The sequence below is a fragment of the Corythoichthys intestinalis genome, chromosome 17 (genome assembly GCF_030265065.1).
Source record: "Corythoichthys intestinalis isolate RoL2023-P3 chromosome 17, ASM3026506v1, whole genome shotgun sequence".
In the NCBI taxonomy this organism is placed as follows: domain Eukaryota; kingdom Metazoa; phylum Chordata; class Actinopteri; order Syngnathiformes; family Syngnathidae; genus Corythoichthys; species Corythoichthys intestinalis.
This window is the reverse complement of record NC_080411.1, coordinates 21,319,768-21,382,958: the sequence shown is the minus strand read 5'-3', so window position 1 is coordinate 21,382,958 and position 63,191 is coordinate 21,319,768. Positions and strand designations below refer to the sequence as shown.

General features: G+C 39.2%; 3 protein-coding genes across 4 annotated transcripts; 2 read left to right on the top strand and 1 right to left on the bottom strand.

The window, feature by feature from the left end:
• Positions 1 to 2,545: 2,545 nt before the first annotated feature.
• Positions 2,546 to 7,984, bottom strand: LOC130905909 (triple functional domain protein-like). 2 transcript variants are annotated; one of them, XM_057819691.1, is made up of 13 exons: positions 7,822 to 7,936; positions 5,849 to 5,977; positions 5,407 to 5,557; positions 5,266 to 5,332; positions 5,082 to 5,191; positions 4,773 to 4,842; positions 4,596 to 4,685; positions 4,413 to 4,505; positions 3,881 to 3,992; positions 3,605 to 3,795; positions 3,430 to 3,531; positions 2,939 to 3,081; positions 2,546 to 2,623 (listed from the first exon to the last, which is right to left on the bottom strand). In XM_057819691.1, exons 3-13 carry the CDS (start codon positions 5,547 to 5,549, stop codon positions 2,620 to 2,622), a joined length of 1,125 nt encoding a protein of 374 aa, XP_057675674.1. In that variant the 5' UTR covers positions 5,550 to 5,557; positions 5,849 to 5,977; positions 7,822 to 7,936; the 3' UTR covers positions 2,546 to 2,619. The 2 variants fall into 2 exon arrangements, with proteins under 2 accessions (XP_057675674.1, XP_057675673.1); XM_057819690.1 differs by lacking the exon at positions 5,849 to 5,977 and having other exon boundaries at positions 7,822 to 7,984.
• A 646-nt stretch (positions 7,985 to 8,630) lies between these two features.
• On the top strand, positions 8,631 to 30,980 carry prkab1a (protein kinase, AMP-activated, beta 1 non-catalytic subunit, a). The gene is made up of 8 exons (XM_057819538.1): positions 8,631 to 8,770; positions 13,111 to 13,293; positions 24,269 to 24,438; positions 24,519 to 24,612; positions 24,741 to 24,855; positions 26,240 to 26,373; positions 27,537 to 27,605; positions 28,533 to 30,980. Exons 2-8 carry the CDS (start codon positions 13,144 to 13,146, stop codon positions 28,608 to 28,610), a joined length of 810 nt encoding a protein of 269 aa, XP_057675521.1. The 5' UTR covers positions 8,631 to 8,770; positions 13,111 to 13,143; the 3' UTR covers positions 28,611 to 30,980.
• A 3,422-nt stretch (positions 30,981 to 34,402) lies between these two features.
• LOC130905768 (phospholipase A2-like) lies at positions 34,403 to 36,161 on the top strand. The gene is made up of 4 exons (XM_057819430.1): positions 34,403 to 34,471; positions 34,567 to 34,714; positions 34,795 to 34,928; positions 35,886 to 36,161. Exons 1-4 carry the CDS (start codon positions 34,423 to 34,425, stop codon positions 36,002 to 36,004), a joined length of 450 nt encoding a protein of 149 aa, XP_057675413.1. The 5' UTR covers positions 34,403 to 34,422; the 3' UTR covers positions 36,005 to 36,161.
• Positions 36,162 to 63,191: the final 27,030 nt, after the last annotated feature.

Here is a 63,191-nt window from a genome sequence, read left to right as displayed (position 1 = left end):
TCCAGCGACTTATTAAAGCCCCACTAACTTGAACCCTAAAGTCAAAAATTCTGAACTTCCGCTTTAAGTGTAAAAAGCAGTTGAATTCTTCGATGTTGAAAGTGAAAATAATGAATACCTTCGGCGTCATGTACAAAGCATGTTTCTCTTACACATCGTGTGAAAGGGCAGTTACATAAATTTGGTAATTTCTGTGACTGCCAAAATAAGCAGACATTTCGCCAAACTTGAATTTGTTGCTCCTCAACAACGCGCTCGACCATAGGCGAAGTTTGACTTTTGGGGCGGGGGGGTGGGGTGGGTGGGGGGCACACATGTTGATGACCCAGAAACGCACTGTCAGCAATAAAATTTATGAACAAGAATATTAATAATAACAAGTTGACAATGAGCGTTTTTTTTGTTTCCCATCCTTCTTGAGGGGAATACTAAATCAGGCTGCTTAGGCAATACTTTTCGCCAAGACCGTCATCCATTGAATATGGTACGCCTGCCGGTGTCGTGCCATTGTAGTTACCCCAGTAAAAAATTGTATCCCCGGGGCGGAACTATATGGAGTAGATTTGTATCTTTATTATTCAATCAAAAAAAAGTTGCTTCAATATAAAATAGTTGCTTCAATCAAAAAATATATTTTCAACCCAAAAAAAGTCACTTCAATAAAAAAATGTGTTTGAATGCAAAAATACATTCGAAACTAAAAAAACTAAAAAAAAATGTTTTTTAAAATGCATTTGACAGCTATTTTTCTTTGATTTTTTTTTTATTGAAGCAACTTTTTTGATTGAAGTAATGTTGATTTGTGTTTGGGCCACATTTTGGCTGGGACATTTTTTGTCTTTATTATTCAATCAAAAAATAAGTTGCTTCAAAAATGTATACATTTTCAAAAAGAAAAATCACTTCAATCAAAAAAAGAAACATTTCAATCATGGAAAAAGTTTTTGAATGCGAAAAACAGACGGAAAAATTTGCATTTTAACCCTTAATTTTTCATTGAAAAAGTTTTGTTTGAAGCAATCCTCTTTGTGTTTGGGCCATATTATGGGTAGGTCATTTGTGTCTAAATCATTTAATCCCCCAAAAAGTTGCTTCAATCTAAATAAAATATTTTCAATCAAAGAAAAAAAATCATTTGAAAAAAATAAGATTACACGCCCCTATTTTTGTTGTTGTTGTTGAAAATTATATGCAAAGCAAATGACCATCTAAGTTACTAGTCACATGATCTGTTCGAAAAATGATTTTGACCCATTATAAAAAAAATATATATTTTTGTTAATTTCATTCATTTTTGTTGCAGTTTTATTGCTTTACAACTTTTATATATACGAATAGGTAAGTCAATTACATGCGATGACACTTTTCGGCCAAGCCCCCCCCCCCCCCCTTAAAATCCGCTTATGCGCTCGACTCACTGTCAAACTTTTTTTTTATGTGTAATGTAAACCTATTTGAAAACTGATTAGCTGTGCTTGTCTTAATGAATGCAACTGCCTGCTATGAATCAATAAATATTTTTTAGAATTAGGTAATTATTGAGATTCCTGAATTTAAATAAGTTGTTTTTGCCTTGCCGATTACATTAATTTAATAATATATCAGAATTAAGTAGTTAGTCAGTACTTTAGTATTCTTTTCACATCATACCATTGTAACAATTGCATTATTTTTGTTTCAGAATGATTTACAATATATTTTTATATTATTAAATTTAAAAAATACAGTCGAATAACACAAAAAATACAGTGCATTTTAATTTGTCATTTTGAGATTTTGTTGGACTGCGTACCTACAAATGAGAAATTGCAGTTTGCCGCTCGCGTGTTGTGAGGCGTTAAATGCAGTTTCATTACAAAGATGCTTTCGTATAAAAAACAAAACAAAACAAAAAAAAACCCTTCGATCCTTGTCCACAGCCTTATCATAGCCGTCTGGATTACTGCAACGCTCTCGTGGTGCGTTCGACTGTCTTCAGGATCAGCAAACTGCAAATATATGACTAGAATGAAGACTACATGCCAGGTTTGTCAGCGTGGAAAGATGAAACTTTTTTTTTTTTTTACACTGCAACGCAAACCTTTATGAGAAAGACGACCCCTAGTGGGCAACAATATTAAACACATCCCTACATAAGGGGAGCCAATATGATGCACTCATTTGACAGCACTTGTTTTATACACCCAAATCTGCATCTGCATCATAAGTGTAAAGAAGAAACACCAAGGAGAGAAATAAGATAATTTTGAAGTAAAACGCTCTGAGATGAAAAGTTCAAATATTTATTTGTATATTAAATTTCAAAACCTGGAAAATTTTCAATATTAAGCGCGATGATGTACCGTATTACAAATTTTTGCAGTACTTTCAAATGTAATTAAAAAAACTAAAAGGATATTCATGTGCACACAATAACATGTTCTGTATTTTAAATTACAAAGAAGGCCAAAAACACTCTGTGCAAATACCAATGACATTTTATTTAATCAAATACATAACTATATATAATATTTACAAGAAATCACATGAACAAATGTTACAACCCCCCCCCCCCCAAAAAAAAAAAAAAACAGACAGCCACTTTGATGGAATCCTCGAAGCCACTGAAGTTTATACCCTTCACCTAGAAAAAAACAAAACAACTGTTTTCAATATTTTCTTGCTCAATATCAGAGATATAAGTCAAATGCTATCATGTTTTTTTTTTTTTTTTTTTTTTTAAAGAATTGTTGACTATTTGTGTCAGTCTAAATAGTGTTAAATTCACTGCCCAAATGTCTCCATCATACACTCTCAAGTCTATAAAAAATAAATGGCAAAACAATGGCTTGTGTTTAGAAAAAGCGTGAAGTCAAGTCACTCATTTATAAAAGGCACCGCTTTTTGAACTTTTTTAAACCAAAAAGCCACAGAATTGTATGGACGTTTCCCTGATTACCTTTGGCTCTTGCAGAGCTTTGCTGTGATGGCTTTAGGAATACTGTTCGGCTCTTTGAGTGTCCCCGTCAGGTGGAGGGTGTGCTCCTTGTTTATCTTCTGGATATGCTCGATCCAGTCCAGCTTGGTTTGAATTGTTGACGCCTATTGTGAAAGAGGAAAGTCGAAGGTTATAAGGCCATTTGGGATTTAAATACTTATGAGAATTTTCATTCGTCTTTCCCCACAGGTTTGGTGGAGTTTTAACATATGATTTTCTTTTCTTTGCTTACAATGCTTGGTGTTTGACTTTTATTCATATTGAAAAAAAAATACAGCCAAGGCTAAAAGTAACATATTCGAGAGAATAAGATTAACTTAAAGAGAGGAAAAAAAAAAAAAAAAAACGCAAGGTGGACACAAATGCTCAGCATCGTGTCAAAGTGGCAAAAGTTGTAGTAATGTGTGGAAATCTCACTTTGTTTTTAAGGAAAAGAGGAAACAATGTCTTACCTTAAGAACAATTATTTTGCTGAACATCCAGGTGCGCCCCACTCCAAGAACAAACTTGCCATGATCTCCCTTAAGGTGTTCTGTCAGCTTCATATCAGCTAGCTAAAGAAGAAATTAAATTAGTATGTTTATTGAGAATATTGCATAGGTAAAAAGTAAGTAAAAGATGACTCACGTTAAGTTTTCTCTTGTACATGTATTTCGTCATGCCTTTGGCATCCTTGACCTCCTTGCAGACCACCAAGGACTTTTTCAGGAGAAAGAGGTGTCTATTCTTCCCCCTGAAAAATGGTAATTTCGTATCCCACATTTTGAATGACCCCTGTAGGAGTAGTTCACCTTGGGATTCAACGCTCTCATTAAAACCTGACGGAGGAGAGAATAGGTCATGTAAACAAATTATTCCTCAAAAGCAAGTGCATGTTCAGCCACCTTGCCCATGTTAACTTACCTTCCAGCATGGAGAAATGAATGGCATCGTTGGCTCTATTAGGAATGCTGAGAGTTACCTCCAGGGCTTCCTTGAGTATGCCTTTCCCATCTTCACAGCACTCGAGGAGATTCTAAAATAGGCGAAAATACACTTAAAATGCATTAAGACATTGTTCCCCCAGAACATAGATTATGAACCTGTGAATATTGTTGTATGCTCTGTTTTTATGTGAATATTAAAGCAATTGTCTGAAGGACTATAATAATAAAATCTTTGCATATTTCCATAAAGTTGTCTATGTTGTTTCACATTAGGTTTGGAGACTTTCATGAAACAAAATTATGTGACTTACTTGAACGAACTCAACATTGTTGAATTATTTTGTTTGTTTGTTTAATGCTATATATATATATATATACACTGTATGTATATATATAAATTTCTGCTTTCTCTATGTGGCAGATTTTACATATTATGACCCTGTCATTAATGTATCTTCTGTATTTTATGTTGGTTTTTTGAACAGCGAACTTGAATATTTTGGGCTTACCTTTAACAGGAGCGGATATTTTTTCATTCTCTGTATTGGCTTAATGAGGAAGGATTGTACAGAGAATGCCGGTCCATGCTTCTCCTGAATTTTCTGTTGAACCCATGGAAACAAAGAAAACTGTAAGACAATGAAGCATAATAATCTGTAATTTTACTTTGATAACCTTGACATTTAACTTACATTAGAATAGTTGACAGTGTGCTCCATGATGAGCCGAGTGGACTTGTCACTGTTTTTGCAGTAGTCCACATATAACTGGAACTTCTCAGCCTATAAAAACAAAACCAACAACATGCTCAGAATTCTTGATGTGTCAACTATCAGTATGATTATTAGTAGTGACAAAGCGATAAATACCCATTTGACAAAGCAATGTCCGACATCTTCAGGGACGTTTGCATGTTTTTCCAGTTCCTTGAGAAAGATCCTGAAGATAAAACACGGAAAAAACATTAATACATTCCAAAAAGTGAATGGTGGCATCAAAGCTTCGTACATCTAATTTGATTACATGAAAATGGGCCTATAAGCAAACTTGTGGCAATGTCTGTAATTTAAGATGATGTTTTAAATATGAGAAATGACCAAGAGTAGCCTATTTGTTAACTTTGGTCCACTCTGTGTCAAACGTGTCAGTCATTTTTGAGAAAAGTCACTTATGCTTACTCATGATGGAATTCATACAGTTCCAGCAAGTTCCCGAAGATGACGTGCTCCATATTGGTTAGTCCTACAGGGATCTTCTTCTCTTGGGTCAACATCTCCCTCATGCAATTCTGCAAGACCCAACACAAAGATTAGCTTAAAGTTTGTCTTACAAGAACTGCACATGAACGGAAAGGAAGCTCACATCAATGCCCTCACGCAGGTCTCGCACGTAAGCCTTCTCAGTTTCTATCAGCTCAGCCAAAATGAACCTATATGAAGGCAAAACAGGCACAAGTTAGTATTTTAAAATGAGGAATTAGCAAATGGTATAAGAGTCACATACATTTCCCTGCTTGCAGACTTTGTTTTCTCCTCGTTGACCTTGAGGATGTCTGATGTGGCTGGAAAAATGCCGATTTGGACCTCCAGCGTGTTGGGAAGGTCGCTCAACATACCCAAATCTGGTAAACCCAGAGGGTGCTCCATTAAGTGCTCTGCAGAAAAGAGGTAAAACAAATAATGAATGAGGAAGCATTGATAGATGCATGAAATGGTTTGATAGACAAGTGATTCCCAACCGCTGTGCCATGAGATATCAACAAGTGTGTTGCAGAAAATCATCCACTTTCACCTAATAAATCAGGGGATTTTATTTTATTTTTTAAATTTTTTTTATCGTGTTCTTTTTATTTATTTATTTTTTAATTCATCTATCTATATATCCCTGATGAGTATTTAGACAGGCCAAACAACCAAATTTTCGCCCACAAAATGATAAGTCCTACCTGGTTGAGTTGCAGCATGACAACCTCTTCCATTGTGTATAGTCCTCAAATTCAGCTCCAAAACTGACCATGTTACTCGCCATACCTCCGGTCAGTTTCTTTTCCTCGGGAGCCGATCGAGATACCCACCTCGATGACATATGGGGCGCCGTTTTAAAAGCAGCATATGCTCAAAATTACGACAATATTTTCTCACATTTAGCGCCACACAGTGTTTAAAATGGTGTGAAATTTTTAGAGTCACTTTTTCCCCCCCCCTCCCATTTATAACATTATTTAGCCACTTAAATATTTATTTTTAAATATGAAGTTTTGGATCTGATTGTTTAAATGCAGAACTAAATATTTAATTTAAAGCTTAAACTTATATCCTATATCCTAAATGTGAAATCATGAAACGGTCGGAACTAAATATATAGCCTAATATGCAAATTCACATGGCTGGAGACAGGAAGTAACAAAATAAAAGCTGGTGGAGCAGCTCAGACTGTCTGTTTACATTGCTTGAAAATGAATAAAACCTACTCAACAGTCGCAGTCTGCTCTTAGACACGAGTCATTGTGATAACAACAATATATAGGTAAAATACATATTTAGGAGAAACTATTTAAAGAGTATTTTGTGTGCTCCAGCTTTTATTCTGTTACTTTCGGTCTCCAGTCATGTGAATTTGCATATTAAGCTAAATATTTAGTTCCAACAGTTTCCAGATTTAGCGTTTAGGATATAAATTTACGTTTAGGATATAAATTTATGATTTAAATTAAACATTTAGTTCTGGATTTAAACAATCAGGTCCAAAACTTCTTGTTTAAAAATAAATATTTAAGTTGCTAAATAATGTTGTAAATGTGAAAAAAAAAAAAAAAAAAAGTGAGTAAAAATTTCACACCATGTTTTGAACACTGTCTGGCGCTAAATGTGAGAAAATGTTGTAATTTTGAGCATGTGCTGCTTTACAAACGGCGCCACATAGTTTTTGGCCGTTAGTATCAACGTCGATTAAATTTAGAGGTGAAAACAAAAACTTTGTCCACTTGCAGCAACATTAACATTTCGTTACACTCTGCTTGCTGACAACGTTTGTATTGTCAATCACAATAAAACATTGGCAAAAAGGATGAGGATTTTCATACTCCCTGCATTGTGCACGCTACATGTGGATAATGAGTTTAATATTAACATGAATGACTTTTCACGTTTCACATTCTAGTTTGAATTTTAGCCGTTACCTGCGGTGCTTTTAGCATAACGCGATATTCCAAATGTCGCTTTCGACTCGACGAACCAGTCAGTTAAATGTTAAAAATTTTCTAAGGTGGAAATAATTTTGAATATTTATTTAAAACTGGCTGCAAATCCTTATATTTTTTGTCAAACAACGTCATGAATAAAACGCCGTAGTCATAAGACTTTTCACATTTTACCTCCCAACGTTTGAATTCTAGCCGTTACACCTGCGATGCGTTTAGCATAATGCGATAATCCAAATGTTGTTTTTGACTCGACAAACATAAGTATGTTAAATGTTAAAATTGTCGTAAAGTGGAAATCATTTCGAAATTTGAAAACGGGCTGCAAATCCTGATATTCTGTGTCAAACAACGTCATGAATAAAACGCTGTCGTCATAAATACTTTTCACATTTTAGCTCCTACAGTTTGAATTTTAGCCGTTACCTGCAATGCGTTTAGCACAACGCGATATCCCAAATGTTGTTTATGACTCGAGAAACATAAGTCGGCTAAATGTTAAAATTGTCGTAAGGGAGAAATCTTTTTGAAAAATGTTGAAAACGGGCTGTAAATCGTGATATTTTGTGTCAAACACTGTCACGAATAAAACGCTGTAGTCATAAATATTTATTAACAGCCCCAACACGACGCAAAACGAACATGGCATGCAAAAACAAAGTTCTGCGATTAAAGTTTTAAACGAATAATACATGTTTCACTTAAAATATTGAACTCACCTCCCAGCCTTTCGATGTTTGCAAGAATATCAGATGCTAGATGTTCCATGGTCGAAGTCTGTCGTCCAGATAGTGTCGTCAGTTGAGTCTTGTGTACTTTACTCCACTGCAGCATCTGACGGAATGTAACGTCTCTGCGCGGATTTTGTTTTATACTGTGATTTTACATCAAAGATCAAAGATCGTTCTTTGTGACGTCACGAGATCGTTCTTTTAACGTCACGCTCTTTGATCACGATTTCAGTTTTTAGCGCCATGCCCGGTGCATAGGATAAGTCGGCTGCCATCTAGTGGAGGGCGTCCGAAATTTCAATATTTATTATTTTTATTTTTTACTATTTTAATACTCATAAGGGACACGAGGGAGCAGAACTGTCTCTCTCTCTCTCACTGACATATATATATATATATTAGTTTTAGTCACTTTTTCTTTTTGTGTTTTTATTGCATTGAATACTAGAAAATTGTAACACATCCTCACTCATGCTATTTCAAATGTTCAAGATTTTGATCTTTCAAATAAAAATACATCTTTTTACCATTTTATATATTGTTCATCACTGCAAAATGCAGTTCACAGAATTAGCCTCAACAATTATTTCTCAGAGCGTTTTACCTCACATAATATTTTCTTTTATCATTACTTTTATATATACTGTGTGATTGTATGAATATGATTTATTCATGTATTTATCTTTTAAATTTAAAGTATGCCGTCGTCCTATGTCAATGAATAAATTATATTTAACCTGTATTTTGTATTCTGGATGAAAATCTCATGCGTGTTAGTCAACATTGCAAATTGCAACCCTGTCGCGTGTACTGCCTGTGCCTACAGCGCATGCGCTAAAAGTGCAGGCCAAATGTTTATATTTATTATACTGTCCGAAGAAATGGGACTGGAGAGCTAAATTACTGTCACTCGCCTATCGCCGCCATAACTCTGCAGGTAAATTACCATAACCATCGGCAGGTCGAGATTGCTCAGTGGAATACTGGTGGTATTACTTGGAGAACAGTAATACCCATTGAAATGTACAAGGTTGCGCTAATCTTAGCTAGCTAGCTAACTGCCGTTTGATAAACAAATATAACAGTACCGCGTATTTCTGTTGTAACACTTCAGATACTTGCATTTTCATTCAGTAAAAGTTCGACTCGAATATCACTGGAGTAAACAATTGTGTGATTTGTCACACGTCAGACCGCTAGTTTAAAACTATTTAAATGGAAACTTGTTCACCATGGCTGCCAACACTTGACTGATAAATTCTCTGAAAAACACAATATTTCCCTAGTTTGACACTCTTGTATGTTTATGCAGTAAGTAACGTCAGTCGTGGTGCATGTAAATGCTTAGTTAGTGTAGAATTATTTTCATGTTGATGTAAAGGTGTAAACAAATCCATTAGTGGTAAACTGAAAGGGTTGTTGAATGGTTGTACGGTCCCGTAGGTGGCCAACGTATTCACACTCCGTGCCTTCCTTGTAGTATCAAATTTTACAGGGGAAAATAGTTAAGTCAACAAGTCATGAATAGGCATCAGAATAATACTACCCTGCTAAGAAATTCAGTACATGCTGGAATTGAAAACCATTTCTGAAACAACAAATCAAGTTCCAAAACACAAGTCCATCAGGCAGAACCATGTTGGATTTGTTATGATTTGGTACTGGATTTGTTGGTGCAGACACCAACATATTCTGGATTTCTTTGTGGGGTAGTAAAGTACAAATTATATACCTCCTACCTTTGTCAGCTACTGTGAAACACTCAGTGATCGGAACAGCTAATGTGACCTGCCAGTAGCACACGAGCTGTATCAAAAAATGCACCTCCATTGATAATTACGGTCAGTTTTAATTAAGGATGCAACAATACTTGGTTTTATATAGAACCGTTCGATAGGCCCTCTTCGATTCAATACGCAAAAATATTCGATTCAAATGAAAGCTCCCAAAATGTATTTTCCGAATTCGTTTTTGTCGTCTTTCTCGCTAAAATGTCCGGCGCAGCTTTGCCTTGAAATAGCAAACTCTGCCGCTGGTAGCTCCACTCCTGCCCCAAACTGCCTGATAAATGGGAGCTGTGGCGCAAGAAGATCATTGCTCGTGCGGTAAGACAGAAACTTAAGGAGACGGCTTGCCAACTTCACTGTTGTACAGATCCAATGTTTGCACATGTTTGTACATATTTAGTAGTGATGCACGATAATACATTTTTCAACCGATAACCGATAATTTCCTCCTCATTCCTACCGATAACCGATAATGTCAAGCCGATAATTCTATTAAAAGATTTATGAAAAATTTTAAACAAAAGAAAATATTACTGTGCAAAAATATAATTTATTGCTCTTTTTTTTCAACATAAAATATGAACAAGTCGTCAATTCCAACATCTAAATAATGACATTGTCTGACATTGTGTAATGGTAAACTTTTGGCAACAATTACTTACAGAGTAAATACCTAAGTTGCACAAAAATGCCTTTAAAAGTAAGCCATTCCTAACATAACATTAATACACTGCAAAACACACTTCCTTAAAACTAGTCAGTTTTAAGTGTAAATCTATTGGAAATAAGTGAAATTATCTGCCAGCGCTTCAGGTGTATTTCTCTCAGATTTCTTGGAAGAAAAATAGCTAGCTGAAAATAATCTTAACAGCCTTATTTTAAGCAATACATTAATATACTTAATCCTAAAAAAAACTTGGAAGAAGAAAAGATTTTGAATATTTGTGGCTACAGAATATTATTGTTATTTCATTACAAGAGGAATGTGCATATTTAAATTAATAAGTGTTAATAAGTGCCAATAAGTTTAGATTATCTACTGTGACTGTAATTGAGCAGACAAATAAGTTAAATTAATTTGAAAAGTGATTGCTAATGTTATATGCTTTGTTGCACACTGTGACAATGATTAACTCAAAAGAGCGAGATGTCATGTACCCATTCTGCAGCGCTTTGTTTACATTTGCGGCACTCACGAGTCGCGACGTTCGCTTTACAGCAGCTAAACTGATAAACGGCAGTATTATTTGGATGCAGTTGGAGCTCGTGTCTCCGTGCGTGTTGTTTTGTGCCTGAGTTTTGTTAAGCTGAAAATAAAGGCATCATTACAAAGTCATCTGACCGCTCGTCATTTTACATACTGAATGCATTATTGACGGGCTGACTTCGTTTTCTCCATGTTTGAATTATCATCTAACCACTGTGCAGTCATGATAAGCTTGCTTACTGGACATCACTTTTCCAAATGTAGTGGTGAAAATGTGATTGGCATGTTTTTCATGAAGAATGGTGGTCGTATAAACTGCATTATTTTTTTCATCCAGGGCTTTGGCTCTCGGGTCATTTCGGTAAAAAAAAAAATCGTGTCTCGTCTCGGCGGCGGCTACGTTCGTACCGGATAATCCGCCCGCACCGGCCGGTTTGCCGCGGCGTATTCGGGGCCTGGCTCTGCTCACACGCCGTGAGGGAACGCTCGAGAAACCGGGGTGTTTGCCGGAGGTCCTGAAGCTGGGGAACCGGGCTCTGCCCGCCCCGCCGACGGTGAGGCGGCGGCGGCCTACCGGACCGGCCAGAGCGGCGGGCTGCGTCGGAAGGCGGCTACTTGACGACTATCGGTCTCCAGTCGTGCCGGTGTTTAGCCTTAGATGCGAGTTTACCACCCGCCTTGGGCTGCTTTCCCAAACAACCCGACTCTGTGTCGTCACAAGCCCCTAGTTTAACTTAGTGTTTACAATAGCTTTAGCATTCCCGCTAGCAGCAGCAGCCTGGTATTCGTTCCAAAAATCTTTGTGATGCAGTTTTAAATGGATGCTGGGTTAGTGATTTTGAATGAGGACGCTTTCTTTCGGCCTCGTGGAACTTCTGCGGTACATGTTTCGCAAATGGGGAGAGCGTCGTTTTTTTAGTAACAGCCGCCATAATATTCAACTATTTCTTGTCGTGTAACTCCGCCTCCTCAACCCCTCCTCCCTCAGGGGCTTCAGAGAGGGGAGGGGTTGAGGAAGCGGTGTGCTGAATTCTTCGGTTGTGCACATTTGGAGGCTAAATCAAGTATATAATTATTGGATTGCATTATCGGTTGAGTTTTTTATTATCTGGATTATCTGTGTGACGTCATAATTGCCATTATCGGCCGATAATTATCGGCCACCAATATTATCGTGTATCTTTAATATTTAGCAAAGAATGTCTTTATGGATACGTACAACAAAGTCCGCAAATATATTGTTGCTGACTTGGCTGCAACGAGCAACCTCGCTTTCACAACAGGCAGTTTAAGACCCTGGGACACAGAGCGCTAACTCACGGTTACATGATGAACAATGATTGGCAAATTAAGAGCGCTGTACTTCAAACTCGTCCTGTTTATGAAAGTCAGTTGTCAAATGCTGGTGTTGTACAGTAATGGGCAGATGTGACTTCTGTGGCATTTGTTAACTTTTTTAATGCCAGACAACACTCGCGCACACACACTAGATATCATTAAATTGCAACCTAGATGTGCTACGTTGGATCCCCCCTAACCCCATGCCATTGGCTGCGTGAGCCCAGAGTGATCATAGGACGCATAGTCCATATACTACATCGATTAATTATTAACCCCCATGACTGAATGGAAGTTAAGAAGGCCAAATTAATCCATACCAGTGAGGCAGTGACTATAGATAATGCTGCAAATACTGTTAATTCAGTACGTAACACAGATGAACTCGGACCACAAATAAGATATTTTGCTCATGTGGTGAACATACCTGCTAAGAGAGCAGTAGCAATCAACAGTGTGCCCCGTCTCACTTTACAAACAGTAAAGATTGTTCTCGGCTCTTTTTTACAAAATTTATTCAGATCAGTAAGAAGTAAGCACATAAATATTTTGCACTATAATGCATGTTCATATGATGGCATTGTTATTTTTGCTTGTTTGCAAAAAACCCCCCCAAAACATTTAAAAGAAATTATAATAATAACACTTGTATTTTTGTTTCAGACCATCAAATGTATTGAATTGAATCGAAAATCGTGTCCCTCGTATCGAAAATCGTACCGAATCGTGACTTAACTGTATCGTTGCATCCCTAGTTTTAATAGACATTTCCCAGAGGGTTAAATATTGTAATATTATTTTGTATTTTGCCACTGTGTGTATGTTTGGGAGGAAAAAATGTCACAAATCCCTCTCAAACTATAAATCATTAACTATCTAATTTATGGAAGTTCAGGAGTTGCACATTCCTCCCTGAAGCAGTTGAGTTTCCTTCCAATCTTACAGTCACCTTGAAGCAGTCCACTAAGAGACGACGTAATGGGGAACACAAGCAGTGAGAGGGCTGCATTGGGCCATGGGGAGAAGGCCCAACGGCGGGACAGCAGGGGCACCAAGGATGGTGAGAGGCCAAAAATTCTGATGGACAGCCCTGAAGATGCAGATATTTTTCACGGTGAAGACATGAAAGTAGGTCATTCTATACCTTTAAATACGATTTATTGACACAAATTTGAAAGTTGCAAGACGCATTAGATTTAGCATTGCTAGACATGTTCAACAATTCTTTATATTGGCTTTTTTTGGCCTAGCGCAACAGTCAACAAGTGAATTAATCGCATGGTTTCATCTCGATGTGCATAGGTGCGTGTTACTTTGTTTATCATAGCAAAACAGGCTGTGCCCCTGACAGTCCACACTTACTGAGGTGTTTGGTTGACGTAAACATAATCGGGAAAGCGCAAAATGGTTTGCACTTACTCTGGTTGTGTGTGACTTTATATTTTTTGCATTTTACTTATTGATGACAATTTTTTTTGACCTGCAAACAAATATTTCAAATACAAATGCTTGTCACTGGCAATTAACACACTTGAACAACAGCGGTTTGGCAGATAGTAAACAATTAATAAATAATAAAAGCCTTTTCAAAATGTTTTTTCCACTTCCAATTGAAGATCACTTACAAATAAGAAAAACAAACAAACAAAAGCTAAGCTTTAAAGAGTGTACAGTGTATCACAAAAGTGAGTGCACCACTGGCATTTTTGCAGATATTTATAGATATCTTTTCATGGGACAACACTGACCAAATGACACTTTGACAAAATGAAAAGTAGTTTGTGTTGGAGCCAAAATAAGTGTTGTTGTAAAATAAAATGATTATGATGAATGAATAAGACTTCAGATTGAATTTTGGTTAGTTATGAAAGAAAACTTTTATTTTGAAATCGGAGGTGCACTTCCGGTACGAAAGTGATAACAGGAAGAGATTGTCGGGAGAGCGGGGCCCAATGAGTTGGTAGGATAGAGGAAAACGATACGGATTTTCAACCACACACGCACACGCTCGCGCACACACGAAGACAAACAAATCGACAATGGACACGCGCACACGCGCACATATACAAGCCAACGGGACTCTCGACATAAGTTAGTATAGTGGAAATATCGTCGCGCTTTGTTTTTCTTTTGAATATACACATACATACACTGACTGATAACAACATGACTGAGCCAAAGGACTACACTCATCATCGAAAGACGAGAGCACCTGTGTACCGCTAGCAAGACGTCAAGTAAGGTGCGTTGGAACCAACTCTTTCTACACACTTGCTGGGCTGATGGTTAATTTGTTTTGATTGATAGCCATTACATCAAGTTGAAAATCCCTTGCTTGGGAACCGCAGTAAAAAAGTTAATTGGACTGGCCGAAACAAACTTTTTGAACGCTGTTAAAGTCCCACGTTGTTGTTTGATTGAAACGGATTTGAATCGAGGTTCATTTGGAAGGATAAGTTTGGACTCGCGTGTCAGTAAATCCTTCGGGGCCCGATTATTTCATTCAAATTATTTGATGGCTGCACCAGCCATTGGGACTTAAATGTTGATTGAGTTACGGCAGGTCTAATTTGTGGATGGTCGGATTGTGCATGTTGAACTGCGGTGCGCACTTTGTTGAATCAAAGGCTTTAACGGAGGAATTTAAATTTTGAATGTTGGATGGTTGTCGCGCTGTACGCCAATCAATTTTTGGAAATACCTTGTTGAATCTTCAATTGTGCACGTAGATCGCGCCCGTTGCTCTGCTGCGCTAATGCACCAAATGAATGGTTTATTTGGGTTTGATGGATTGTGCTTGTTGCCATGTTGGGAAATAATAAGTAATTGAAGGCACATCATATTTTGACTGGTTATGTTGTGCTGTGCTAAATTGGTTAATTGAAAAGGCACATTGTTTGATATTGGAAATTTGACTGTTTTAAAAACTGCAAAATGGCAGATGCCTTGCGTGAAGCAGACAAAATTGAACAGGAAGTAGCACAAGATGATTTGTCCAAATTAATTGGATCTCGCAGAGCTAAACTGGCCAGATGCACAAGGTTGATGAATGAAATTAGACCACTGCTGATTGAGGACGGTGATGTTGAAGACGTCAATGATCGTTATGCTGGATTTGAGGTTGCCATATACGATTTCCAGCAGTTACATGATATTGTGAATAGTAAATTGTCAGACGATGAACAACCAGCGGACACTAGCTGGTTCCAAGAAAGGATGTACCCTTTTGACTCATTTGCTGTGGAAGTTGCAACATGGAAGAATGCTGCTAACCCTGATGCTGAAAAGCAGCAATCAACTTTTGCACTCGGGGATTGTGCTGCTGCAATTAAAATGAAAAGTAAAGGAAGTAGTAGTAGTGGTAGCACTAGTACTAGATCTAGTAGATCATCAAGATCATCTAGAGCCTCACTCAAACTTGAACGCGTCAAAGCTGAGCTAGAGCGGGCAGAGCTCCTAGCAAAAGAAGCTAGCTTAGAAGAGCAGCATGCCCTGGATATGGAAGAATTGCAACTAAAAACAAAGAAAGAAAGGCTTCAATTGAAGACTAGTATTGCAGCCTCCTCTGCCAAATTAAAAGCTATAAACCAGCTTGAAACAGTTTCTTTGGCGAGTAGTAATGATGCCGATGATGTAATTAGTCATGGTACACAAAGCGCCTCATTGGATGGAAATGTTGATCAATCACAAGATGAATTTAGGGATCTAATCACTGTGCCCAAAACACCACTCCAAAGAATGGTCATGCAACCACAACGTCACGAAACCCCACTAAATCCAAACCCTGCTGTGTTGCCCTCATCACACAGTAGAACTGCTAGACAGAGGCCAACTATAATTCAAGCCAGCAATCCTATTAGTCAGAATAGCATGTCCAGTGCAAACAATAGCAACGCTGACATAGCTAATATATTGTTGACCCAACAGAAACTCGCTTTATTGCCTGTACGGGAAATTATTGCTTTTGATGGTGATCCAATGAATTTCCGAACTTTCATTCGTTCTTTCGAACATGGAATCGAAGACAAGACAAGTAGTAGTCAAGACAGACTGTATTTCCTAGAACAATATACCACTGGTCAATCAAGAGACCTGGTTCGTAGTTGCATGCATATGCCGCCCGACCGAGGTTATGTTGAAGCCAGAAGGCTGCTGGAAAGTAACTTCGGAAATGAGATCAAGATAACCAGCGCTTACATGGAAAAGGCTTTGAACTGGCCAAGCATAAATGCAGAAGATGGAAAAGCACTCCAGGCCTATGCACTGTATCTGAGAGGATGCAACAATGCTTCACAGGACTTGCAATATTTAGAGGAACTTGATAGCCCCGCAAACCTCAGATTGATCATCTCAAAGCTGCCGTACAAAAGTAGGGAGAGGTGGAGGTCTGTGGCATTTGACATAATGGAGAACAGACAACGCCGTGCTAAATTTGAAGACCTTGTCAATTTTCTGGAGAAACAAGCCAATATCATGTTGGATCCATTGTATGGGAATATCAAGGACATGAAAGACTCGTCTGAAAAACGAATGTCAAAACTTAAAGATGTAAAGCCACAAAAGGCAAGAAGCCGAGGAAGTAGCTTTGCAACGACTATGACAACTGTGAGTGACAGCACAGCTGAAGAGAAAGAAAAGAAGCCGGAGAAAGATTCTTCATATGGCTGCTTATTTTGTAAGGACTTCCATTCATTGCATGTCTGTCCACGGCTGAAAGGAAAATCACATGACTCTCGAGTTGAATTTATTAAGTCTAATGGCCTTTGTTTTGGATGTCTTACTAAAGGACACCTCAGTAAGGACTGTAAACGGCGTATGACATGTCAAACCTGTGAGAAGAAGCACCCAACAATTCTTCACATTGAGACCAAAAAACCTGAGGGTGCTAAGAGCGACTCAAAAGAAACTAAAAGTATTACAACTAAGACAGAAGAGACAACTGTTAGTGCGCTTGTCTCCATGGAAACCGGGAGACATACCGGGGCTGGTAAAGATTGTAAACTCGCTATAGTTCCGGTACAAGTGAAACTTGAGAAGGGCAACAAGACCATCATAACATATGCTTTCCTGGACCCAGGCAGTTCTGCAACGTTTTGTACGGAGAAGCTTATGAAACAGCTGGAAGCTAAAGGAAAGAAGACAAAGATCCTTCTAAGAACCATGGGCCAAGAAAAAACAGTTGAAAGCTATGAGCTCACTGGAGTTGAAGTAGGTCACATTGAAGGAGGAACCTTTCTCTCGCTACCAAAATTGTATACCCAGACGATACCAGTCGCTAAAACCAACATCGTAACGTCTGAAGATATAAAGAAGTGGACCTACTTGGACCCAATTCATTTGACACATGTTGATGCTGATGTGGAGCTCTTGATAGGAGTAAACGCTCCAAAGGCTATGGAACCCTGGCAGGTTATAAATAGTCAGGATGATGGGCCGTATGCGGTTAGAACTCTTTTGGGATGGGTGGTCAATGGGCCACTCAATGGTTACACCGCTGCTCGGGATGCGGGTCATCAAGAAGTGTTTGCTAATCGGATCTCAGTTGCCAGTTTGGAAGAAGTTCTCATTCAGCAATATAACCATGACTTCCCTGAAAAACAATATGAAGGAAAAAGTGAGTTATCAGAGGAAGATCGCAAATTCATTGATATTTTGTCAAATTCTGTAAGCCATAAAGATGGACACTATTATTTGCCATTGCCGTTCCGCAAAAAGGAAGTAATCATGCCGAACAACCGTCACATGGCCGAACAACGGGCTCTTTATCTTCAGAAGAGGTTAAAGAGAGACAAGAAATTCATGAACGAGTACAGCGATTTTATGAGCGATATGATCAAGAAAGGTCACGCAGAGAAGGTCCCTGAAGACCAAATTTTAAGAGAAGAAGGAAAGATATGGTACATACCCCACCACGGTGTCTACCATAAACGGAAACATACGATCAGAGTTGTCTTTGACTGCACTGCTTCATATCAGGGCACATCACTCAACACCGAGCTCCTGCAGGGCCCCGATCTAGCAAACACACTTCTAGGAGTTCTGCTCCGATTTCGTCAAGAGAAGGTGGCTCTGATGGCGGACATTGAAGGGATGTTCCACCAAGTAAAGGTACGGCCTGACCACATTGACTATCTACGTTTTCTATGGTGGCCTGACGGCAACACTGATGTGGAATTGCAAGAATATAGAATGACGGTTCATTTGTTTGGAGCCATATCATCCCCGAGCTGCGCCAACTTTGCGCTTCAGAGGACTGCGGATGATAATAAGGACAGATATGACGAAGAAATTTTGATTTCAATTAGAAATAATTTTTATGTTGATGACCTGTTAAAGTCAGTAGCCACAGAAGAGCAAGCTATAAAGTTTGTAAAAGAACTTCAAAACGCCTGTGCTGAAGGAGGGTTCAAGCTGACAAAATGGATCAGTAGTAGCCGTAGAGTTCTTGCTTCGATCCCAAAAGACGATCAAGGGAAACAGATTAAGGAATTGGATCTAGATTGTGAAAGACTGCCAGTTGAAAGAGCGCTGGGAATACAGTGGAATACGGAGAACGATGTCTTCAATTTCCAGATCAATGTGAAATCCCAGCCACTCACTAGAAGAGGTCTTCTCTCCATGGTCAGTTCAGTGTATGATCCGTTTGGTTTTCTTTCGCCATTCTTGCTGAGAGCAAAACTGATACTCCAAGAACTTTGTCGCCTGAAATGTGGATGGGATGAAATTATTCCAACGCAATTATCCAAACCGTGGACGAAATGGCTAACTGAATTAGGGCAGCTGTCCTCTCTCCAGATCCCTCGCTGCTTAAAGCCTGACAACTTTGGCAAGCTCAAGACAGCACAGTTACATCATTTCAGTGACGCTAGTGAGCTTGGCTACGGCACTGCTAGTTACCTCCGCATGATGAATGAAAGAAATGAAATTCACACCACACTCGTCATGGCGAAAGCAAGAGTTACACCTTTGAAATCAATCACAATTCCTAGATTGGAATTAGCCGCAGCAACTTTGTCTGTGCGCATAAACAAAATTTTGATGACCGAATTGCAGCTTAAGTTGGAAGACTCGGTGTACTGGACAGACAGTCAATCAGTGCTAAAATACATCAACAATGAGACGAAGAGATTCCAAACATTTGTCGCGAATCGGATATCAGTAATACGTGAGCTCTCTAGTCCATTGCAATGGAGATATGTGAGCTCAGCTCAAAACCCTGCAGATGATGCGTCAAGAGATTCGAATGCTGAAGCGTTCCTGAGGAACAAAAGATGGCTTAAAGGACCGGACTACTTGTCCAAGCCAGAGAAAGAGTGGCCAAAAGTCCCAAAAGAAGTCAAGAACGCCTTATCACCTGAAGATGTAGAGGTGAGAAAGGAGCTGATTGTCAGCAGTATCAGCATTGAAGAAAAGACACCTATGACCAAATTTATTGAATACTTTTCCGATTGGTCAAGACTCAAGAGAGCCCTTGCATGGATGCTGAAACTGAGGGGAATACTCAGACTATTGGGTAAGAAGAGACATGAAATAAAAGACTGTGAGCAGACCAACTCAAAAACACAAATGATGACATTCAAAAAGACTCTTGGTCCCCAAAGTCTATCAGTCCTTGATATGGAGGAAGCGGAGAGAGATCTCATCCGATACACACAAGAGCAACATTTCAAGGAAGAAATTGACCTCTTGAATGACGGCAAGAGCTACAAGCGAGGAAGTTCAATCAGGAAAATGGACCCAATTATGGAAAACGGGATCCTTAGAGTTGGTGGACGGCTAAGTAAATCTGCTATGCCGGTGGACCTGAAACACCCCATGATCATCCCTAAGGATTGCCACATCTCCAATATCCTGCTTAAACATATCCATGAGAAGGTAGGCCACTCTGGCCGCAACTACATGTTGTCAAGGCTACGAGAACGCTATTGGATGCCTCGTGCTAATTCTCTTGCAAGAAAGATAATCGGGAACTGTATAATTTGCCGAAGAATACATGCTAAAGTAAGTGAACAAAAGATGGCTGACCTACCCCAGGATAGAATCTCACCGGATCTGCCACCTTTTACTCATGTGGGCATTGATTATTTTGGGCCTATAGAGGTCAAAAGAGGTCGTGCTTATGTCAAAAGATGGGGAGTCATCTTTACCTGCCTTGTAAGCAGAGCAGTGCACCTTGAAGTTGCGAGTCATCTGGACACAAATTCGTGCATCAATGCACTCAGAAGGTTCATTTGTAGAAGAGGTCCAGTGACAAGTATTCGTTCAGATCAAGGTACAAACTTCATTGGAACACAAAAAGAGCTGGGAGAAGCACTTAAAGAGCTGAACCATGAGAAAATCCAAAAGGCTCTTTTGACAGATGGAATTAGATGGACATTTAACCCTCCCTCAGGAGCCCATCATGGGGGCGTCTGGGAAAGGCTCATCAGACTGGTAAAGAAAATCTTCAGTTCTGTGGTCAAGGAACAGACGTTGGATGACGAAGGTTTACATACAGTACTATGTGAGGTAGAACTCATCATGAATGACAGGCCTATCACAAGTGTCTCCAACGATCCTAACGACTTGGAGCCCCTCACGCCGAATCATTTACTACAGCTTAAAGGGAAACCTGTGATGCCACCTGGACTTTTCAGAAAAGAGGACCTCTATAGCAAGAGGAGATGGAAACAAACTCAATATATCGCAGACCTCTTCTGGAAAAGGTGGATCCGAGAATACCTGCCACTCATGCAGGAGAGGAACAAATGGAACAAACAGAAAAGAAACTTCTCACCTGGTGACCTTGTGGTCATCGTGGATGATACGGCCCCCAGGAATTCATGGCTAATGGGTCGTATTGTAAAGACGTTACCGGATAAAAAAGGCTTCGTACGAAGTGTACTTGTCAGGACAAAGACAAACGTCCTTCAAAGACCTATTAGTAAATTGTGTTTGCTGATAGAGGCCACGGACTCTTAGATGTAGCCCCTTTTTGTGTTTTTGGGTTATTTGATAATTTGGCTCCATGATTTCGAAGAAGTAATTGTTCAGTAAACAATTAGGGGCTGGAATGTTGGAGCCAAAATAAGTGTTGTTGTAAAATAAAATGATTATGATGAATGAATAAGACTTCAGATTGAATTTTGGTTAGTTATGAAAGAAAACTTTTATTTTGAAATCGGAGGTGCACTTCCGGTACGAAAGTGATAACAGGAAGAGATTGTCGGGAGAGCGGGGCCCAATGAGTTGGTAGGATAGAGGAAAACGATACGGATTTTCAACCACACACGCACACGCTCGCGCACACACGAAGACAAACAAATCGACAATGGACACGCGCACACGCGCACATATACAAGCCAACGGGACTCTCGACATAAGTTAGTATAGTGGAAATATCGTCGCGCTTTGTTTTTCTTTTGAATATACACATACATACACTGACTGATAACAACATGACTGAGCCAAAGGACTACACTCATCATCGAAAGACGAGAGCACCTGTGTACCGCTAGCAAGACGTCAAGTAAGGTGCGTTGGAACCAACTCTTTCTACACACTTGCTGGGCTGATGGTTAATTTGTTTTGATTGATAGCCATTACAGTTTGTGTGCAGCTCATATAGTAACTAAAAATATAGCCATTAATATCTAAACCCCTGGCAAGAAAAGTGAGTACACCCCTTAGAAACTACATCCCTATACGTCCAAATTGAGTACTGCTTGTCATTTACCCTCCAAAATGTCATGTGACTCGTTAGTGTTACTAAGTCCAGGTGTGCATAGGGAGCAGGTGTGTTCAAATTTGTAGTGCAGCTCTCACACTCTCTCATACTGGTCACTGAAAGTTCCAACATGTCATCACATGGCAAAGAACTCTCTGAGGATCTTAAAAGACGTATTGTTGCGCTACATGAAGATGGCTAAGGCTACAAGAAGATTGCCAACACCCTGAAACTGAGCTGCAGCACAGTGGCTAAGATCATCCACAGTTTTAAAAGAGCAGGGTCCAATCAGAACAGGCCTCGGGTTGGTCGTCCAAAGAAGCTGAGCGCACGTGCTGAGCGTCACATCCAAATGCTTTCTTTGAAAGATCGTCGCAGCAGTGCTGTCAGCATTGCTGCAGAGATTGAAGAGGTGGGGGGTCAGCCTGTTGGTGCGCAGACCGTACGCCACACTCTACATCAAATTGGTGTGCATGGCTGTCACCCCAGGAGGAAACCTCTTCTGAAGACGGTACACAAGAAAGCCCGCACGCAGTTTGCTGAAGACATGTCAACAAAGCACATGGATTACTGGAACCAATATCCTATGGTCTGGTGAGACGAAGATTAATTTGTTTGGTTCCGATGATCTCAAGCATGTGTGGCGGTGACCAGGTGAGGAGTACAATGATAAATGTGTGATACCTACAGTCAAGCATGGTGGTGGGAATGTCATGGTCTGGGGCTGCATGAGTGCTGCAGGTGTTGGAGAGTTAAATTTCATTGAGGGAAATATGAACTCCAACATTTACTGTGAAATACTGCAGTAGAGCATGATTCCCTCCTTCCAGAAACTGGGTCAAAATGCAGTGTTCCAGCATGACAATGACCCCAAACACACTTCCAAGATGACCACTGCTTCACTGAAGAGGCTGAGGGTAAAAGTGATGGACTGGCCAAGCATGTCTCCAGACCCCAATGAATGAACCCAATAGAACATCTTTGGGGGATCCTCAAGCGGAAGGTGGAGGTGCGCAAAGTCTTAAATCTCCGACAGCTCCGCAACCTTGTCATGGAGGAGTGGAAGAGCATTCCATTGGCAACCTGTGAAGCTACTGTAAAGTCCATGCCCAGGAGAGTAAAGCAGTTCTGGATAATTGTGGTGGCCACACAAAATATTGACAGTTGACATGTTGTACGTACAGTATGTTAATATTGACAACTTTCACTAAGGGGTGTACTCACTTTTGTTGCCAGGGGTTTAGATATTAATGGCTAGATTTTGAGATATTTTGAGGGGAAAATAAATTAACTCTATTATATAAGCTGCACACAGACTACTTTTCATTGTGTCAGTGTCATTTGGTCAGTGTTGTCCCATATCTGCAGAAATGCCAGGGGTGTACTCAGTTTTGTGATACACTGTATATCTAAAACAACCACACATCTGCTTTTTCCTTCTAGTTTAATTTTAACACTATGCAAAACACCAGTGCTGGCCTTATATTCTCCGTATCATAGCGTTTTAACCCTTATTTAATTCAAGAACGGTTATTTGAACGCGAAAAGTGGGGGAACACGTGCAGATTTAACATTGTAACACTACTAACACACATAAACAGTTTTCATCATCCTTTGAAATAACAACATTTATCTTACTACGGTACTGACTAAGCAGTTGCAACAGACTGCTTATCCATACATCTGTATTATTCTGCCTCCTGGTGGCCAATATGCACACATGCTGCACTAGCTGTTAAATTGTTATTGGTTATTATTATTGTTTTAAGATAGAACGAGTTCATGGCATTACCATTTATTTTAATGGGTAAAGATTTTAGACCCAAGTACAAACCAGCTTCCAAACAAGTTGAGACACTACACAAATTGTGAATAAAAAGGTAAAAACTACGAAATGCAAAGATGTGGATATTCTAAATTTCCTTGTGAAATATAGTTGCACAAAGCATTAACAAGTATGCAAATCGCGCATTTCGAAGGCCACTGACACCGACTCTGTAGTGTCTGTACCTTTTCAATCTTTATCCTTTTTTTCTCCATCTTAGACTCGGACGAAGCTCGCATCGCTGAAGCTTGTTACTCAAATATGCGTGACGAGTAGGGAGGAAAAACTGAGATACTCGCATTTGACTGGTTAAAATGACAATTTCTTCATTTTTTTCTCCTTATGCAAATGTCTGACAATGGCTATTTTGTTTACTGAGAAATTAATTAACTTTATGGAAATTATATTTTCATGTTTGTGAATAAACTACATAATACCTATTTCTCATTTTCATTTGAGATACTGAAATTGACGGCATTTATTGAGATGCACTTGTTTTGTATTGTATTTGCTGTCTGAAGCCATGAAATACTCTAGTAGCTCATGACTTAATAGCTTCATGCTTCCTGCAGGCGCCATTAGAAAAAGAAGAATTCCTTGCATGGAGGCAAGATTTAGAAGCGGAAGACAAAGACCCAACTTTAGATCGACCAACCGTCTTTCGCTGGAAAGGCGATGGCAAAGAGGTTTACCTCTCTGGATCCTTTAACAACTGGGCCAATAAGATTCCCTTGATTCGAAGGTGAGGAACCCGAGAGTATTTTTTTTAGGCGTTTAAGGCACCAGGCTGTTTTGACTGTCTTTCCTCAATACTTGTCTAAGTCAAAACACCTTTGTCACCATCGTGGAGCTTCCTGAAGGAGAACATCAGTACAAGTTTTATGTAGACGGGCAATGGACTCATGACCCAGCTGAGGTGTGCAATAAATAAGTAGTTTTAATTTTACCCTTCTTTTTTCACCTTTTTCATTATTTATGTACTTTCCTAACAGCTTTTACCCTTCCTTTTTCACCTTTTTCATGATTCATTTACTTTCGCAACAGCCTGTTGTAACAAGTCAGCTGGGCACAGTAAATAACATCATCCAGGTGAAGAAAACAGACTTTGAGGTGTTTGATGCTCTCATGGTGGACTCGCAGAAGTGCTCAGACATGTCAGGTAAGTTCGAAGAAATGTTCTCCCTTATCAAATACTGGTGCATGGATGGCCTTCCTTATCACCCTGTCCAATTTCCTTTTGCTTCCCAAGAAGACACAATTCTGAAAGGTGGCTGTTTCCTTTTTTGAGTCATAAAATATTCTCAGGTGCAGCACTTGCATGCAAAAGGAACTGAACCTCTTCAACAGATACCACTCTCGTCCTTCAAAATAAAATTTTATGGCACGTGAAAGAAGTGCTTTACTTTTTGCACTTTTTAGTGCAGGTAGGAGGGGGCTTGCGCAACTTCGCCTTGGTCATAAGGTTTGAAACACGTTCCGATTTCAGTGAATGGTGAAATGTCTCAAATCTAATAACCGCAGGTGTTATCTGAATATGGTTTTTAGGGGGACCATCTTCTTGCGAACCCCTCATTTAGATTGAACAAGTAATCCAAAATTCATGTTCTGGGAATTTGGGAGGTGCTTGAGTACCCAGAGAAAGCCCAGCTAGGCATGGGGAGAATATGCAAATGCCACACAGGAAGGCCGGAGCCTGGGGACTCTGTCCAAAATTTGCTGTACAGTTTTCCGAGCGCCTTTGTAGATCTTCCCAAAGTCTCTTGATGTAAAGATAGCATTAGACAAGTGCTGGTTTTTCAATGAATATGCAAACAATAGTGATCTTAGCTTGCAGTGAAGTTTGTTAAAAATAGCTTTTTCACGTCCCTATTTTTTGAGAAAACATATATGTCATTGTTAAAATTTAAGGACAGCACTTTTTTAGATTATATCTGCAGTACTGTTTAAACATACAGTGGTACCTTTACATACAACGTGAAATCGTTCCAGGACCTTGTTTGTAAGTCGAAATGGTCATTTGTCGAGCAGGATTTTCCCATTAGAATACATTATAATTACATTAAATCGTTCCACAGCCCGAAAACCTACAGTAAATCCTTAATAAATACTGCTGGTATCATTACAAATAGCAATTACACAGAGCAAACCAAATAAATTATTAATAAAAATAGGTATAGTAATAGTAATAATAATAATAATAATAATACCTGTAATAATGTAACGAATCGGGTTCTAATGTGGCGAATGTGTTTTGCGTGGTGTACTTGAACGCACCGCGTGGCTGATGTGACGAAGTGAAAGAGGACTTTTTACTTTTCATGTTCAGCTACGGTGGATGTAGTAGGCATGTTGTGTTGCACAAGTTCTGAAATAAATGATTAAAAACTTTATGCAGGTGGCGACTGTGTTACCCCCTTTAAAAAATCTGACAGTTCTAATAAAAATAATAAACATAAAATATTGGCATTTTACTGTAATTCAAGAATATTTGAGATGTCATGATCTGTGTTTTTATTCCACACTCGCGGCCTCTCCTCTATTAGATCTCTCCAGCTCTCCCCCTGGGCCATATCATCAGGATGCGTATGTTCCAAAACAAGAGGAAAAGTTCAAGTCTCCACCGATACTTCCACCTCATTTGCTCCAGGTCATCCTCAATAAAGACACTGGAATATCAGTAAGTAGTTGCAATGCAAGTAAGATCATTGAGATGATTCAGTTTATTTAAATGTGATTTTTATGATCTTCATGTGATTTATTAAAGCACTTTGAATTGCCTTGTCTTGAATTGTGCTACATAAATAAATTTGTCTCGCATAGCCTTGTAAAATGATAATGCAGTGTTTCCAATTTTGACCTAAAATATGTGCTTATTTTACAGTTTATTTATTTTATTTATTTTTTTATTCATTCATTTCAGGCAGTTGCATTCATTTTGACAAGTACAGTTCATCAGCTTTCAATTGGTTTACATTACAAGTAACAAAACAAACAAAACAAAAATGCCTGGAAGGGAGCGGAACAAAGAAAACCTATTATATCCCATCGAAAATTCTCATTTATAATGCACATAAATAAATATTTTCCAGCAACTTCTTTTTGCTTTAAGTAGTTATATGGTACTTTTTCCCCCAACAAAGATAAGGGAAGAACAATGCTAGCAATGATAAAATGTTAAACACAAGTTCAATTTTCTGTATTAGCAAAAAAAAACCCAAAAAAAACCTGAAAACTGCCAATGGGAAAACCCATTGGCAGTGTATCAAATACTTGTTCTCCCCACTGTATATACACCAGTATTGAAAATGGACAAATACAGCAATTGTAAGAGGACTATGAAAACACAGTTAACAGTAACCTAGAACACTAATGTATACATTTAAGAACCTCCCTGAATATATTGTAAATAGAGATGTATTGCAAATTTTTCTGACCCGTAGGAAAATATGTTTTTTTATTATACATTATGTGTTGAAGAACCCCAATGGGCAAGTGCTTGTTTATAATATTAAATAATATATTTGACAGCATTGTGTAATAGTGGTAAATGCTTACAGTTGGGAGTTACAGGTTGAAACGGCTCTCTTTTGATCTCCCTAAGCTTGTGTGGGTATTCTGGCTTCCTCCCACACTACAAAACTATATCAGGAGTAACCCACGTGGTGCTCTACATGTAGGCTAACAACATGCTACAGGTAGCCCACAAGGACTAGCTAGATGAACATGGTTTAATTTAAAATAAAAACAATAAAGAGACATTTTTATCTGAAAATGTAAATGCTTGCAGAGCAACTACTGATGCCGTGATTTACTAATGAAATTGCTTTTTTTTGTGCCTAGTGTGATCCTGCACTCCTGCCTGAACCAAACCATGTCATGCTCAACCACCTCTACGCTCTCTCTATTAAGGTATGGTCTACTTTCTTTGGTGTTCTGTGGCATTTTTTTTTTTCTTGGTTTCACCAGAAACCATGAGCGAAATTTACACAGCTTATCTTGTGATCTGTGAAAAGGGAACACTGATATGCAGTAATCAGGAGACGCTGTAGAAGAGCTACTGTTTTATTTTATTTTTTTCTCAACGTGACCGGAAAAATAAAATAATCACACATGCCATGCTAGACATAGCGCGGAAAGGGTTGGGGGAGCACACACTTGTGTCATGCTCGCACCTTCCCAGCTGAGTCATACGTACCGTAGTGCTTTCCATATCAGCAGACAGCTGCTCAGACAGGTATTTTTTCCACTTGGATATGTCTGTTCCAGAACGTGTGTTGTGCGTGTGTTTTCTTCAAAGCAACACAGGTGTTTGATCATAGATATGCAACCGGGATCAAAGAGTTGTGCAAGTGCTTGGTAAAATGCTGAATTATATATGAAAATGAAGAAAATGTTAGATGAATAAAACAAGCTGCACATGCTTTCTGTTTGTCCGTCATGAGGCTCTTTGATGTTATTCACTGTTGTAGTTGTATGTTTGTTTTTTGATTTAACTTGGGATTTAATCACCTTTTGATTGCAAAAGTAATGTCAACCTAAACACTTTGCAATATGTAGAAAATTTACATGGTTTATGATTGAGATTAACACGGTGCTTATTATTATTATGACCGTAGTTAGTTTACATTGGAAGGGAACTCCACTGTTTTGTACTTTGAAGTTTTTCTGATACTGATAAGATCATTCAAAAATGCAAAACTAGCTCAATCAGACTTAAGGGGTTAGGGCTTGTAGTACCAATTAACAACCCATTGGTAACATTTCATGCAGGAAGAGAGATCAAGTTTCAATTTGTATCACAGTTATAGAATGATTCATTTTTCCCCCCTATCACAGGATGGCGTGATGGTGCTTAGCGCAACACATCGCTACAAGAAGAAGTACGTAACTACCTTACTTTATAAACCCATCTGACTGAAGAGTGGTCCAGTATTAAATCTAAACCAATGTGAATTCAAGTAGCAATACTAGTCCAGCCTAAGGATGGATCAACATTTCACGTATTTAATCTGTTATATTTTGAGGGAATGAATGCAATCTGTTTTTATTACATAAATTCACTAACTCTGTTAAGTGTTTGAGTCTTGTAGACAAGAATGGAGAAAATAATTAATTCTGCTGGTCTTAACAATGCTTGAGATGAGCTGAATAGAAACACTTATTAGGACAGTGCTGTTAAAAGTATCATTGTAAACACGTGACGTTGAGTCATTTGACTTTGCACCTTTTAGCTTTATATATCAGCACTATTATGCAAATAATTATTGTCGGAAATGCTTCTATTACGTGTGCTTTGTAAACACACATCGTACTACATTTAAAATGTGTTCCAGCCAACAACAACAACACACTTACCCACCTCAACAACAAACCTTTTTTAGTAGCTTTCATTCTAACATAAAACATGCTCATATTCAGATTATATAGCAATGTCTTACTGAACTAATTACTCTATGTGTGGTTTTAGATTGTTGCATCTCTTCGATGTTTTGGCTGATCAATTTATGAGTTCACACTCAGGCTTTAGGCTGCTTTCCAATGCACTTTGTCCAATTGGCGGTGAGCAATATGTGACCTTCCAAGTTCCCAGTTTTGTGGAACGGAATATAGATTTAACAGGTCATTACATTGTACATTACATTTAATCTAAACAGATATTACCATGTCGAAGATGAGGCCAATTAAAAAAAAAAAAAAAAAATATATATATATATATATATATATATATATATATATATATATATATATATATTCCGCAGAAATGCATAATCCACTGTTGTAGGAACTGAGAGAATGTGACGTTTAAGTTATTGAAGGGAACAAATGCCCCGTTGTAGCTCGCCACTGTTATATTTCCTTTTTTACTTTTATCTTTTGTAAGGTCATAGTCACCCAGCACACTTTATTATGTTTTTTGTTCTTTTTTAAAAATATTTTATTTAGGTTGTCAATGAGATTATTTGTTTTAGTCAGCACTCACATTTGTGTTATTTGACATGACAGTGACCAATGTTGAATGTAGAATATGTGTACTGTGAATTCATAAGAGTTCGTTTGAAATTTAATCCATTCTAATATAAAACGGAGTGGTTATGTTTTGTTTTATGTTTGCAATTAATGGCATTTTGTGGCAAAATAGTGTTTTACCATGTCTGTTATTTTTGTAGACAACATTGTGACATCCTAGTTTTGTGAAAAGCATGAGAAAATAATTTGCAATCATCTTCACATAGGAACCACCTTTGTGAAATACAGATAATTTTCTTCAACTACACAATAAAATACACTACAGGATTTTAAATGGGTAAAAGTAAAGTTGTATAATAATGCTATAGATCATCACAAAAGGTGCTTGCTCCAGTTCACTAAACAGTTTTGTGAAAATCTTTTCTGGAATAATAACATAATGTGCCACCATTGTACTGAATTACTGTCTACCCTACCAGAGTTGTTTATTCATTTGACCTGGACTGGTTGGACAAGCTCAAAATCAATCAATATCAGCAGTTTGGATCAATGAACTGATTTCTCAGTGATTTATTATTCATGGTAAAATTTAATGGAATATAGATATGTTTGCGGTGATAAAGGTACAGATAGATTGTTCTGTTGCTCCCACATAGGTTGAGGGCTTGGAATTTTTTTCACTGTTAAATAACATTAGATCTGTAATTAATGATCATATTTGCCTCAATTTTATTCTGGTTATTTATTCACATAATTATTTGTGTTCTACTTTCTAGGCCAGTAAACAATCATTATTGTTCATGAAATAAGATTTTTTTTGTAACCCTTACATTGTCACTCATTTATTAAAGAGCATCATGTAAAATGGACTGTGCTTCATTTTCCCCCTTCCATAGTGCAGTTTGTAGTTGTCTCTCCTCTGGTAATCACAGATTCACAGCCTTAAGTTTCTTCTCACAATGGCAGCTGACACATGGCCTCTCACCTCAATCTGAATTAAAGGAGTTTTCTATTTTGGTTTTGGTGCAGGTCGCAGAAAACCGCTAGTCTTCTTCCTCGTATATAAAAATGAAAAGAGGCCTCAAACAGGACAATGCAATCAAGCAGACACCAATAGGTAACGAGTACATTCTGATTTCAAGTTAGCACAATGACTAAGTAGCAACCAGTAAATTGCCATAGAGCCCATCACCAGCTGACCATGAGGAAGAAGTTAAAAAGCCAAAACTTGATTGAAGGAAAGTCATTAAACACTTATATGTAAGTTAAAATCTCATTTATCACAAATAAAGCACAGATCTGTTTTTGTCAGAGGGCTGTACTGTTTCTATGATGTTGCATTATAGAACTGCAATTCATATTTGAGTGTGCCTGATATTTCACACTTTCAGTTCTAAATAAGGTAACTGAGTTGCAGTAGAATTCTACGCAGCTGTAGACTATTCAACCTTCAGCCAGTCATGTTCTTGTTGTTATGAATGAGTCGCAGCCTCCAGTATCGCTTGATCCCAGTGTGATTGTTTACACCCTGGAATGGCTCCCAGATTACCTAGAAAGTCACGGATTAGGGTATGCGTTTATCAGGATGCACGAGACCAAAGTGAGGGGTTTGAGTGTAGACTCAATAACATAAGTATTGAAAAATAAATAAACAAGCAAGAACATCAAGAACATGGGATTGACATCAGTCCCTTAAATGGTGTTATACTTGTAAATGGTGTTATACTTGTATCGCACTTTTCCACCTTTCAAGGCGCTCAAAGCGCTTTACACTACATTGCCATCTACCTACTGGTGATGCAGCACCAGGAGCAATGTGAGGTTCATTATCTTGCTCAAGGATACTTAGGCGAGTTCATCAGGGCAGATAATTGAACCCAAAAACTCTGGGTTGGGGGACAACTACTCTACCACTGAGCCACGCCATCCCCTTAACTGACAGCGACACTTATTGATGAGATCGGAAAGAAAGAAAATCCAAAGTAACAAGATGAGGAGGAACACTTGAGCCATTTCTCAATATGTGTTCTTTCTTTACTTTTGTGTCAGACCAGTTTCTACTTCAATTCACAAGTTCACATCTGGCCAAGTCCAGTCCAGGATGCATTTGTATAGTTTGGATTTAGGGGATATTTGTATCCCAGAATGCAATTTGCAATAGAATAACAAGTTCCATCTTGCTGTAAAGTATTGAGAAATGATCACCATCCTTCCATCGTCCGGATTCGTCTTCTCAGCTGAACTTGCAAAGTCCAGACTGCCGGAGGTCACAAGTTTAAAATCTTCGTACTTTCTACTGAGAAACGGCTGTGGACAAAGGTTACATGCTGCAGGAATCTGATTGAGGGAACACAAGAAGCGAGGACAACAACAGGTAGGAATTATAAACTATCAGATGACAAGTAAGGAACAAAAAACAGGGAAACAAGACTGGAACAAACTGCATCTAATCAAAATGGGAAAAAAAAAAATCTTAAAATGTTAACCAAAATCTACATAAAACTATGGATTTTTTTTTTTTTTTTTTTTAAAGTTTGCCAAATTTTTTATAAAAACAGTTTGAATACAGCTCTAATTGAATCAATCTCTTGTGTAGGATATAAATCGTAAATGCATAGTTTATGTATTTTAACTTGAATTAAATTTGCATTAACATTGAAAGATCGATCAATGTAGCAGTCACCTATGAATGATATAAGGGTTATGCATAACAAACACATGAAAATTATTTGTACTCAATGTACAGTAGAGCAAATAAGTATTTAGTCAACCACTAAATGTGCAAGTTCTCCCACTTGAAAATATTAGAGATGCCTGTAATTGTCAACATGGGTAAACCTCAACCATGAGAGACAGAATGTGGGGGGGGGAAAAAGAAAATCGCATTGTTTTTTAAAATAATTTATTCACAAATCATGGTGGAAAATAAGTATTTGGTTAATACCAAAAGTTCATCGCAATACTTTGTTATGTACCCTTTTTTGGCAATAACGGAGGCCAAACGTTTTCTGTAACTCATCACAAGCTTTTCACACACTGTTGCTGGTATTTTGGCCCATTCCTCCATGCAGATCTCCTCTAGAGCAGTGATGTTTTGGGGCTGTCGTTGGACCACACGGACTTTCAACTCCCTCCACAGATTTTCTATGGGGTTGAGATCTGGAGACTGGCTAGGCCACTCCAGGACCTTGAAATCCTTCGTACGAAGCCACTCCTTTGTTGCCCTGGCTGTGTGTTTGGGATCATTGTCTTGCTGAAAGACCCAGCCACGTTTCATCTTCAATGCCCTTGCTGACGGAAGGAGATTTTCACTCAAAATCTCTCGATACATGGCACCATTCATTCTTTCCTTTACACAGATCGGTCGTCCTGGTCCCTTTGCAGAAAAACAGCCCCAAAGCATGATGTTTCCACCCCCATGCTTCACAGTGGGTATGGTGTTCTTCGGATGCAATTCAGTATTCTTTCTCCTCCAAGCACGAGAATCTGTGTTTCTACCAAAAAGTTCTATTTTGGTTTCATCTGACCATAACGCATTCTCCCAGTCCTCTTCTGGATCATCCAAATGCTCTCTAGCGAACTGCAGATGGGCCTGGACGTGTACTGGCTTCAGCAGGGGGACACGTCTGGCAGGGCAGGATTTGAGTCCCTGGCGGCGCATTGTGTTACTAATAGTAGCCTTTGTTACTGTAGTTCCAGCTCTCTGTAGGTCATTCATTAGATCCCCCAGTGTGGTTCTGGGATTTTTTCTCACCGTTCTTGTTATCATTTTGACGCCAAGGGGTGAGATCTTGTATGGAGCCCCAGATCGAGGGAGATTATCAGTGATCTTGTATGTCTTCCATTTTCAAATGATTGCTCCCACAGTTGATTTCTTTACACCAAGCGTGTTACCTATTGCAGATTCAGTCTTCCCAGCCTGGTGCAGGTCTACAATTTTGTCTCTGGTGTCCTTCAACAGCTCTTTGGTCTCGGCCATAGTGGAGTTTGGAGTGTGACTGACTGAGGTTGTGGACAGGTATCTTATATACCGGTAATGAGTTAAAACAGGTGGCATTAATACAGGTAACGAGTGGAGCCTCGTTAGACCTCGTTAGAAGAAGTTAGACCTCTTTGACAGCCAGAAATCTTGCTTGTTTGTAGGTGACCAAATACTTATTTTCCACTCTAATTTGGAAATACATTCTTTAAAAATCTACAATGCGTCCCCCCGACCCCCCCTACACACACATTCTGTTTCTCATGGTTGAGGTTTACCCATGTTGACAATTACAGGCCTCTCTAGTCTTTTCAAGTAAGGGGAACTTGCATAATTGGTGGTTGAGTAAATACTTATTTGCCCCACTGTATTTGCACAATTTTGCCAAAATACAATATCTTTGTAATGAGGTTGACGTTCATGCTTCTGTTTCAACATAGTATCTCTTAATCTTTTAAGTGCTTTAATAGTTATTGACTTCATTGTAAAATGAAGTTACATCCTGAACTTTCCACACAGAAGACAGTCAATGCAAACACTTCTCTGTACACCTGATGTTCAAACAGAACATTAGCAGATTTGAAAAAAGGTTCAGTAGGTTCACACAGTGTGAGTGTCTTACTTACCATCCTGTTGAACTGATTGTGCATTGTGAAGCGTGCGACCCTGTGCAGTATGAACAGCTGACGTTGCAGATACCAAGGTCCTAGACTACATTATATAAATAGGGTCTGATCTGAGAGCCATTGCAACTCTGCCACAAACCTATAGGCTCTCAGGATGAACTCTCTTACAACTCTGCTTCTCTTGGCTTTAAGCCTCTCTGTTGGTAAGTTGCTGCAACACTTCACTGTGGTTTGTGATTTAATCCTGTACATCAATAAGGACAGCATGACCAAGCTTGTTCACATTTATGCCCTGCAGCTCACTCGATGAATTACAAGGCTCTCAACCAGTTCAGAAAAATGATCCTGTGTTTGATGCCTGATAGCTGGCCCATTTTTGACTACGCTGACTACGGCTGCTACTGTGGAAAGGGTGGCTCAGGCACACCTGTAGATGATCTGGATAGGTCTAACCTTTTCTCTACTGAAAGTTCAGATCAAAATCAATCTATGCAGTCTGCATCAAGTTGTCTTTTACTTTTTGTAGATGCTGCTATGTCCACGACCAATGCTATAGCGACGCTATGCAGCATCCTGATTGTTGGCCCATTTTCGACAACCCTTACACAGAGATCTACAGCTACAGCTGTGATGAGGAGCAGAAGAAAGTCACCTGTAGCCGTGAGTATAGCATTATGCAAAGCTATGAAAATGTTTTTACTTACTTTTTAAATGTTTATTTTGGAAGACCGTTTTCCCCCATTTTAATGTTTAAGTTTGAAAATGAAAATATAAACTATACGTCCAAAGTGAAAATATAACGCAGTGTTGAAAATCACCTTAAATAACTGGGTAGGCCTCCCTCAAAAAAAAGAATTCCAAGCATTTTCTGTCAATTAATTTTTTCCCTCTTTCTTATAGAATTCCATTTAATTCAGGAACACTAGAAAGTGTTTGAGAATGAACAGCCAATTTAACGTCATATCATTAAATTTTAATCTGATTCAACAACTTTGAGTAGGCACCTCCAAAAGTTTTTGTTTTTAGAAAGACATTTTAATTATCAATTGTTCTTGGTTCCCTTGTGAAGTACGACTCGTCGCTGTGCTCTTGATGTCTGAATGTTTTGTCCATTTGTTGATAATGGCTCTCACTGTTGTACACTAGTCATCAAGTTTTTGAAAAAGCTTTGAAACCCTTTCCAGGCTGTAACGTATTAATTTGTTGATCTCTTGTCAGTTCTTGAATTCCCTTGAACCCAGGTATTTTTGTACTTTTTAATTTTTTTAACATATTTATTGGTTAAATGTATTTAGTCAAGCTGAAGGTAAGGCTTGGTTCTGGTCAGTTAAAATGATGAGTAACAATTACGTTAAGTCAAGATATCACAAAGGATATCACTAAAGGAGCTTTGAATATTATTTTTTATTGTTAAACAAAATCATAATTAAAAATGGCATTTTATTTACCAGGGTTATTTTTGGCTCACTTTCAAACATAAAAGTTGGAAAACAATGTGTGATTTGAGAAAGGGTTAAGGGGTTAAATGCTGCAAGTTTTTTTTTTTTTTTTTTTAATAATTTATTTTTACATATTGTAAACACTAGCCTGAAACATGTTGTCTTTTTTTCTTCCTAGACAAAAACAACAATTGTGAGATGTTCATCTGTGAATGTGACAGGAAGGCTGCAGAGTGTTTCGCACGGTCACCATGGAACCCTGAGCACGAGCACCTGCCAAGCCACATGTGCAAGTGAAAACCCCAGCAAACCTGATTCAATTGAAATCCCCACGTGGCTCTTTCTGTACAACTGGAATGTTTAGAGGAGCAGATTACTCTTACTAATCAATCATGATGTTGTACTGAACTTTTTAAAAAGTAAAAACCAGCCTGTCACTGCCTCAAAGCTGATGTCATACGTGATTGCATCTGGTACAAAATCAAAATCTGTGGCATCCAATTCCTCTAAATTGAAAATTATATTTCATTTATAAAATTTTAATTTTCGATGTATCCAAATTTAATCACACATTAATCATCCAACTTTTGATGTCTGTCATTCATTCATTCATTCATCTTACGTACACTTCTTTACTAGTGTTGCTGGAGAGCTGGAGCCCATCCCAGCCAACTACATCTTGGCAGGTGGCAGGGTAAACCCTGAACTGATGCCAGCCAATCGCAGGGCACATGGAGACAACTATTCACATTCTCGTTCACATCCACAATTCACACAATTTGGTGTGTTCCTTTCACTTGCCATGCAAATTTTTTGGATACGAGAAGAAACCTTAGTACACAGAGAGAACCCACACTTATTAAGCTAATTAAACCCTGGATTGTCTGCATCATCAAATTCAATAATTTTACTTCTATGTAAAACCATGTCATTTATTTCATATAAATACTTCATTTATATTATGAAGAGATAAATTATTTTTGGATCTTATGTCACAGTAGCTCAGAGGTTCTTTTTACATCATTTCCACCATCAGAAAAGGAAGTCAAAATCTGTTCGACTTTTAAAAAAACATTTATTTCTAAAAGTCTAATACCAATTTAAAAACACATAAAAGAATATAAATTTTAAAATCGTTATGCATCAGCATGGAGCCGTGCCCAGTTCTCGGCGGTGTCCTCCGGGCCGCTCGTGCCAGGTTCGCGGCGACATCCTCCGAGCCGCTCGTGCCCAGTTCTTGGCGGTTTCTTCCAGGCCGCTCCTCACCATACCTTCTGTCCATATCATTGGTCTCACGGTGAATGCGCAGAAGCGCACGCGCACCAGCGCGCCGCCTTCCTCAGTCCCCATGCTTTCTCTTTCTCAGTCCTTCAGTTCCCCCGTTTGGTCATTATGCCTTTTTTTAAAACCAGTCACAATCAGTGAGTTCAAGGGGAGGGTGTCCTTCAATTAGTTCAAATCTCACTCAGCTGCCAATAATTAAAACACATCACTAAAACCATGTAATATAAAATACTTGTAAAAACACTAAAACACACACATGAAATCAGGTAAAAATCACGCAATTCTAAGTAAAATCATTAAAACAAATTGGCAGCTTATAGATCACGGGTCCATTTTTGACATTTATTGTAAAGTCGAATCATGGACTAAAACCTCTTCAATCTTGTGACGTTCAGGACTGTAGTGCGCTATATATTACGGGTGTTAAAAATTTGATTCTGAGATATATCGCGATATTATGTCACGCAATTCTCGTATCGATTCAAAATCTGTCTGTATCAAGCCTTACAAGTGTTTTTGGTGGAAATAAACAATTCAATGGTTGCACTTCAACTCCCGTCTACCAGTTGGCGTGTGGCAGCATTGCCTTGCAGTCTGCTGAAGTAGCAACAACAGTCAACAGCAACTAATCTGAGTAGAGATTTGTGTACGTCGTCTTCTTGTGGTTGGCTGCCATTACTGGGGTGTTTACACCCCTATAGACCCCACTCACCAACGTCACAGAATGACGTGTCGCTGTATCCGGCCACCATGTTGTCCGTCATTGTTTATCCGTATTCTCAATGGTTTCAATTTGTCGTGCAATTTATAGTGCAATTCATGGAAGCCCCGGTGCTTTCAGACGCTGTTAACTCATTGGATGCGTTGCATAAAAGGCGTTATGTGGAAAAGCTTCAGTCTATCCATTCGCTAGATCCATATTTGATGCCTAAATCGATATTTTTCGACCCGCTGTCTTCGCCGTCTCTGCCTGACATCTGCTACCCTGATACCTACAACTATGTTGTCCACAGAAACTCAGCCTATTCTCACGAAACTTTGAAAAACTTTAAGACCAGCACTCAGCAACATTACCCCGTGTGACCCTTTACTTTCAATTTTCTAAAATGGCGACAATCAATAAAAAAAAGTTGACTGTGATGGCCGACGCTTCAAGGATAGGTGGATATTAGACTATTTCTTCAATACAATACGCAACAAGTGTGTCTTCCTCATTTGCAAAGAGACAGTCGCTGTTTTCAAAGAGTTCGATGTGATGTGATATTACCAAAGAAGACACGCTGACATGTACGACAATATTACAAGGAAGATACGCAGCGAGAAATTATAGCAACTTGAAGCTAGTTTAATTTCACAGCAGCAGTATTTCGCAAGAGCCCAAGTGTCGAAAGAGAACGCCACAAAGGCGAGATTGTTGAAATTATGAATTAAAAAAAAAAAATAAAGCAAATGTAACACACAGAAGGGCTTGCTAAAAATTGTTTAATTATATTGTTCTACGTAAATCAGCCAAGGTAGCCTCCCACATTTTTACTACACCAAATCTGGCCCCCTTTGCAAAAAGTTTGGACACCCCTGTTTAACTGATGATCCGTAGACGAGGCCAGCTTCTTTCACTTGGTACCAGCTAAATATTATTCAAAAAATAATGATGGTGGAAGAAATAAACATCTTGAATTTGAAACTGTATATTGTCGGCGATTAGCCTCGCAATGATCTTAATTGTGGTTGTCAGTCCAAAACCCTCTAAATATATATTAAATGCATCTTACCAGGTATAAAATGACTACTACATAGTCTGTGGTGATCGTTTGGTGCCCAGTTTTCTCGTCGAATTACAGCAGTCCATCTCGCTCTCCTCTCCAGGTCTCTCGGAATACGGTAGAACTTCAAGTCTCTCCGTCTATCTTCTCTGTTACTGCAACCAACCGCCACACACGCCTTCACCATTTTGATTATTAATGTTAACGAGCAGAAAAACACGCCATAATAGGAGGAATTTACGTAGCGGTAATGCGTGAACACGACGAGCTGACGGAAAATATGGCGCGGAGGCGTGGTTGTGACGTCATGTGAGTGGGGTCTATAGCAGCCCAGCGTCAGTGAAGGTAAACATTAATTAATTATAACTTCTGTTGGCTATGTGCTGCACGTGCACACCTCAGCAATGGCAGACGGGGTACTTTTTGTCGTTTTGCTCAGATTAGTCATCTGAAATTTGGGCTAATTTTGGCATTTACTGCAAAAACGGAGAAATGGAGTATTTAGAATCCTGCCTTTAAGCAGGTTTGCACTAAAAAAGAGAAAATATTATAGTGAAAGCCATATGTCGTTCAAACATAAAACAAAAACATTTTTACTTGAGTGCTGGATGAGATTTCAGGAATAAATTGATATACAGTAAATGAACTTTGATGCATACGTGGAGATTGAGGGGAAATGGGCGGGGCTGTGCCCCCTAAGTGGCCAAAAGATGTCCCTGTGACTTTCCTATATACCATGGTACCTCGACATACGATCGCTTCGACACGCGATCTTTTCGACATCCGACGTAAAATTGGACTCACCATTTGTTTCTACATCCGACGACATGCTCAAAATATAACAATTTTTGACGGCGCCGCAGTTTCTTTGTTTTGCCACAAGATGGACACTCGGCATATTTTCTTGTAGGAGAAAACAACACGGGTTCCAAGAAGGTTAGTGCAGGTAGTGAAAAAAGGAAAAAAGTGACACTAACCATTGAAATGAAGATGGAAACGATAGACAAATATGAGCGTGCTGTGCGCATCTGTGAACTGGCTCGAAAATATGGCCGTAGAATGTCTCTCGACGGCCCTCCGACGACCTCCGTTCGCCAGTCTTCATAAGTTAAGGTGACAATTATTATTGTGGTAACATCACCAGAGAAATCGCCAGCTTTGTCAGGTTTTTAATCATTTATTTCAGAACTTGTGCAACTCAACATGCCTACTTTCTGCTGCAGCTGAACATGAAAAGTGAAAGTTAAAAGTCCTCTCTCCCTGTCACGTCAGCTACGCGGTGCGTTCAGGTACATCACGGAAAACACACCACATTGGAATCTGATTTGTTACATTATCACAGGTATTATTGTTATTTTTTAACTAATCCGATTTTTATTCATAATATATATATATTTTTAATGTGTAATTGCCATTTGTAATAGTACAAGTATTTATTAAGGATTTAGTGTAGGTTTTTGGGCTGTGGAACAAATTAATGGAATTATAATTCTTATGGGAAAATCCTGCTCGGCATATGACCGTTTCGACTCACAAACAAGTTCCTGGAACGAATTTATTTCGTATGTAGAGGTACCACTGTACATGAATTTATAATAAAGACCTAGCTGGTAAAATGTTGTCTATAATTGTAAATCAATAAAACAACAAAAATGAATAAGAATCCTCCTATTTCATAATCGATCAAAATTATTGTTACCTTTGCTTAGCCAAAACTACACCTGAGGAGGCAAGATGGATATTTGGAATTTGTTTCATGTTTTGGAATTGCATACTATAACGCACTTAGCCTACCACTCAAAATTGACTCTCCAGCAGCCCCTCCATCAATATGTTGACAGCGTCCAAAGTTAGAAGTAGACAATGGCGCTCTCCTGTGGAGGGAGAAGATCATTGCCGGGAAGCATGATTTTTGAGTGTCAAGCAGTCATCAAACAATTAATTATAACCATACTTTTACCAGTGCATGATACACATGTTGAAAAATTAACTCAGAGCAGGTGAACTGTGCTTCAGGGACTCGAGTGGGCTGATGTACGGTGCCTAATTGAAGGATAATTGAGCCACGCAGCTTTGAAAAATTGTAGATGTTGGAGAGTTAACAGTCTCACTACTAAGATAATAGTAACATTATGACATATTCTATTCCTAAGATAACTTCTCTCTTATGTTTAATTTAGAACTTTTAACATGGAAGTTTAGTCGTTCGATTCTACAAGGCGTACTCCTATCTCCTAAGCCATTAACCATGTTGTACACAAGCAAACGTGCAAAAACCTGCAGTTTAGCAGATGAAGTTGATTTATAATATACAGTATTTGCATTCATAGGACACTTCATAGCCCTACACAATAATTTGAAATGCATCAAGAAAAGAGAAGGCTGGATAAAAATGTATGATATTTACATTTATGCTCTTCCATTTGGCCAGCATATTTATTATTGTGGATTCTTACTTTCCACATTTATTAATACACCCAGCATCAACGAGTTGTAACATGAATCCAAGTCAAACGAATATGCATCGCTCCAAACACGCTGACAACAGCAGAGTCAACAAACAATAGAAATACTTTTATGCAGTAGTTGGCGTATTTGCTTTTTCATTGCACAGGGGAATTATAACCGTATAAGTGATTAACAGTTTAATTAATCCAGATTTTAAATGGTGTTTGGTGTTCTCCAAGTATCACACATTTAAAAAGTTTAAAAAGTACTATGAGCTAATAGCATTAATTCAGAAGAAAAGATGATTTTTTTAATGATTTTCTTCAGAACTAATTTATTATCGTGCATATTCAATTCAATTCAATTCAATTCAATTTTATTTGTATAGCCCTAAATCACAACAAGGTTGTCTCAAAGGGCTTTGCAGAAGCAATATGATACACAGTCAGAAACAGCAAATGAAGTAAACAAAGATGAATAAATAAAGTTCAAGTCCATATGTTCCAGAAATTATGGGATGTGCAGGGAATGTTATATTACATGCAAGTCACAAAAATAAAGAAATTCCCCACATTTTTTTTTCATAATTTTGGAGCTGAGTGCATAAAAGTACCTTGGTAGGTGCAGGGGAAATAAGCCACTGGGTCATTTTCAGCTCTCTTGGTTCTATATATTTGTAACAACATCAAAATTCGTTAAGTGGACTATAGGGAGTTTGTCAAAACATCACTGCAGCTCGTGCATGGTGTGCTTGCTTGTACGAACACGAACATAAGCGAGCGTTTGGCCCATGAAATCAGCACTAGAAACATGAAGCAGTTAGTAGCGAGTTTTAAGTGGGTTAGAAAAGTGGATTAGAAAAGTGTTTTTGCCAAGCGGGGACTAAGCAGAGGCTCAGTGAAACAGTGCTGCTGTTGTGAGGGTGCGCAGAAACGTTCTCAGGCGCAGGTTTTCCCAGAGAATACGATCTGAAGTCTCTCTATTCAAGGGAAGAATGAAGGCTTTTTAGGGCAGTCTCAGTTAAAATATTAGGGCTCTGTTTAGTCATCAGGGCATTAGTAGAGCATGCGTGGGGTATAAAAGTATTTTAAATTTACTCTAAAAATCTCAAATGTCCCTTTAACCGTTTCATTTTCATGTAACAAGTGATGTTGGAATTACAAATCCGTACACCATATTTGACCATTTGTGCAACCACACATCTTTGCACAGACAATAAGTGGTCAATATAACCATGTTTGTCAGGTGCAGAGAACTGCACTGCAAAAAGCCATTTTTGTTATTTCCCATCCCAGAGTAAATTTTCAAAAACATTGTATGCGTTAAATCTTAATCTTAATCAAAGTTTACTGTTATTTTTGACAAAGCAGCTGAAACTGATGCGTGCAAGTTTTGTATGTTATAATAATGAGTTTTTACAACAGCATTGAACAGACTGTTACGTAAATCCGGCAAAGTTCTAACTTTTATAAAGTTAATTTCATTCATGCCTTAGAATGTCAGTGATTTGCTAATCCTCTCAAGAAAAGTGATGATGTTTCTAAAAGCCTGTCACTCACAAGGCCTTGGAAAATAATCATTTTCATTTGCTGCATTGGTTGGTCTCAAAGTGAGTTTTTTTCCCCCCACATGGGCCCTAATGTAATTCATTGATGTCACCCATTCCTTTTTATATATTTACGTATTCTTTTTGTATTCTCTGCATATTATTGCTTGGACAGCAGTGCATAAGCGGAACTGAGTGCTGCGTGACATCAAAATCCCGCGAGGAATAACCCGTACGTGTGATGTATAATGCACTGCATGTGTCGTATGATTTATAATTGATTTGCCTTACTTGTGAAGTCTGCAACTTTTCTGACCCCAACATATTCCACCGTGGGTCACGCTATAATAGCATACAGTCTTGCTATAATATGCGTGGAGAAAAGAAGTGTAATGTATTCATTCAAGTCTCATTCAAATTAAAGCATTAAAATGCCTAATATGTGAAAGGGGACCATGGGGACATGAGCGGAGAATGAAAGTAGTGACATTTTCTGAAGGATTATGACTGACAGGAGCCCAAGATAATACCATTTTCAATTTGTGGCACTGCTGTGGAAGGGCCAAGGTAAGAGTTTAACAACAAGGTCTTAAATCTGTGGCACTGAAAATGGCTTGTACTCAAATAGTACTAATTTGAATGGTTACGTCGTTGATAAGCCTATTTTAAAACTCTCGGGGTCTTTGAATTAGTTTAACACCAGCTTTCATAGATGTTTTTCAAGAGGGTCATTTTGTCAACTTGCAGAGAAATCTGTGCTATTACAGAAGCAGATGTGCGTTCATCTTCACATTACACTCTCATTTTGCTCACCAGCTGTGAACATCATTTGATTTCTATCTGGTTTGTATGCTCATACAGCTGGAGAGTAAACGGACCGGTCATGTGAATCCAGGTGAAAGTGACCAATATTGCAGCTTTCAGCAATCATTCTCCGAATGAATCATGAAAAAAGAGGGAACCACAGGGAATGAATGCTGATCATATGCATCAAATACTATGAAGTCATGCAACACAGAAAGGAACGAGGGACACCTGGAATTATGCAGTAACCCACTGAGCTGTGCATGTAAAATTAGTGTTGTATGTCTCTTACTCACTTGATGGCAGTAGAGTACCAGCCATAGTATTAGGTTGCCTTATGGTGGAGATAAACAAATACTATGGAGAAAACTGCAGAAAATGGCAAGCAAATTCGCCTGTTGAGTTTTTGCCCCCATCATCTAAACTAGCAAGGCATCAGGTACCCTAACAGGCAGTCATTATCCACTACTGTAAATTAATTCAACAGTTCCAATATTATTGTATTTTTCAGTTGTGTATACTCACTATCATTCTCAATGAAAACAGTACTATTACGTTGCTGTTGTATCGGATTGGGGTTTATTTTACATACCCACTTTCTAATTTGCTGGCTTTCCAACATGTGTGGTAGATTACAAAGAATTTAAAGATATTTGTAAGATGTCCTGTTAGTTGAATGATATGAAAAGAAAAGTGCACTCATGGTGTATGAAGTACAGGAAAAAGGCACATATTTGTATTCTTCAGAAATCCATGTAAAGTCCAATTTATTGCAGGTAAATAACAGATTTGCATCTCATGGCGTACCTAAAGGCACAAAAGCGCTGTTGTTCAATTTGACTCATTTTGCAATCACATGCAGCAATGTGTTGACCTTGGCGCAGGAAAATTGGGAAAACCTTTTTCATTCTACCTTCATCTAATCATTCCTTAACAATGGCTGGCTGACTGTTGAAGAGATCCAGTGAATTCCTGCTTTATTGAGAAATTCCAGAGTACGATGGTATGTGAACCCTGTTATTGAAATGGTCCATTTTCCCTGGGAGTGTGTGTGTCTTCTAGAAATGTATGGGTTATATGCAGATTCTTTGTACCTTCTTCCACCAATAGAAAGAACATTTGTCTGCTTGTCACTATTTAACACTAGCAATGATACGTGATTTAAGATATACTATTTGAAATTAACAGTGTTGTCACTGATTACTTGAAAAAGTAATTTAATTACTGATTACGCCACAAAAAAGTAATCTAGTTACTTAACTGATTTCGTCTTACTTTAAAAGTAATTTATCAGTTACTTTTTACCATTTATATGCCCTTTGCTGCCTCGACATAGGAATACCATCAGAAAAATGTCATAGCATGTAATTGACTTTCCGAGAATTTAATTTAAAGGAGATCAGAATTTTTCACATAAGGCTTGATCTTTAAGTTAATAATAATAATAATAATAATAATACATTTTATTTAAAGGCGCCTTTCTGGCACTCAAGGTCACCGTACAAACATTTAAAAATATTAAAAGAGACAAAATGAAAGTATATAACGTATGAGTAAATTTAAAATACTAAAAGAGATATATGGGCAGTTAAGAAGACCAGAACTAAGTGATTATTGTGTATAGGCTAGTCTAAACAGGTGAGTTTTGAGTTTTGTTTGAAAAAGGGGGAGGGAATCTGTGTTCCTGAGATCCTGAGAAGTTGGAGCGGGTTTAATTAGTCGATGGAGTTGATTTCAACCATCATTGACTCGCGCTAGCTTAGCCACTCCGGAGCCTTGAAACTAACAAATAACTAACAAACTGCACGGAATTTGTTCAAATCAACTCCAAGGACTAATTATACCCCTGTGAACTCATTAAAGTGCGTATGACATGCTGCGGTCCCACTGCCCCAAGCCAAGCTCTCCTATTTTAATGCATACATTGCAATACCCTCCCCTCACACCCCCATCACGGTGCTGGGTGATGGCTGCCAGTCGGGAACCTGGCAGCCACAGTAATAGGGTGGTAGGTGGGTCCCACACTTTTTCTATATGGCGTGGCTCCCGGGGTGTGGCTTCCCCTCTGCCTCGGCTGCCGGCCGCGGGAGTGGGTTGGGGGGGTCGGGTCTCCGATCTTGCATCGTCCCGTGGCAGTTCCCGGGCGTTCTCCTGCCTCCGCCTTCCCCTCTCTTCTCTGGCTGGGCATCCGCCCTGCGCTCCGTCGCGGGTCGCTGGCTGGGCGCCGGTGTATCAGCGAGGTGTCGCCTGCACCGGCGGGGGACCCTGCCTTGCCTGGGGCTTGGTGGACCGCTGGAGGTCCCGTGGCGTGCCGTGCCGGTTGGGGGGGCTGTGGCTCGTGGCCCGGGTGGGCGGGCGGGGGTGGGTGTAGGCGTGGGGTTGGTGATGCGTCCCCTCCTGCCATCCCTGAAGGCCGGTTGACGGGCGCGCGGGTGGCCCGGGGGACCACCCTGGGTCCCGGGGGGGGACGATGGCTCCTTTGCTGGGCGGCGGGAGGAGGGATGGGCTGCGCATGGGGCAAAATACTTCAATAAAAAGAATATCCTGTAAACATTGGAGTAGAGAGACTGAAACAATGACATTTTGCGGCTCTCTTTGTCGCATTTTCCTCGTTCTAATAATTCCCCCTCAATGGGGTGAATTGTAAATCAGATGAAACCATTACCCTGCCGATGTCATCCACCTGTTGGGGACGCTAAAGCCCTATAATTGTAGGCGTGGCTAAACGGCAGATTAAAAGACAAATTTCTCGTCACCTGTGCTTTGCCAAATTGTTGTATATAGTCAAATCGTCTCAAAATATGATTGTAATTCACATAATATATGCTATTTTAGACTTTTTTTATCCTCTCGTATGCACTTTAAGCCTAATGTAAAAAAAATCTGAACTTCCCCTTTAAAATAAAGCACTAGCCGTTAAAGTATTATCCAAACAAGTTTTAAAGCAATAAAACAGTGTTTTTGAGCCAGCGCAACGGAGATATTTTTGTCATCTCCACTGTCCAGAAATATGATGTAATGGCTGTGTTTCCATTGGGCAAATGCAGTCGTTTGTGGTATCTTTCCTGGCTCTCTCATCATTTGCGTCCTGACGAGGTAGCTAGGCTATTCTTTTGACTTCACTCGCAGCCCCGCTAAAAGGCCATGGTAATATACGTGACCCGTTTTTTTTTTTTTGTTCTCCGATAAGAAAAAGTGACGTTTGATGTCACTCCCAAACGCAAGAGCAACATTTCTTTTAGAAATGCTATTTGTACAGGAGTACAAAAGTCTTCATTCTATATATATTTTGAGGCAATAATAAAATAGTAATACACAGAGACTAAGGAAACTAAGTTTAATCAAATTGCTGCTTTGGAAAAATGAACGCGTTAGATTACTCGTTACTGAAAGATAGTAATCAGACTACAGTAATGCGCTACTTAGTAACGCATTACTGACAACACTGGAAATGCATAAATCATAATTTTTGATTAAGTAATTACATTTTGATAATGTTCTGCAGTATCTCTGATCTTTTTCATTCTGCTAGTGTTTTATGGCATACTGATTGGAAATCAAATACAGTACCTTAGCCTATACTGTTAATCGTTATTATAATTTATTTCAACTCTAGCCTTATCACCAGCCAACAAGTCTCATACAGACAACAAGCATTAATACAACATTCACACCGACAGACAATAAAGAGTCTTTAATTTTTCTTACATGCATATTTGTAGACTGTGGTAAGCTGGTGTGCCTAGATGAAACTTAGAGAAGAACAATTTTAAAAGAATTTGAATACAAAGTACTGTTTAAAAATTAAATACTAACTAAAAATAGAGATGTGAGAAGCTGGCCACAACTGAAGGGTCCCCCCCCAACCAAATTTTACCTATCCTTCGACTACCCATTTATTGTATATTTTCTTTTGATTTATGTGCTCACTGATACAAATACAAGTGTAATGAATTTTAAATGTCATCCCTGTGCAATGTTTGCACTCTACCTTCTAACTTCTCACAAACTTGATTGTCATATGGATTTCTTTTAGAACTGGTAGAGCACTGTAATCAATTGTTTTTAGTGGCACTGGTGGATGTCCAACGACTTCCTGATGGACATCTCATTGTTCAATCTACTTTTCTCTGATGCACTCAATGGTGCACCACATTGATGAATCCTTGTTTGACTTTTTTCTAAATTGCCTCTATACTTGAATTGTGTTATTGTATTACCAGAAAATGAGCACTTTATGGGTTTTTTTTTTCTTAAAAAGGTGATCACATGTTTAAAATTGTTTACGGTTATTTGCACCTGAAACAACTTCTTCGACAGTGTAATTTGTTCTTAAACTCGATTACTTTCACTAGATTTTCATTTGCTGTAGCTCAGAGTGGTAGCAAGTGAATTAACCGTGCAGGCTGGCAAGCAAGCGGCACCATTGCATTAAAATTCCCTCCAAATCCGCAATTCCTTCTAATGCTTTTTGATCCCTTTCTTTAATTCTTTTATACCATCATTCATCACTTAAAATTATATTAATTTTTATGTTTTTCACTTGGAACAAAACTACAACCCATGAAATTGTGCAGTATAGCGTATGCTTGTTGTTGTTATTTATTTATTTATTTATTTTTACAATTGCAATAAAATCCTCTCGGAACGTTTTTTTTTCTGTTGTCCCTTAAAGTGCCTGTGACACGAAAAAGCATGTTTATTTCATAATACACGCGGTATTTCATGCCTCTGGATGAAATGGACCCCTTGGATGTGTCTGGAAGCGACCACTATATTTATTTAGTTTTTTGAATCCCGCACCATGACAATGAGTGACTTCCGGCAATAGTCTCGAGTTGAGAAAGAGGGCGCTGTGACGTGTACGGGAGAAGAAGTCCTCTTCACTATACAGCCGTACTGTTGTATGAGAAGGACTAAGGATTCAGCTGATTTGGTGGATTAATACGTTTATTTTCCGCATCACGCCAGCCAAACGCTGCAGAAAAATCTTGCTGTAAGGAGGGAGAGCCGCGTGCGCTTTTTTGGGGTTTCAAAAGGTTACCATTCACCGGTGGAAATCGGCCAAAACAAGCCCTACTACTGTGGGACCAGGGAACTTACGAGGAACTGAGTAAACATCGTGTTTTGTATTATGTCAAATACTGGAATCATTTAATATGTAGGTGGCTTGCATTTTGTGACTGACATGCTCTTTGTCCCCTCGGCCGACGCACATTCCCCCGCCGGGAGAGCACTATACTTGGCTTATTCCCCTCTTCATGTTCTGTCAAATTTTCCGACTGATCAGAAATTGCAACTTTGAGTTAAAAATAGCCGCGAATACAGCGATTACAAAGTAAACACTACAAACTTTCTTTAAATAAAGGACTACTTACGTTTGACCATGAATGGGCATGTACCGTAAAAAGCTCTCCTCATACACATTAGCTGCACATGTTAGCTGCACAACAACTGCAGCCGCCCTCCTCCACTGACTGTCTCGCTGTTTACGCTTTCGCCCTGTAGTAAAGCATTATTTTGCCATATTCGTGTTGACCATTTGGCAGCTACATGCTCCTCCGACGTCAGCTGGTTTGTTCGGCGGTCATTGTCCAGCTGCTTCCCCAACGATCTCTCCTGTCCGTAGTAGCAGGGGAACGAGCTGTAAATTGCTCTCCGCCGGGCGGTTTGCCGATCGGCGGAGACAACTGACAACCCAGCCGTCATGTTAAATGCTCCGGGCTAGTTATGTGTGATTTTCCACTTTGAAGACTTTGAAATATCACTCGGTTCGGGTCAGCATGTCGGCTAGCTGTCACGCCTCTTGGTTTGTTTACATTCTCCGAAGCCGGGAAGGGAAATTACATAAGCCCGATTTAGGTGGCATAAAATATCATTTGGGAGGTGCGACAGTAAAGGTGAAGTCGACAATTTTGACCATTATGGAGTCATTTTGCCATGTCGTCTTGAATAAATGCATTTTTATTATTTCATATTCCATTTAGCACAAGACTGTTATTTGTCATGACCATGTAATTTATTTAGCAATTGGGGAAAATACTTGGATAAAAAGAATATCTTGTAAAAATATTGGAGTAGAGAGACTGAAACAATGACATTTTGTGGCTCTGTTCATCATGCAACGGGCTGACTGGTCCTTCTCAAGCCATTTATTTAGCTTAGGGGGGGATGATAAATGTCAACTTCAACCGATGCAAATTGCCACTCAATCACGTGTTCCGCACCTAAAATAATGATGATTGGTACCTTTGGAATGATCATGCGATTAAAAAAAACTTCTGCACCCTGACATTGTATATTTTTGCAACATGGGCATGCATATGCACACATAGGTAGGTATAGGCAATGAATTATTACAGCATGGCAACCGATGTATTTCAAGTCAGGCACAACAACAGACTGCGCATGTCTCACAGAACGGCTTTAGGAGCCTGTCACGAGCTTGCTGAGACATTCTTTAAAGGTGTTGTAGTCCATCACCTTCCTATCCCCCTTCCTCCCCAAGAAGACCTTGAGAGCCTCCCCAAACTCCTGAGCTGTCTTGTCTCTCTGTTTCCCATTTATATCTGTCTTTCTGATCTTGAAGAGTGGATCTGTCTTGGGAAGCTTGTGTCTCTCGCATACTGCATCTCTGTCTTCATCCTCTCCTGCTTCTCCTTCATGTTGTTAGCGGTCATGTCGGCCAGGAAGGTGTCCACCTCCTCTGCCGAAGTGAAGGGCCCACCGCTCTCCTTCAGCTTCTCCAGGGACTCCAGTTTCTTCCTTTCGTGTTGCAGTGAAGCCTCCCTCCTCTCATCAGACCCCTTCTGCATCCTCTCCTTCATGGAGCTCGTCCAGGTGAGCTCCAGCTCCCTCTTTGCCATGGCCGCTTCCCTATAGCCCCTAAAGCTGGGGGTTTGGTCTTCCCTCAGCTCCTTGCACCTTTGCAGAATCATCTGCCTGCTGACAGCCTGGAGGCTGCGGGTTTTGTGAAGCTGCAATGGCTATTAATATCTCATCTTTCACCTTTCTCTCACTCTTCCTGATGTGCCTGTACTTCTCTGGCAGTTCGTCCATTTCATCCTCTTCAGCTCCGACGAATCTCTTCCTTGTCTTTCTGTTCACATCTTGCTTCTCTTCTTCTTCCATGGCGTCCGGGACTTCCTCTGTTATCTTTTCGGTAGTGTTTCCTTTCCTCTCCTCCTTGGTGTCTTCTGTTCTGGGTTTCTTAGCAGCGCTACCCTCCTCCTCATCGCTGCTGGCATCACTGCTGGACAGGCTGCCATCCTCATTCAGTATCTCTTCTATGTGGGAGAGAGGATGGTACAGGAACTGCTTGTCCTTTTCCTCCCTGTAGGCCTCCAGCCTCTCTCTCGCCCTCTGCCTCTTCATCATGGCCTGGTACCACACAGGATCCACTTCCTTTCCACATTTCATCTTCCTCTCCGTCCTCTGGTCCTCGTAGTACAGTTCCTCCATTCTCCCCATGCTCACTCCCCACTCCTCTTCCACCTTTTTCTTCTTCTCCCTGTCCTCCTCCCCATTCGGCTTCCTGGGAAAGATGTCGTAGAGCTGGTCCTTCTTCGAGATGAGCTCCATGTACTCTGCCACCTTACGCTTCCCCTTTCCTCCTTTCTCCTGCTGCTGGTACCTTTGGTTGCCCTCCTGAACCAACTTCAGAAGGTCCCCCAGCCGCCTCTTCAGACTCGATAGTGGGATGCATGGGATTGAATCATGATACCATTTGGCGTAGATTTGTTTGGCCACTTCGTTCGCCCCCATCTCCCTGGTGTGGCCTGCGCCACACCTGGTTTTGTCCGTGAAGTACCTTAGCATCCCGACTACACCGGCCAAGGTGGGCAGCTGGGTGGAGGGCTGGTACGTCTTCATCTTGGGGAAGATCACATCCAGGTCGTATACGGGGCCAGAGGAGCGAGTTTGAGGCCGAGAACTCCTGTCCGAGCTGCTACGGCTGGGTCCTGCCCCAGAGTCAGACATGGTCTTCAACAGTCCGATGAGCTCAAAGTTGAGATTTGGGCCTTGCTGGCCGGTTTATCTGAAACAGGAACCAGGAATTGGTTAAGGGGAACAGGAAACAGGAATAAATAGCATTAACCAGGTACTTATTTATTGCAAACCATGGTTGATATCAGGAGTTCGGAGTCGGAGTCGGGAGTCGGAGTTACCCTGAGTCGTGACAGCGATTCAGGAGTCGGGGTCTGATAAGGAGTCGGTCAGAAGCCCGCATTCAGAGTCGAAGTCGGAATAGCACCACCACCACGGCTCCGGAACCTTGGCGGGGACTCGGAATTGGAGTCGGAGTCCGAGTCACTCGGAGTCGTGGCGACGAGCCAAGAGTCGGAGTCGGAGTCGGAACAGCACCACCATCATAACTCCGAAACCCTGGTTGACATCATTGTATTGAGTGTGGACATAAGCATTATTGTGGTATATGCAGCATAAACTTCAGTTGCAGGGTGCAGAAGTTTTTTTTAATAGTAGATTCTTTTGGTGTGATTCTGTCCCATTTTTGATGTAGTTTTGCTGTGTAAGTGGTGGTTTGCATATTCTAAAATTTCTGTTTTTGCGCCAATTACCATCCCCCCCTACTATTGGGGAAAAATACATGGATAAAAAGAATATCCTGTAAAAATATTGGAGTAGAGAGACCGAAACAATGACATTTCGCTTCTCTCTTTGTCGCGTTTTCCTCGTTGTGAATAATTCCCCCTCAATGGGCTGCATACTAAAACAGATGAAATCGTGACTCCGCTGACATCATCCACCTGTTGGGGACGCTAGAGCCATATAACGGGAGGCGTGGCTAACCGGCAGATTAAAAGACTAATTTCTCGTCATCTGTGCTTTGCTAAATTGTTGTATATAGTCGAATCATCTCAAAATATGATTCTAATTCACATAGTAATTAATAATAAGTTAATTAATAAGTAATTGCGGGCGGCCGTGGCGCAGTTGGTAGCTACAGTTGTCCTTGGACCGAAGGGTCAGTGGTTAGATTCCCGGCTATGACTGCCCACGGTGGAAGTGCCCTTGGGCAAGGCACTGAACCCTGATTTGCCTCCAATGGGTTGACAGCACCTTGCATGGCAGCAGCCCCATTGGTGTGTGAATGTGTGCGTGAATGGGTAAATGTGTGCTAATGTAAAGCGCTTTGGGCATAGTAACCATGCAGATAAATGTGTTATATAAGTACAGTCCATTTAATAATCCTGTTTAAGACTTTTTTTTTCTCCTGTCGTATGCACTTTAATGGAAAGGTGATCCATTTGCCCTTTGATGAAAAAAAGTCTTGAATGCACTTTAAGATTTTAGAGCGTAAGGGTGCTGATTGCAGCAGATAACCTTTGCATTCTATCGAAACCATAAGAAAGAAATGTTAGTGTATGGAAATAGTGTTGCTGTGGGCTTTGTGTGTTTCACAAATAACCATTGAGTCTGATAGTACTTTTAACAACAACTGTGCGTTCCCCAGCATTTTCACTTTAAGTAACAATTAACAGACCCTCTGAAAACTAATCCTGTGGGCTCTTTGCTGGTCTTTTGTGCCTAATGTAATGGATTACAATTCGGACACGAACAAGTGTACACAGATGCAGTGGAAGACCAGAAATGTTATAACATAATTTCTGTGATCTATGTGACATCCAAAGGGAGGCAACGGCATATTTGAGGGGTTCAAACATTTTAATTGGTTGACCACACGTGGCAATTTAAACACACGTGAGCACAAAATGTAGATGTGTTTGTGTAAAGCCTGTCGCACAAATAATAAAAGCCTCTCTAGCGAAGTTATTCAGTCTGGGTTCCTTGACGTAATCAACACAGAGAATGCTGGAGCTTAGAAATCAGATCCGTTTCGCGTAGCCATTCTACACAAATGGTAATACGGTCCTTTTAATAGTATTAATGTAATTGAATTCTGTACTCTCACTGTCGTGACAAAGAAAGATCCAAAAATCCAGCTATAGAAATTCTTTTCACTTTCTCTATTTTCCATAAATTTTCCTTTCCTGTCTCTACCACTGACTCACCTTTTTAGTAGGGTTGGGAATCTCTGGCATGAAGCCGATTCGATATGTAACTAGATACACAGGTTACGATTCGATTAAAAAAAAAACGATATATTTTTAAGGCCGAGCGATTCGATACGATTTGATACAGTGTAAGAACGATACGGTTCGATAGAGTGAAAACGATACGATAGTAAATATTTGTTGTGTGTGTTTGTACAGTGTTTTAAACATATAAAAGGACAACATTTCTAATATAGCAAAATTAAACAGCAAAATTTCATACCAATGTTATGTTTTATTTTTTTATGAAAAAAAAAAATAAGGCTTACTATATGACCGTCATTTTGTTGGATGGGATTGATAATAAAATAAAACTCCAGTGACAGACAACAATAAAGTGCAGTAATTCAACTTCTGTATTTCCTGGTGTTTTTAACACAAGAGGTAAGTAATTTAAGTGCAAAGTTTCAACGTAAACATCTTACAAACAAAAAATATTAATTATATGCAGCAGCTGGAGAAAAAAAGAATTAAACCTGCTAGTGTTATCATAAATAAATAATAAATTATGCTTTACGATTGGTATAATTGGGGGAAGAAAAACATGGCACTTTAGACAGATAGGTCAATAATCATTACTTTAACCTAATACACAGCAAAGCCATTCACTTATGCCTGTGCTTTCTCATTTTTTATTCCTCATCACTGTCCATATCTTTTTTGAAGGGCAGATTTTTCTTGAGGAAGATCAACTAATCCACATGTTCATGTTTAAGTAGACTGCGTTTCGTTGAAACAATATGCCGCCCTTTCCACCATTGTTTTCAGGTTTAAAAACTCACGATCGCTGTACCGCTCCACACTTCACACAAGCTCTGTCCCATGCGAACAGATCTGGCTGCCTTCATCACTTCAAAGTCCAACTTTTGTTTTCCTGGGTGCATTGAAAATCAATCGCTGCACGTCGCTGGTGTCGGTGATCACACTGTCCATTGTTTTAGCATGTTGCTTCGTTGCCACTACTAGTTTCGTTTTGGGCTGTGAAGAAAATGCTACAGAGCATGCATTACAGCGGTTTCGTTAGCTCTCGCGTTGTTATGACACGGCCGTGACGATCGGGTAATGACGGCGACAAATAGCGGTTCATCCGAAATGCATGGGAAGTTGAGGCAACCACGACTGTGAGTAGTGCTTCTCCATATTATATCATGCTTGCGGTCGCGATCGAAGTGCGCTGTGTGGTGAATGACACAAACGCAGCATGTGAAGTAAAAGCTAAATTATTATCATATTAAGCAATGCATTGAACTAGGCATAAGAAGCCGATTCTTGTGCTCGCAATAGCCGAATTCTATCTCTACTATCGGTTCATTGAATATTTAATGGCTAATTACTGTCGAATGGTAACTTTACTATCGATACATCTGTATCTCTCACCTGTAAAACCGGATATCCGGTCGTATCGGTTTATCGTTCCTAAGCTTACTTTTTCGAACTTCAATGTAGTTACCCCTGGTGCCACTAGGTAGAGCGCCACGTAAGAGTTGGCCCTATTGCACCACTGATGGGGATTGGGAATCAGCTGTGTCTGTAAGCACTCTTATAGGTAAGGGAAATCAGGTGTGTCTGTAAGCGCTCATACAAGATAGCACCGGCAGAGCATAGAGACGTTGCTGGTGAGTTTGCAGACCTTTCCCATTCCAATGAAAACCAAATAATGAATGATCAGGCTGCTAAAATAAGAGCCTTTATGAGTTTAGAAGTTGGACAGCTATAGGCTGATGATGGGTGCTATTTTAGGTATCGAGGCAGCCTGTGATATGTTTGTAATTAATCATCGTGGCCTGAGGGTTAGGATTTAGGGCTAGATATTTTCTGTTAGAATTTGAATCTGTTAAGTAAAAACAGGATAAAAAAAGATAATGAAAGATTTATTTTTGGATAAAAGCAAGTTATATCTAAGCTTGAAAGGTAAAATAATGACAAGTTACTTTATGTTTAAACGGGCTTGACTGAATTTAGGAAATTATTGATAATTAATTAAATGAGTTAAGTAACGAATTAGTTGAAATGACTTTAAAAGTTTAGTTTAAAAACAGGTTAGGAATTTAATTTCATGACACCAATATTTTGATTTTTTGAATGTAAATATTTCTCTGTAAAAACTACATTAACTTTTTCATTCCTTGTAATATTTCCATTTTCCTTCAAGGATTTTAACCTGACATTCTGCTATTTACATTATACAAACGAATAAAAATTAAAGATGCCGAGTTGGCCTCCCGCCCACTGTGCTAACCATCGCATCAAGCGGGACAAAAATTTAAAAGAGCTCGACACTCACGGCCATTAATATGATCGGTGTTGCTAGATTCATTCTTGAAACATGAGTATGCAGTATAATTGCTGTTATGTTTTGAAGCAGACAAATGGAAGTCAACACTTTTTTTTTAAGGCTAGAACAATTAAATTTGAGCTGCTAGGAAAACAAAACAAAAAAATACTTAAATTGGTCATTAGAGAATCACAGAATGAAAATGGTGTAGTTAACAATAGACATTACATTTGCAATGAGCCGAATAGCCTAGTAATAATAAGCCTAGCCTAATAATATCATGACCAAAAGTAATTTTGAATGTTTTAAAAAAACAAGAAAAAAAGCACAACCAAATAAAGGAGTGAATATGGCCTCAAAGGCATATAACCATCCCCAAGATGACTTCACTGGATAATCTATACAGACATTGACTGAAACACACAGACGCACTCACACCACACACACGCACAACCCAAAAAAAAAAAAAAAACTTCAAATGTTCCTTTTATACGTAATGTCATTAAAAAGAATAATACACAATTGGGTAGAACTATGTGCTAGGTAAACATATTTGCTTTCCCCATTTTTTCTTTGCTGGTTTCTAAATATTTTTCCCCTCTTTTTATTATCATTTTTTTAAGCCTGTCTTGTTGAGCTGCTCAGACGCAGAGAATGGCAAATATGAGTGTCTTAAGGCCGAGTTATACTTCCGCGTTAGACCTGCGCCGTCAAGGAAGACCCGATTTACGACCCTGCGCCGTAGCCTGACGTGCTCCTATTGATTTTTCAAACCCTAGCGTCAGCCTAGCGTCACGTCAACGCATATGACGTGGCGGAAAGGGACTGTGATTGGTTCGCTCAGACTGTTGTTTCCGGTTCAGCGTGAAATCACCGCATTTGTAAAACATTATTTTTCTACACGCAATAATGGACCTAGCCGACGGGAGTATCATCGAAGAGCAAGTCTCGTCAAGACATTATTATGATACCAAATGACAAGTTCGGCGATTGGGGGGGGATGGAAGAACCACCGAGACGTGTGTGTTCGGAATCAAGTGGCCACACGAAGCGGTGACCCAGTCGGCCAAAAACTGCCAACTGTTTATCACTTTGTTGTATTTTTGGTTGGTAAACTTCATCATTTATTGTGTACATATGTTTGCTGTGAGTCTGTGACTTATTTACGTGTCACACTTCAAGTATATGAAGAATAAAGCACAGGTTTGGTGTCACAAGAGTTCTTTTGATCTTTAATTTTCAATAACAGACAGTTCACACACGATACATCATCACTGATTGAGAGTGCCTCGGTGCTTTTTATGATAACGTTAAAATCAAGGCTCCCAACGCAGTTTGGGAAGTTCCATAGATGCCAGAAACCTGCTATGGCTGGTTGTCTGACAAGGCAATCGGGCTGGAGGGCTTTGCAGACCTTCGACGCCAGTTTGAAGCTAGCCGCCACAGCTAGATGTCTCCACCCGAGTCTAGAACTCTCTGTGCGGCATCAAAAGTCGGCCAGACCGCCTCGAAACAGTCTTCTGCGTCGCCTGCCCCTCAACATTTGTAATATCCACATTTATTCAATGTTGATGAGCAGAAGATTAACATTCTAGCTTTCCATCTGGCATTGTTTATTTTTTCTCTGTTAAACTAGACTAGTGGAAGTAAACAAGCATGCCCCAAAACCGTACAAACATAACGCCACATCCCTCTAGTGGCTTGGCGGCGAATTACAGAGCAACGCGTTCCCTCACCGCAGAATCGAATGCTCATTGACGCCGTAATCACTTCGCCATCACCGCAACGCAGGAGTATAACTCGGGCTTTAGGCTGGAACAATTTTAATGTGTCACATGGGAGTTTGGTGTACTCCCTTTGTGGTTGTTATTAGATATCATATTTTTGGTTAAGAAAATGCAGCTTTACAGAAAGGTTTTTTTGGGGGGGGCAGAGAAAAAGAACAGAGGGAATGGTTATACAAAAAAGGGGATAGGTCAAAAAAGATAGGTCAAATAAGTATGTGTTGGATTAAGATGAATGCAAGCAATGTTAGTAATGTATAGTGGGGAACTTGGTGTTAGGACAAACCACCCGTGAGTACTAATGAGTGGGCATCCTACTATAAACTAGGCTGGCCTAGTTTATACTAAAGTAATGATTAACTGCACATATCTAAATAGCCAAAGGTCAAGCAATTTTTGTCAATACAGAGTATTTTAATTCTTTTGTTCATCAACAAGACATAATTCAACTTGAGAACTTTTTAGTGATGTCATGGATGATGGAACAATTATTAAAAAAAAAAAAAACCCCAAAAAAAACCTAAGATACTGAATAGTGTTGAATAGTTAAAAACCAACAAAAGATGCAACAGGAAGCATGAGTTAACTAATCCTGTTATACAGCAGTGTTATAGTGTTACATTCATGGTTAGTAGGGTTCGATCGAAGTAAAAAATGTGAGAGCTGATTTTTATCACAGTCCAGCATTGATGTTACCTATCATCAGGTGTATTGACAAAAGGGAATTTGTCACCTGGTGACTAACTACCTGAAGCTCTAATAGCAAAGAGCTCATGTAAGCACATAAAAGCGAGGACTCCCCACCCCATCCAACCCCACAGTGTTGGTGACTGAAAAGTCGCTGACACAAACAAACATTTTGCAGTACCAGCCATCCTTTCCACGCTGTCATCAGCAACCGTGCAGATTCTTCCGTGACAGGCTGCTGCTCCTGAGGAGTGACAAAAGCAGAAGAAATAATTCCGCCATCAAACTACACAACCTCAGGTCACAAAGAGAAGTGGGAGGAGGTTAAGGTTGGCATTCAATTATAATCTATTTATTCAATTCTACTATATTTAGATTTACAGCACATTGTACTGGATACAGATTGAATTCTAGTGCGAGTCGCCAGCAATTTGGTTCAGCGGGTTGGCAGCACCTTGCATGGCAGCAGCACCATTGGTGTATTAATGCGTGCGTTATTGTGAACACATGTAAGGTATCTTAGGACCCCTGTCTGTCTGGACTTTAATGGTTGCATAAGTAAACGAATAGTCACACATTTTACTGATATGAGGTAGGATGTCAAAGAGCATGTTATATAATTATCATATTACCTGACTAAAATGAGAAAGATAATTTCCACATCATTCTGTTTCATTGATATTGCAGTTCAAATATGTAAAATAAGATATGGAATCCTGATTTACTCCTAATGTCATTATTATGTCACTTCAAGGTCCAAATTGAATAAATAAAACCTGAAAAATTACCCTGCATCAGACTCAATATTTGATCAGAGCATCAAATTTTCCTCGCTATCTTGTTGAAGTTAATTCCATGCCTCCTTATTTTCACCATCTGAATTCATGTCTGCTTAATCAGCCACAAGCAGAAGTGATCTGCTAGCATTTCATATTTCCATGAATATTTGATTGTCAAAAATTGCCTTAAGGGAATGCGCTGGGCTGGAGGTTTGGTTTTGATTTGCGATTAAACTATCAAGAAATCAATTTCATGTGCTTTGAATAATTCAGGGTTTAATGGAATGAGAAATGGCAAAGGGGCCATGGGTTATGAAATGGTCTGAAGCGTGTGTGTGTTCGTTTGTGTGTGTTTTGTACGCACGTCGCTCAAAATGAAAACAGGCGCTGAGCGGCTGGGGAGCTATTGTCAATTCACCTGTACCACTGGTGGAGCATGTCAATGGTGCGCCTCTGTCAATAACACATTGCGAGTGAGAGGAAATCTGACTCCTGATTTTGACAATGTGCTACCTTTTTTTTTTTTTTTAAGCAACTAATACAACGGGTGCTTCTTTTGTAAAAAAAAAAAAAAAAAAAAAAAGATTTGTATCTGATTAAATGTGTCTTCTATGAAATTTTATGACTCTTTTCGGCTCTGTAGCAAATGTAGTTATCTAGTGGTCCTATAAAAGAAGCATCCGTTTACATTCATATATTTTCACACATTCTGAGGGCAAGGTCACACAAAAATAATAAAAATTTATATATGATATAGATAATGACAATTCTTGATCCATGCATCGCAAGTAGTTTTTTTTGTTGTTGTTGTTGTTGGTCACTTTCATTCCACTCAGGGGTATGCTCTAACAAGTAGAAGCCATTGCAAGTCATAGCTCCTTCTACAGTTGTCATGGCAATGAAAGACTGACTCACCATTGGCTCAGCTGTTCAAGGGGCAGGGTTTAGTCTTTCAATTATGAGACAAGAAAAGTGCACTGAAACTAAATCAGTCCTGCAGGAAAATACTGTTAATCCTATTTTTATTGATCCTTGGGCTTTTATTAAAAAGCACACTACAGAAAAGTTATTATGCTATCATTATTAGTAGAAGTTTGAGAATATCCATCCATCGATTTTGACATCGGCTTATCCTTGTCAGGGCAGCAGGGTGCTGAAGCTCATCTGACTTCAGGTGAAAGGCAGACTGCACCCTTGACTGGTCGCCAAAATTTTGTTTTGTTTGCATTTGTGAGAAAATATGGTAACATGATTTCATTGCTTGGAAGCTGTACTACCAGTTGCTATTCAAATTGACAAAGTGTGTATACGTTGACTTATTTTGTGACATTATTTCATTTTATTGACACAATGTTTGTTTTCAGTTTTGCAAAGAAGTATCAATACTCTTGTCAAGAGACAGATCAGTACAGTAAAGCCAGTTTAACTTTACTCCAGCATCTGACTTCTCTTTAGAGCCTGATTTGTTTGCTAGCTGTCGATTTTTGTACCCACACAGACATTGAGGACAGAATAAGTCCCTTATTGGTACTTTGCACTTGCACTTGATCTGAAAAACTGATGTTTGCACTATTTTTATTTCAACAGTAAATGTTTTGGTGCAATGTAGGCACTTTTTCCCATAACTTCAGTTGAATTTGTTCTTATTTTTCACTGAATATTTGGGAAACCTTTAAATTGTCAAATTTATCATCAGCAAAACATCCACTGGGGCATCACAAGACAGATTTTTGGAATTGGACAATAATCGATAAAAAGTAATTATCGGAAAACTTTAGATGGTATGGATTATAACAACAACAACAACAAAGAAACTAAAAAGGCAAGGTATGCTGGAATCTCTGCAGTGTATAGACAGATCCATGTTCATTTCCATATATGTACAGGTAACAGTTGAAGAAACCTCCAAATATGCCATGTAGTTGCAGCATACATCAGTAGCTTGCAGGAAGGTGTCATTGCCTGCCTTTGTCAGCACCTAACAAACGGTGGCACTGGTGTTTCTTGACAGCACACAAATAAGTGGAGCAGCACTGAGTTGGTGCTCGCTGACCGACCTGACACTTGCTGAATTTGAGAAGTGGTTGTGTTGTCAACAAGCTGAGCTCATACGCAGCAAATATGAAACTCCAAAAGTGTAAGATGGTTTGTAACACAAAAAAAGTTAGCCTGTTAGTTCATGAATCTTCTCAACATTTGATTGACGTTTGCCTCATATCTCTTAATAATAATAATAATAATAATAACAATAATACAATTTATTTATAATCTCTTGATGCAGTGGGCAGGTGCATATTGCAAAAACTGCAATGAGAAATTTCAGAACATTTCCAAAGCGTTCTATCTTTGGACTACATGTATTCCTAACAAGAGGTGAACTTGAAATAGCTTAAGGATATTATGGAAGCTACATCGTTGCTATCACTTTTAACATATCATGCACATGAATTATCTTTGAGTGTGTAAGCTGCATATATATTCAACAAGGAACTGTTGTTGACAGGAAGCACTTTTATCAGTGCAGTGTGGAGAGATGATCAGATGAGGTTAAAAGCGTGTCTGCTGACACACAGGGTGTCAAGATCGTAAGAGGAATTTGTGCACAGGTCTAATCACTGACAGGAATAACAACTTTGGAAAAAGTTAATACAGAAATACATAGTGTATATAAAACACTTTAAAAAACATGTACTGCGACTAAGTTTAGAGATGAGAGTGAGATCAGTTTGAGCTTCTAATATGTGACTGGGGATCAGAGGCCGGCCCAGCGGACAGACAAACTAAGCAGTTGTTTGGGGCATTGGCCCATAAGGGCCCCCCCACCCCCCAATGTGCTCCACAGAAACGACAACAATTGAGTCATTTGAAATGAAATCGCAGTAGCAAAACCACCCTGTGGGGGCACTTGACGCTTTCATTGGACCTTGTGTATTTCATGTAGCGTGAAACTTGTGTGTAATTTTTCAGTGTGTAAGTTGATTTTGACATTAGTTATTTATAAAATAAAATGTTTTACTATTAAAAAGTTTTATATAGTCTGCCAACTTTAGTTTGTTTACATATTTATTGTTTATGTGTGCAAAAAAAACCAAAACTTTTTTGCGTTGGCACAAGTGGGGTGTGGCCCCCAGTGATTTTTTTTTTTTTTTTTTTTTCCCAAGAGACACCAGCAACGTCAATGTTGGGGATGACATGAGTTGTAAGTCACAGGCAATGATTGTTCACGGTGTCAAAATTTGTTAGTTTAGTTTAATAATAAGCAATACGCAAAGGTCATAGAAACGCTCAAAATGGTGAACTGGAAAGAGCAAAATCAGACAGCAGCTTGATCAGGGTAACAAACTTCATTATCGCCCAGGGTTCCATGCAGTGTTGTCACATATTACTTAAAGTAATTTAATTACTGATTACTGATTACCTCAAAAAAGTTATGTAGTTACTTAACTAATTACTTCATTATCTAAGTTTAAAAGTAACTTATCAGTTACTTTTTACCCATTTTTCTCCTTTTGCTACCTCAACATAAAAATGATAACAGAAAAATGTCATTGCATGTAAATGAACTTTTTGCATAAGGCTTAATCTTCGAGTTAGCAGGGGTTTAATTAGTCGATGGAGTTGATTTCTACCACCATTGACTCGCGCTAGCTTAGCCACTCTGGAGTCCTTTTCATATTGTATTTCATATGGGTCAAAATCATTTTTCAAACAGATCATGTGACTAGCACCTTAGAGAGTGTCCTTTGCTTTGCTTAACCAAAACTCCACCTGAGGAGGCAAGATAGATATTTTGAGTTTTTTTTTTTAAACCTAAGCTTTCAAATGCTACTAACAACAACTGAACTTGAACCAAGGATTGAACACAGTCTCAAAATGTATATATATATATATATATATATACAGTATAGGCCAAAAGTTTGGAGACACCTCAAGGGGGGAATACTTTGAACAATGTAGAATATAAAACCTGTTTTCAATAACTTTTTTTGCCAAGTACATGATTTTCCACATGTTCAGTTTTGATGTCTTCAGTGAGAA

What these genes read in the sequence shown, in the direction of transcription:
- LOC130905768 (XM_057819430.1), top strand. Translation starts at nt 34,423, where the DNA reads ATGAACTCTCTTACAACTCTGCTTCTCTTGGCTTTAAGCCTCTCTGTT. An exon ending in CCTGTAGATGATCTGGATAG is followed by an intron (nt 34,715 to 34,794) that starts GTCTAACCTTTT and finishes TACTTTTTGTAG; the next exon opens with ATGCTGCTATGTCCACGACC. An exon ending in GAAGAAAGTCACCTGTAGCC is followed by an intron (nt 34,929 to 35,885) that starts GTGAGTATAGCA and finishes TTTTCTTCCTAG; the next exon opens with ACAAAAACAACAATTGTGAG.
- LOC130905909 (XM_057819690.1), bottom strand. Translation starts at nt 7,936, where the DNA reads ATGCTGCAGTGGAGTAAAGTACACAAGACTCAACTGACGACACTATCT. An exon ending in GACATTGCTTTGTCAAATGG is followed by an intron (nt 4,686 to 4,772) that starts GTATTTATCGCT and finishes TTGTTTTTATAG; the next exon opens with GCTGAGAAGTTCCAGTTATA. An exon ending in TCATTTCTCCATGCTGGAAG is followed by an intron (nt 3,796 to 3,880) that starts GTAAGTTAACAT and finishes CTCCTCCGTCAG; the next exon opens with GTTTTAATGAGAGCGTTGAA.
- prkab1a (XM_057819538.1), top strand. Translation starts at nt 13,144, where the DNA reads ATGGGGAACACAAGCAGTGAGAGGGCTGCATTGGGCCATGGGGAGAAG. An exon ending in AAGATTCCCTTGATTCGAAG is followed by an intron (nt 24,439 to 24,518) that starts GTGAGGAACCCG and finishes TACTTGTCTAAG; the next exon opens with TCAAAACACCTTTGTCACCA. An exon ending in ATAAAGACACTGGAATATCA is followed by an intron (nt 26,374 to 27,536) that starts GTAAGTAGTTGC and finishes TTTTGTGCCTAG; the next exon opens with TGTGATCCTGCACTCCTGCC.